The following is a 72,089-nucleotide window of genomic DNA, read 5'->3' as shown; positions in this document are numbered from 1 at the left end:
CAGCAAAAAGAGGGCATTGACTTCACAAAAATATTTTCTCCAGTTGTGAAGATGTCGACAATTAGACTGGTACTGGGAATGGTGGCTACAGAAAATCAACATCTTGAGCAGTTAGATGTGAAAACGGCATTCCTTCATGGTGACTTAGAGGAAGACATCTACATGATTTAGCCAGAAGGGTTCATTGTCCAGGGACAAGAGAATTTAGTCTGCAAACTGAGAAAGAGCTTGTATGGTCTAAAACAAGCTCCAAGATAGTGGTATAAGAAGTTTGATAGTTTTATGCATAAAATTGGGTTCAAGAGATGTGAAGCTGATCACTGTTGTTATGTTAAGTTCTTTGACAACTCTTATATCATTTTACTGTTATATGTAGATGATATGCTTATTGCAGGGTATAGCATTAAGGAGATTAATAATCTGAAAAAGCAATTGTCAGAACAGTTTGCAATGAAGGATTTGGGAGCTGCAAAGCAAATCCTTAGAATGAGAATTATTAGAGATAAGGCTAATGGTACATTGAAACTTTCACAATCAGAGTATGTGAAAAAAATTCTCAGCAGATTCAACATGAATGAAGCTAAACCAGTGAGCACGCCCTTGGGTAGTCATTTCAAACTAAGCAAGGAACAGTCACCGAAAACAGAAGAAGAAAGGGACCATATGAGCAAGGTGCCCTATGCTTCAGCTATTGGCAGCTTGATGTATGCTATGGTGTGCACAAGGCCAGACATTGCACATGCAGTGGGAGTTGTAAGCAGATTCATGAGTAGGCCGGGAAAGCAACATTGGGAGGCAGTAAAGTGGATTCTGAGATATCTGAGGGGTTCATCAAATACATGCCTTTGTTTCACAGGTGCAAGTTTGAAACTGTAGGGTTATGTAGACGCTGATTTTGCTGGTGATAATGATAGTAGAAAGAGTACTACTAGATTTGTATTTACTCTGGGTGGTACAGCTATATCTTGGGCTTCAAATTTGCAAAAGATTGTTACTTTGTCTACTACAGAAGCTGAGTATGTTGCAGCAACTGAAGCTGGAAAAGAGATGATTTGGCCACATGGTTTCTTAGATGAATTGGGTAAGAGGCAGAAGATGGGCATTCTACACAGTGACAATCAGAGTGCAATTTTTCTTGCCAAAAATTCGGCTTTTCATTCAAAGTCAAAACACATACAGACAAAATACCACTTTATCCGTTACCTTATTGAAGATAAGCTGGTAATACTTGAGAAGATATGTAGATCTAAGAACCCGGCAAACATGTTGACTAAGGGTGTTACTATTGAAAAACTAAAGCTATGTGCAGCTTCAGTTGGTCTTCTAGCTTGAGGATAGGAGGTAGAGTTGCAGGGATGAGGGATTGTTCTTTTAGGAGGATTGCAGTTGATATTGGTGATTGAACTAGTCTCCAAGTGGGAGATTTGTTTGGCTTTTGTGGAGCCTAGCTGTGTTAAATTTGGAGGATGACCCGACCTTTATTTAATGAGAGATTTCTATCCTAAGGCTTAGTCTATGGAGCGAAGGATTGCGCAACATATAAAAGGATTGCTTTTGGGTGATTAGGGTTTGTGGTTGTACTTGCGGGAGAGCGAGAGGGAGAGCATTGTATCGCCCGCACTTTCTGTATTTTTCTTCCTGATAATATTGAAATTCCTGCAACTCCATGGACGTAGGCAAAATTGTCGAACCACGTAAATATTGTCTTGTGCGTGTGATTGATTTTTCTTTGGCGTGTATTCTTTCTCTATTTTGTTTCTCATAGGTTTCGGGAATTTGTTTTTAATTCCCAACATCACTTAATGCTTTACAGGCTTCCATTGCAGAGCAGGCAGTGGAAGACGGTGAGGAAAAGGATGATGCCCCGAGGGTGGGTTCAGTGCGGCTAGTGAGCGAATTGAAAAAGCAGGAAAAAACACAAAAAGTTAAACGAGTAAAAGGGTTAATGTTTGTGGACTTGAGGATAAATGGGAAGAGTACTCGCGCTATGGTGGATACGAGGCCTACTCATAATTTTGTTTCGTAGTTGGAAGCATGGAGACTCAACTTATCCTTAGAGAAGGATACAAGACACATGAAAGCAGTTAACTCTGTAACGCAGCCTACTCTGGAAATAGCCAAGCAAGTGGCTGTAAAGCTTGGGCAGTGGGAAGGTCATGCGAATTTCATAGCGGTGCCATTGGATGACTTTCTAGTCATTTGTAGGAATGGAGTTCCGGGATGAGGGCAGTGCTGATGCCTTCGGCTGGTTCCCTGTGTTTGATGGAAGATCACTCGTGCATGCTGCAAGTCGTTGCAACGAAAGAAACCGACGGGAAGTCCTTTCAGCCATACAACTCAATGAGGGATTGGGTCAGGGTGAGCAGACACGTCTAGCCACGGTGGTGGTAGACAAAGAAGTAGGCTAAGAGCTGGAGCCTACGACCATCCAAGCGGTGTTGGATGAGTATAAGGAGGTGTTGCCGGATAAGTTGTCTCACAATTTGCCTTCACGACGGACTGTGGAGGATGAGATCGAGTTGTTATCAGAAGTGAAACCACCTGCTAAAGGGCCATGTCAGATTGCACCTCAAGAGATAGTAGAGTTGGGGAAGCAACTTGATGAATTGAAAGCGGGATATGTTCGCCCTTCCAAAACACCGTTGGGAGCATCGGTGTTGTTTCAGAGGAAACATGAAGAGCATCTACGGAAGGTGTTCGACAGGCTGAGAGGAAACAATCTGGATGTGAAGAAAGAGAATTTCTCTTTCGCTCGGCGAAGCAACAAATTCCTTGGTTGATTGAACAATGTTGTATCCGAAGGGGTATGGAGAAGGTAAGGATGATTCAAGAAGGAAGATCCCCACGACAGTGAAGGAGCTGCGTTCTTTTCTTGGCCTTACTAAATACTGCAGGAAGTTCGTTGAGGGGTATTCGCGGAAAATGACTCCAATGACAAGACTACTGGGAAGGTATTATTGGCCGCACATGTGGGATAGTGTGGTTGATTATACCAAAACTTGTCTCACTTGCCAACAAGACAAGGGGGAGCGGAAGAAGTATGGTACTTTCATGACCGCACCAAAGTGTTGTTCGGCAGAGGAGACGATACAATTGTTCCTTGTAACTATTGTGAAACATTAGGGTGTTCCCTAAGTTATTATTTGTGACCGAGACTTAATGTTCACTGACAACTTCTTGATAGAATTTTTCAGGATATTCAGGTCACATATTGACATCTCTTCGAGTTCTCACCGACAAACAGACAAAGAGATGAAGAGATTCAGAGAATTGCTAAATGAGTACTTGGGTCATTTTGTCAAGGACAACCAGAAGAATGGCGTGCAACTACTTGATGTGGCTCCATTCTGTGGCAACGCCCAAAAGCGTTCAACAACCAACAAGAACTCTTTTGAACTTGTTACAAGCCAGCTGCCACTGTTACCTCACACAGTGGGCGAGCCGTACAGACAAAAGAGTCCTAGGGCGTACATCTTCACCAGTGAAAAGAGACAGAATGTCGAATTTGCCCAAGCCTATCTTGAGAAAGCTTCTAAGCAGATAAAAAAGTGGGCAGATAAAGGGAGAAGACCGCAGTTTCATGTCAATTGCCTCAAGCCATTCAACGCCAACACCAATGACCTGGGTAGAAATCAGTTCAACAGAGTAGAGTTGAATATAGTGCAACCTGACAGACATGATGTTGAAGAGATCCTTGCAGACAAAAAGTTCATATCCTCAAGGAAGAAGAGGCAGAAGTTCCTAGTGAAGTGGAAATGCCTTGATGACAAAGAAATTAGCTAGATTTCTACGAAAGATATTCAACCGATCTTGGGCAAATTTGAAGTGTACCTACCGTCAAAAGTCTACGAGGACGTTGACCGCTTAAGTGGGGGAGAATGTCACGAGCTAAACTTGTTCAGGGCATTATGCTTGCCTGTGACCGCTTATCTCGTGTACTTGGGATGGGTTTCCATCATGTAAATACTAGTGTAGGGTTATTTTCTACTAGTAGAGTCTTTATAAGTCAAATAAGGCAGTACGACTCCTCGGTCACTTTGATGTTTCCTAGTGTCAGGATGATAATTACATAAAAATCTCTTTAGGGGAGGGTAAGTGTTCATCAGTCATTGTAAAACTCACTAGCAATTGTCAACGTGTTTAGCCTACTTGCCTCACTCGCAAAGTACAACATGTCAACGGAAGATTTGTTAATGAATTACGTTTGCTTCAATGTTTACTGCTTGCTTGTCACGACTTTCATAAATTGATTACTGTTTCCGCTGCTATCCGAATAAATGTTAATAAAAGTGCTTTGTGGATAAATATTGGTAAACGATAGGGTGGCTAGTTAAACAAGAGTGTTTTAACTAGCGCTGCACAGCCCTTCACAAGAGTGTGAAAATAGTCCGATTGTGACACATGGCCCTTCACAACGGTGTGAAAATAGTCGGACCGTGACAACCATGCACACAATAATTGCAAGCGAATAACAGTTTTATTCAGAAAACTTTCAAAAAGAAGAACAAAAATCAAGAAATAAAATCCACTTCTATCACTTTGGAGATTAGAGTGTTACCTCGTTTTGTTTGATTTTCTTCGAGATCGAACTCTGGGGCGTTGTTTGAAAGGTGAATTCGTCGACATCAAGATCCATGCCTGATGAATCTGAGTTAGAGAGTGCACATTAGCCGTGAAGATTTGTTATCGGAACTGACCAAAATTAGTGATGGAAACCGAACGGACGAGTAACGCAAGATCAAGCAAATGCAGTGTTTTGGGTTTACAGAACCAGAGGAAAACTGAGCTTGCCTCTGCGGACGATCGTGCAGCCGTGCGCTATTTAAGAAGCGCAGACAGAGAGCGAGCGAGAGAGAGAGTCCGTCAATAGTATAGAGTATTTTATTGGAGAGAAAAATGGTGCCTCGGAGGAAACTTTTCTATCGTGCGCTGTGGGGGGAGGATAACAGTTCCAAGACGCGGTCGAGCTCATTCAGGTTTGCTACGTTGCAAGTCACAATTTGTCTGACAAATACATGGACCAATGAAAATGGAGAATACTTTCGGTTACGGTGCGCGCGAGCACTTCTGATTGTAATGCTAAAAACCTCTCATTCCATGGGTTGCGAACTTGTGAAACACTTAAACCGTAACACGGGACACGGGACTGTCTCGCAGGATGCGCTATGGTGTATCACTGTGGCCGTCAGATATGTCCCGCCCAAATCACAGACGTAGGATTTCATGACTTTCAATCCAATCCACTGTAGGATTTTTAATGGGGACTTTATCCGAATGATTAGGGTATCAGTTAATTAATATTGAGAGTTGGAAAGTTGCAAAAGAGATCCGTATAAAAATGGAAAGTAGTATTACCCCTCTTGCAAGTGAATCTTTCTTTTTTTTTTCTTTTTTTTTTTTTTTTGAGTAACATTCGGAGTTCACTTCCATTTTACGGTCCGCGACTATTCTCACCCCTTATGTAGCGACCCCACACTCATAGGGAGGGTAAATTCAAGAGCCAAGGACAAGAATCGAGCCCAGGAGGCGTATAATCGCTGACCTCATGAAAGACACTCTTGCAGTCCATCCTACCACCTGTGCTACACCTTGGGGGTCCCTCTACAGGTGAATCTTAGCAGACTTCTCGGGTGGCCTTTCAAATTCAATTGAAACTTGAAAACCAAAATGAAAGGAAAAATGGCTGGAATGTAATTTTTTATGTTTAGTTATTGAAAAAAAAAAGTAAAAATTTAATTTTACATATCATTAAAATTTAATTTTTCTTAATTTTTAATTATATTAGAATAATTTCTTATTTTTCATAGTATTTGATATAAATAGAAAATATAACGAAAAATAAATTTCCTTCTTATTTTCATTTGCTTTCCTTTCCCATACAAAAGAATCACTCATAACTACTTATATAGGATTACCTTTTTCTTTTTCTTTTTTTCATAAAAGGTGTTGAATTAGAAAAGTGTTGAGAATTATAAGTAGTGGTGTACAAAAATTATAGAAAAATTGGAAACCAGATCAGAGCTCATCGAAACAATGCTTAGTATGATCTTTCAGTTTGTGTGTTCGGTTTCGATTTTAAAAGATAAAAAAATTTTAGTTCAGTTTCGATTTTGGTCCATAACCGAACCGAAAAAATCGAAAACCATATTAATAAATTATAATTCTATAATTTTATATAATACTAATATTAAGAGTTTGTTGCACACTCATTACTTATATTTATAATTATATAATATTTTAATGACAAATAAAAATGCCTAATACCCTTATTAATAAAATATGCTAGCACAAACAGTTTGTAATGACTTAATATTTGAACCTTGGGGGTGGCAACGTGGGATTATAATTTATATATGAGGCTACCCTAGCCCCTACTATAAGATTGTCAATGTGGGACAATGTGAAACTCTCAAGCAAAAAGGAAATTGGAAAGGCTCATTTGGTTTCACTGCCCTGCTAGGCCTTCATACCCATGTATGGTGATAGACTGCAGCAGAGATTTAATCAAAAACCTCCTCAAATCTCAACTTTCCAAATGCTCATTTCAATCCTCACCCTAATTCCCTAATCCCATCTCCATGGGACAAGGGAAACTCTCAGGCAAAATGGAAATTGGAAAAGTTGATTTGGTTGCAGTGCGGTACTGCCGCTTACTGTCCACTTGCCTTGCTAGGCCTTCAAACCCATATATGGCGATAGACCGTAGCAAAGATTTAATCAAAAACCTCCTCAAAATCTCAACTTTTCAAATACGTACCCATTTCAGTCCTCACCCTAACTCCCTAATCCCATCTCCATGGCTACCGATGCCACCCCCTAATTCCAAAACTTGGACTTCAAACCTATCTCATTGCCACCAAAGTTCCACCAACCAAAGGTCGCTATTTTGTCATCTCACGATGGCCTCTATTTCTAGAAATTCATGATCATTGGCTCAATTGCAAGCTCCATGGAGCACATGGCTATGTTCCCGATCGACATTGTGAAGACTAGCATGCAGGCCCCTCGGGTCGTGCCCGTTTAAGTCAATAGGCATCTAGCACGCCCTCCGATCCATCTTGAAATCCGACGGCCCTGCCAAGTTCTACTGTAAAATTACCGCCATGGGTCTTGGCACCAACTCGGCCCTCACCATATGGTTCTCATGCTAGTTGCTTTCCAAAGTTTAGACACACCATCTCGTCTCATATCGATTGCACATGAGAATGGAATTAGTTTCCCTATCTATAAATACCAACTCCACCCTCCATCCTCTTCAGCCTTCAGCTTTACAAGCTAGGCCCATGTTTAGGGGGTGCCCTGTAGGCCCATGGAGGCCAATGGTCCTCAAGTTTGTCACAATTAAAAATTTAAAAACTGAAGTTTAACCGAACTAAATCAAAAAATTAGTAGTTTGGTTTTTTTATAAACCAATGGTTTACAGTTCGGTATCGATTTTTGAAATTTTAAAACCAAATATTTCAATTCAATGTGTGGTTTTATTAATAACTGAATCGAATAAAACTAATTACAACCCTAATTATAAGTGGTGTTTTATTGTATTTAAAATAAGCGATATATAGATACTTTTACTATAGGGTACCAAGCATGAGGAAATGCTAGGCGTTTGATAATCTCTCCTCCAACCAGGATAAAAAATCCATTGAAGTAGTTAACCCCATGCATATTGTATGTACATCTGGTTGCAAAACTTGTATAGTATCTATCATAAATAGCTATTTTGAGTATTACCCATCTGCCAAGTTTATAAATAAATAAAAATCTTTAGTACCATATGACTATTTTTAAAATACTTTAAATTATAAATATTAATATTTTTTAACTAACAACATCATTAATAATTATTTTAATTATTTATAATTAAAATTTAAATATTTTCTATTAAAATAATATAATATTATTTTTAATTATTAATAATCTCATTATTAATGTATATTTATAATATCTCACTATCATATTAAATTATGATAAAAATAATATTATTAATTAATTTAAAATTTTAATTTATTTAATATTAATTTAAATTAATAAATAGTTCTTGTTCTATCTAGAATTGAATTATAATTGTTAGCCTAGTTAGGCATACGACTCTTGATTTTGATGGTAACAAAGTTAGGCTATCTAATTTGCTTCAAAGTTGTGATATTTCAGTTAATGGAGGCAAAGTGGATTTCAGATGATTAAATGATAATTTTGAAAGCTCATGTCAAAAATCAAGGATCAAATGGAGCTCAAACCTTAAAATGACATATCTTGAAAGCTCACAAGGATCAAGGTACATGGAAGGCTCATATCAAATTAATGATCCATAATGAAAGCTCGAAGAAGATTGAAAGATCAAGGATCAGCAACAAAGAGATAAAAAGTCAAGAGAGTCAATAGGAGATACATTGTAAGTACTTCAAATATAATTCGAGTATGGATTTTCATTTTGAAGCTCATTAGGCAAAGAAACCTACAAATCTTGTTTTTAAATCTTGGAACATATTTTTAAAATAAAAACAAATTGATATTCCAAGAATAAATAAGCAAAGAAGAGAGAGAATAAAAATATTTTAAAATAAGAAAAAATTATTTGATAGGCTACTGACTGCACATGGTTAGTCTATTGTCATGTTAAGAGTTTTAAAAATGTACAAACAAAAACATGACAGTCAACTGTCTAGGAATTGATAGGAGACTAACAGTGTATTTTGAGACGACTGACTGAGTTTTGTCAGTCAACTGTCACCCTTCTACTTGTCTTTAAAAAAACTCAGTTATTCAGTGACAGACGTCTGACCCCATGTTGACAGGCGACTGCCACCCTACTACTTGTATATTTTATATAAGTAATAAATTGACACGCAACTGACAAAAACCTCACAATCAACTACCACGTAGCAAAATTTAAAATGCATAATGGACATATTTTGAAAAAATTCAATTACTTGGGGCTCAAACTTATTTAAAACTTGGACCCTACTCTAAGTAAACTTGGGGAACAAGCTAGATATTTTTCCACTTCTATAAATATACCCAAGTTCAATTGATTTAATAACCAAGAATTAAAATTTAGCATTCAAATCTCTCTCAATTGCTCTCAAATTCTCAAAGCTCTCTCTTACTCTCAATTTGCACGAAGCTTACTAAATTTTTACTGATTCTCACTCACTGATATTGTGCTACAAATACTAATTCTTTCATCCATTGAAAGAATCATATGGTGAAATACTTTTAGAGCTTCAATTTAAATTTCATTTTTTGAATTGTATTGAAGTGTATAGTTTTGAACTGTACTAATCAGCTCTTGTAGGAGTAATCTTTGTACATCTTGTTTCAAATCTCTTTTGTAGATTCATTAACGATTCGAGTGTTGAATCGTTGGACCGAACGAGAGTATATCGTTTGGAGAGGCAGGCTCTAGCCTACTTGAAGGAGTGATTGTAAAAGGTGTTGTTCCACCCGGTAAAGGAACTAAGCTAGTGGAATCCTTTAGTGGTTTGCCAAAGGCGAGGACGTAGACTGGGGATAAGCCAAATCTCATAAAATCTTGGTCTCTTCTCTCTATCCTACACTTTTATTTTCTGCACTATATATTGTGAAAATTGTTGATTGCAGGGCTTAAGTAAAAATTTAGAGAAGACTATTAATTCTAGAAAGTACGTGTTAATTAATCTTTTACGGAAACCCACAAGGGAGTACGTTGATTAATTTGTGAAAATCTTGGTTAAGAGAGTGCATTACAAACATTAAAAAAAGAGCTTGCATATAACCACAAGGCTATTACCAAAAGCATCAAGTGTTTGATAAATTGATTTCAATTTTGTTGATTAATTGGATTGTTTATCTTTTAAGTACTTTGTTGATTATTTGGGTTGTGATTGTGATTTGGTTAATTGCTGTTGTGATTAAAAAAAAAAGTAAAAAAAAAAAAAAGAGAAAGTAAATTTTTAATTAACCCAATTCACTCCCCTCTTCGGAATACTATTCTATTTTTAATTGGTATTAGAGCCTGGTTATAACACACCTTTAAAAGTAATTATATAAAGATCTTAAATGGCTCACATAGGAGTAGCTCCCTTCGAAGAGGGCCAATCCACAACCCAACCACCAATCTTCTGTGGACATAACTATACCTTTTGCAAAAAAATATATGCAAATCTACCTACAAACTATGGATTGGAAAGCTTGGGAGGTTGTCACGGATGGTGATCTTATTCCTCTCAAAATAGTAGATGGAAAACAAATCCCGAAAGAGAAAAAGGACATAACTGATATAGATTACAAAATGCTACAAATAAACTCAAGTGCTATCAATACTTTGTATTGTGCTCTAAACACTAATGAATTCAATAGAATCATGGCCTGTAAAACAACCAAAGAGATATGGGATAAGTTAAAAGTAATCTATGAAGGAACGGTCGATGTTAGAGACAATAAGATTGATATGCTAACTAGTGAATATGAAGCTTTCAAAATGAACTCAGATGAATCTATTACTAGTATGTATACAAGGTGTTAGTTTTGGTACAATCCCAAGAGGGGGGTGAATTGGTATTTAAAAATTTTATCCCCTAGGTCAATCTACTAACAACAGTATTACACAAGCCTAAGGTCAATCTAGTGTATGTAAAATAAATCAATGTAAATATACAATGAAATTTAAACTGCAATAAAAATTTAATCAAGCATGCACAATAAAGCAGTAAAGGAGACGACACTCAGAAATGTTATTGAGGTTCGACAAAATTGCTAACGTCCCCATCTTAGCTAACAAGTACAAGGATTACCATTATAAGCTCACTTAACAGGTGAAGCGGCACCTAAACAATCAGGTCAATTAGCACAAGGCTGACCTCAACCTTTACAACCAAGTCAATTAAGACAAGACTGACCTCAACCTACACAATCCTTACGGGCTAGATTACCGCCCCCTCAGACCATGCCTAGAAATACAACAGTAATTTCTCAATCAAATGATACATGATTATGCTTTCATGTAAATGAGATATGTACCTAATATGCACAGTATAATCAATACACTGCCAAAAGATAGGATTTAATAAGTTCAGTGTAGTCTAAGTTTCTACTCTCAAATATTTATGCAAATATTGTAATCAGTGCGTGAGAGTGTAAATAATATGATATTTGTGTCAAATAATGATTTCAATCATAATGCACAAACAAAGATCACAAGCACACTTCAAATATCTCAACAAATAATTTTTCCCAGTATAACCCATAAGAGATATTCAAATTATTTTATAAAATGATTTGATCTTTGTATTCAACAAGATAAAGTCAATCAAAGGATATTTCAACAAAGATCTTTTTACATATGCACAAATATCTCAGCAAAATATTTCTCAAAATAAATCACACGAGATATTTGAAATTGGTTTGTAAAAAATTATTTGATCTCTGTGTTAAAATGATATTATCAATCAAGAGGTACACTAACAAAGATCTTCATAAGTAAAATATCCCAAAAGTATTTTTCTAAAAAATAAGCACATGGGATATTTGAAAGAGATTCGTAAAAATTTATTTCATAAACAAAAAGCAATACAAACTCTTGAGTATTACAATGATGATGCAAAACTCACAAGCTCTACGAAGTTTTCCTATGGAAGACTTATTAATGAAGTCTCCTAAAAAAACTCAAGCTTACTCTTGAATAAAAAATATATATATCAATCAATTAGAACTAACGAGAGTGTAAGCTTAACTAGAAACTCATAATAGCACTCTTACTTAGCAAGGTTTGCAATGAAGATGAGTAAGAATGAAGAAATGAAGCTTGTATGTAAGAAATAGAGCTTTTGGGAATCAGAGGATATTTGCTAATTATTTTGCTAATCTCCTTACTAATTTTTGCAAATGAAGGGGTATATATAGATTTCTCCCAAAATGTAACCGTTTAGGACATGTAGGGAATTATTAAGATTGTTTAAAAACATTTTAGCATAATTTACCCCGTTTAAAAACTTTAACACGGTAAAAATATTGGGACAACTCGAGAGCACCGGTCGACCGAGCTGTGTTAAGTTCGGTCGACTAGGCACAAAATGAACTACAAGTTCAGTCGATCAGACATGGAGGTTCCAGGGCGATTTTCCTATTTAGTGCGGTTCGGTCGACCTAGAACTTTTTGAACTAACTAGTTTGGTCGATCAGACCATTGAGTTCTCACGCGTGAGAACTCAGTTGGCCAGGGCGTTGGCATGCAATCTGGGTATGGTCGACCGTAAAGTCAAATAGTTGACTCCTAGGGAGTTCAGTCAACCGGGTGAGAATGAACTAGGTAAGTTCTGTTGACCAAGTTGTGGTCAAACTGTTGACCCAGTCCTGGTTCGGTCAACCGGGAGGAATTGTACTTGAGAGTACAGTCGACCGAACTATGCAACTTAAGTGCATTTTGGTTCTGTTCAATTATGCAATCACTCTATCCATTTAGTCATACATATATATATATATATATATATATATATATATATATATGCATGTGTGAGTGTCCTAGGATCATTTCTAGGTCATTTTTGTTTGAGCTTACCTATCATACCAAACAAGATGATGCATATGGTTATTACAATCAAAGCCCTATTTACTATTACAAACCCTTAAAGAATAATGAAATTAAATGCAACATAAATTGGGTCTTCAACTTCAATTCCTTGTGCCATCATATTAATCTACCAATTAGTATACCTGCACATAATCTCAAACACCAATCAAATACAATAGGTATTTGTCATTATCAAAATTGGGCGTGACCTATAAGGTCAACACAAGGTTCACTCACATAATCAATTCTCTCAATGCCTTAGGAAAAACTTACACTACCTATGAGATTATTCGAAAAATACTTAGAGGTCTTCCTCCTATATAGGAACCAAAGGCCACAACAATTATGGAAGGCAGGAACCTTAAAACCACATCACTAGATGAACTTATAGGTTCACTACTTACTTATGAAATGACTCTGAAGGAAAGAAATCCTGAACCTAAACACAAGAAATCTATTGCTTTAAAAACAACTAACGAAAGCTCATGCGATGACAATAGTGAATCAAGTGATCTAGACCAAGATGAATTGTTTATTTTCATATCGATGAAATTTGTACCACATAATTTTATTTTTTATGTTTTATGTTAAAAATATTATTTATTTTTATGTCTCCCAAGTCCATCTATATATAAGCGCATATGCTGCCAGAGAGTTTTGATGTGTCTTTTTTCCCGGCATTGATGGTTCCAAAAATGCCCATTTATCTATAAATAAAAAAATTAAAATGCCCATTGATTGCAGCTAGAGATTTTTGAAGTTAAGGAAAGGGCAATTTGGAGAAAAAAAGAAAAATCATAGCAGCTAGCAAGAGAAAGCTAGAAGTCAAGGAGTAGAGCGGGGATCAGAATTGTCTAGGTTATGTCACTAATAAATACCAATAGTGGGGGCCTGCATAGGCTGCTATGGCAGCTTTGGGTGGGTAGCTATGATGAGAAATTTAAAAAGATTCAAAATAGTTAAATTAATTTATAACTTTTATAAATTATTAAAAATTTACTCATTATTATCTTAAATTTTTATAAAAATATTAAAATTTTTATCAAATTTTTTTCACTTTTTATAACCTTTTGAATTATAGAAATGATTGATTTTTATCTTAAGTCAAATTTTATATTTTAAAAAATTGCAGTGAATAGTGGAACTTTCGTCCACTCTATTTTTGTTTTTTTGGCAATTTATCTTTTTGATGAAACTTGTTTTTCAATCTCATTAGTCTACAATGGAATTTTTTTTCTTCCTGATTTAGCATTCGCATTTTATTTCTTAAATATATAATTATTAGTTTTGTAATGTGTGTCTTTCTTTTTTGGTAACTTTTATTTTATTTTTTGAAAAAATAGATTAAATTTCGTTGGATGGTCTAGTGAGATTTGAGGAAATCTCGCTAAATCATTCAGCGAGATTACGTCAGCATTAAAATGGGAAATGTTTTCCCAATTAAACTGTTATTTAATAATTTATTAAAATATAAAATTAAAATTAGAAAAAAAAAAAACTCGTACAACTTTGGGTGTAAATCCTAGGTAGACTTAAAATTCATGCTATAGTACTTTTTGAAAAAATTGTTATATTCCAAGACTTGCAAATGAAAACACAAAAACAAAGAAATGTAAATATTAAGCCTACAAACTCTAAACACAAAATCACCATAGCTAACCAACTATTAATCATAGTAATTAAAAAAAGAAATAACAAGAAAGGAGATGTCACCAGTAAAGACAACTAGTTAAAAAATATCCATTGATGCAGGAAAAATTGATGCTCTTAGGAGAATCGATTGAAGAATATTTAAGCAAGAAGGGATTGTAAAATAAAATAACTAGGGCTTAGCAGTGGCTAAGGAGTAATAAGGTGTGGTGCAAGTTCTCCAATTTCTCCAATTGATGTTGTACGGGTTTCACTACAAATGCTCCTTAGTTGTATGATTCTAATATTTCTTGGTTAAAAAAATGAATGACTTTAGATTTCATTTCCATTAATGTTAAGGCCCCCATTTAGAACTTATAAAATATTAAAAAATATATATATATATATATACATATATATATATATATAAGAAATTCATATTTTTATGTTTAATTATAAAAAAATTAACAAATAAAAAATATATATAATGAACAAAATTTTGATTTTAAAAATTATTAATATTTAATTTTTTCTAATTTTTATTAGTATAAAATAATTTTTATTTTTATATAAAAAGAAAATACAATCAAAAACAAGTTTCATCTCAAGCAAAATCCTTGATCTAGGTCTTGAGAATGCAGATTGATTCAAATTGCAGGCTATGATTGTTCTTTTTCATATGACTGAAGGATAAATGTAAATCATAGCCCTAAGTTGATCTAGCACCGTGCCATTGGATTAATTAAAATCATCTGCCCAGACATTTGTGTTTGCAACAGCCCCACTGCAGATCTTGAGAACTTGCGGAATCAATACAGTACAGGGTTTGTGGCTTTCAATTAAAGTTGTATTGTTGTTGCAGATACACAAAGAATGCCATTAACATATTATTTTAGGCTCCTGAGAGAAGACACTCAATGGTATTTAAACTTTAAATCATCACAGAGAAAGAAATGAAGAGATACAAGGGGAAGAAGTCAAGCCTCGAAATTCTTGGCCCTTCGACTTCCGTCCCTGTAACAGTTATAAACCCAAGCTTGCAAGAACAGATCAAATAGGAAGATAAAGAGAGGAAAAAGTTTAAATAAACACCACAATGCAAGCTCTCAATGTGGAAGGGTATACAATGTGAGAACCATTCAAGAAAACCGAAAAATTTTGAGACTATTAAACTGCTCCTGATGGAGGGGTACCTTAATGCAATGGCATGGTATGCATTAGGTTGGGCGTAGGGTAGCTTACTGCAAATGCATGAAAACGACTGCAACTTGATGAACTCAACAGTATATTCTGTATTATTATGGTAGTTATATTACAACCAAATTGAAAGAATAAAAACTGCTTCATGCCAATGACAATGGAATCACTTTTCAAGTTCTTGGCTTTGACATGTATTTTTAAAATCTTGAGATATGGGGCTTTGCTGTTTCCCATTCGGCAAGCTTCAAAAACACCATATTCCAGTAACAATCACTGTAAATGTTGCAATCAGCTAACTAATATAACTCGTCGATATATACTCATTTCCTAATTTAGATGACTGAGAAGAGAAACCTGGTTAAAACCAATGACAGCATTGCTGTTCCTTCAAACCACTTCCAACATATGGCAACTCATATTTCCCCATCTAAACAATGGACCGAGAAGAGAATTAAACTTTCACCGTCTCCCTAAACAGAGTTCTTTCAAAGTGCCTTTTTGTTGAATGGCTCCTCCTACTCCAGCCAGCCTGCATGAATGCTCTGTTATTATCCGATACGTCGTTGGCCTTTCCCAAGGGACAATCCCAAAGTCATCATTATACTCTTCCATTCCTCCAACCAAGAACTGCCAGATGAAGGAGCCTGCTCCAGATCCCTTTTTCCTTGCAGATTTGTAGATAATTTTATGGACAGTCTGGTAAAACCTGTCTCTTTGGGGTGGTTGAAAGTCTTTGTTCTGGTTTGATAACCCAAACTCAGTGAACATGACGGGCTTCTTCAGTTCTTTATCACCATCTTCAATGTGAGATTTCATCCATTTGGACACATACTTTAGTTTGTCTTCAAATTCCTGCTCATGGAACCTGTTAAAAGTACAATGGAGTGGGTTTGAGTAAGTTGAACTGAAGGACCTGTCTGTGGAAAGCATAGAATACCTTACCCTAGGGGAACTTGCACACGGCATCTACAAATAACAATCGTATGCCAAAAAAAAGAGGTGAAATCTGTCAGCCAAGTCAGCATGCTTATATTTAGCTGTTTCATAAATACTATCAAAGCATTAATTTTCTATTATTATTATTTTTTTTTTTTGGGGGGGGGGGGGGGGCATTAATTTTCTATTATTATTATTTTGGGGTGTCGAAGAATTCATTATTTTGGCAATCTCATGGAGTATTGAATGTCATCAAATGCTTACCAATGGTCTGGGTAGATATGAACAGAGGCAAAATCAACAGTTGACATCTTGGAGTTTCGAATAAAATCTGATCCAAGGTCCGCTGCCCACTCCCCTGGATTGACTGTTAACCTTTTGGGATTTTTAGGACCATAGAATCCTTCAAGGCCAATAGTCAGCAGATGGTTCTTGTCAATTGATTTTACAAAAGCTGACATTTCTTCTAGCCAATCCTGTGATACCACGCTATACAATTATTTATGCTCAAAAACCAACTTATACACCTCTCACTCTCTCTCTCTCTACATATATATATATATATATATATATATATACACACACACACATATCTATATACATATACACAAACACACGAACACGCACACACGCACACACACACACATATATATATACACATATCTATATACATACACACACACACACACACACACACATATATATATATATACACATATCTATATACATACACACACACACACACACACACATATATATATATATATGTATGCATGTGAATATGTATGTATGTTAGGATGTATGTATCCATTTTTGTATATGTAAGAGAAAAAATTCCATTGAAGAAAGTAAGCAAAGCCAATGAGATAGAGCTGATTACCTGTTGGAATTTACTATAAGAAATGAAAAAATCCTAACCAAATTCAGTTATACTACAAAAGCTACTATCTGATTTGGGGAATTCAGTTTGAGTTCTAAATTGTGACAAACTTCAATTAGAAGTATAAAACCATGTTAGAAGGTTACTCTTTTCCATGAATACTACTCAGGGATTGCAGCATTTGGAGTTCGCCACTTACTTGGAGAGTGTCTCCTGAAGGGTCAGACATACAACGAGGTTCATTTATCAACTCCCATGCAAAGATGGTGGGATCATCCCTATATTCAATTCCAGTAATAGTATTCTTCCTTGTTAGCACAGTCTGCACAGAAAAAGAATTATAGTTGGTGAAAAATCTCAGGGTGGCATCATAATTTCATATTTCAACAATAATCCCATAACATATCACGAAATCACAAACAGCAACATCTAGTTAAAGAAAGAAAAATAGTTGATGCCATAGTTAGCCCCCGACTCTGATGATGAGGCTCTGTTGATTAACTAATTAATTGACAGATATTAATATGGCACAAAAATATTGTTATTTGAAATCTCCTAAGCTACACTTTATCTAAGGGGAAAAAATTCAGGGAGATTGTGATATTGTTTCTATTTAGGAATGGAGGAAAGGTAGGGTAAGATAGGATGGCAACAGTCCTCTTTCATCTTCTATTTTGCCCCTTAAGCTAATGGCAAGGTCAGTGCATTTTCATCCATATCCCATTTTGGAAATACGTCCTAACCACCAAACATAAAAGCTGACGCACAAATCTGATAGCAGTGTAATAAGTCAACAAATGTCCACTTGGAGCATTTCTCACAAATGTTCTGGTTGATTTGTAAAGCATGCATGGCTCCCTGAACTTAACAGGATATTTTGCACTTGCCCAAATTTCACCAAATTTCATATTATTCCATGCATCTAAAATTCCGGGATCCTAAATTTCTTATAAACCCCAGGAATTTATATAGGATTTGGTAAAATTCAAAAATCTATGTCGCTCTCTTTTATTATAATCCAGATTTTTGAGGACCTGAATCATGCATAAATGCAGAAGTACAATCACTCAACATACTGTTGCTGCCAATTGAAATAGAATCTTAAGTTATTGAAATGATGGCTTATGAATTCTGATTCCTTTTTAATTCATCACAATCCCCCTAACCAGGGCTTTTTTGCAATCAAGTTGTTTCCAATAAGTACTAGATTAACATGCTGAGAGACTGGACGCCTAGTGAATGAGACTTTCATCAAAGTCCACATCTTTAGAGGTCCCATTTCTGCGACTCAAATCCATGACACTCAAGTTTCAAAGAAGCAACCGTTTACTGATTTGCCGAAGTTCAGTGGGAAAAAAAGGCCCTTGTACATCCATGTACACAAAATAAGTCCATTTGCTCTATTCAGCATTTGACAATAGTCCATTGTACTCGTAATAGAATTTAAAAATCTATACCCTTTTTCTTAAAACCAGTGATTTGAAAAGAAAAGGCATCAGATGAGGTATTTTAACCCTTATGCAGCAGATGTAAGCCTTGAGATGTTGAGGTGTAAGCATTTTGGTAATTTTACTTTTTAAATGAAACTATGAAAATAAATTATGTTTACTTTTTTAAAATTAACAAAAAAATTTAAAAAATTACACATAAGATTTAAAAAGTCAAATATACTATGTAATCTACTTCTTGGCCATTCTTAGAATACTTGAATTTAGTCAATCAAGCTAAAGGGATAGTTATAACAATACAAAGAACAAATTATTTTCATGATCTAAGATGCAACACTCAATTATTTTGGAAGAATTGAGGTTCAAGAGTTTTTAGAGTCAACTCATATTAGGACATTCATTCATAGGTTTTGGTTAACTTGAGATCACACACCCAAAATTTGTAAGCCTGAACTAAAAAAGCGCAAAAGGTGTGCCCTTTGAAGAAAGTGTCAATCTTAGTGTATAATGCATTGGCCTTTTTGGTATTTAGTATTTAAGACTCTGCCTCGGGGTGAGCCTTAAGTGAATTTAATAAGTGCTCTTTACTAGTTTAAAACTAAGAGCATTTAGTATTTTGGAAAAAAAAAAAAAACGTCTACATTTATAACATTATGTATGAGACAGAGCGTGTACATGCATGTCCATGTGCTTCCGAACACCATTTACCATGTGCCTCCACGCACAACTTCTAGAACCTATATTTAAATATTTATATAAAAAAAATAAAGCACTAATATCGGTGGAAGGTAAATTGTATCTACAAAAAGCCAAGTTTTCCTGTTATAACTGCAAAGACTAACCCACCAGTCACCCTGTCAAACACCCTTTATACATGAGAAACATTTAAATCAGCTTTCTCAACCCATCATCAGGACAGACCAACCAATAATGACAGTGCTAAGAAGTAGCATTCAAAATTTAGCTAGAACTTAAGAAGAGTTCAGCTACAATAAAGTCAGAAATAATAATTTTTGGAGAAACTATATTTGAGATCAACATTCAGAAACCATATTTGAGAAAAAAAAAAATCAAAGTCAAAAAGCACAACCTCAATGATCTATAATATCCCCACAAGCAGTGATTCACCTTGGTTACTCATCAAGCGGCCGTCATTGAGTTTGGTATGCTCCAACTCAATGTTCAAAACAATGTATTCACACAAGAACGACTGTATTATAAAACTACATATTATGCACTGAGGTTCCCAACTGTTGTATTGTTTTCAGTGAGATGTCCTGTGTTTACATGGGCTCAAGAATAATTGTGGATGTTAATGTGTGCCAGGGGATAAATACCTTTCACCACCAACTCAAAGTATCAAAAGCTGAGCTTGTTCAGGGCATTATGCTTGCCAGTGACTAGGGGTGTACTCGGGTTTTTTTGGTTTGGTGATTGCCAAAACCGAGAATCAAACTGAACTCCTTGGCCATATAAACTACCAAACCATAAACCTTGGTTTATAAGAAAACCAAACCGCCGATTTTCGGTTCAGTACGGTTATTTTCAGTTTTAGAAAACTTTGAACCATTAAAAAATTAAAAAAAAAAAAAAGTCCTTCAAAGCCCAAAACTTTGGGCTAGGCTGCAACCACAGCCCATCTTATAATTTTTAATAGGTTTCTAATTGGGCCAAGACTTTGAATACAAAGCCCAGCACGTGAGATGGAATTGAAGGGAGGATACAACTTGAATATTTATAAGGTGTGGAAATCTGTTCCCTTCCCATTTCCAAACTGATGTGGGACTGAGAAACTAGAATTATGGGCAGCAGCCTCAGCACACTTCTTGTCAGGTTGGCATGGGCAGCACACTTCTAGCCCCACATTGGAACTTCAAAAGATGGAGTCTCACAACTTCTATAAATTTCCAAGTCCCAATTGATGTTTTTCTTTTAATTTTGAGTAAATTTATCTTTAAAAAGAATGAAATATTTTATTATTTTTTGGGTGGAATTGAAAATGATAATTAAATAACTACACATCTATAAAAATATCTATTATTATCATTAATATTGTATAAAATTATAAAATACAGTTTATTTAATCGGTTTTTGGTTTTTCAGTTCAGTTTTTTGCTGAAAACCAAAACCGAAACTGAAATTTTTTAATTTTAAAAACTGAAAAACCGAACCGAAGCATATTTCGGTCTAGTTTTCGGTTTTTCGGTAAAATTTGTACACCCCTGCCAGTGACCACTCGTCTTATGTATATGGGATGTGTAACCATCATGTAAATAGTAGTATAGTTGTATAGGTTTTATTCATTGAGTATGATAATGCCTGACTGTAAAATGTTAGTATAAACCCTCAGTCAGTTCAATGTTTCTTAGTGCCAAAGTTAGAATAATGTAGAAAGTCTCTATAAGAGGATCAGTGTTTATCAATTATTGTAAAACTCAATAGAATTTGTAAACATGTTTAAGCTACTTGCCTCCCTCGTTTATAGAAGAGGGTTTTATCAATCATTGTAAAACTCAATAGAATTTGTAAACATGTTTAGGCTACTTGCCTCCCTCACTAAACGTGCGTTGCCAACAGGGGTGTTAATAATGAATTGTGTTGCTTATAGTTTAGCACGAGACTCTCATTTGCTCTCGTGAATATTTATTGCTTCTACTTACATTTGATAATAACAAATTTGGTTATATGGTGAAACCGCGGTATACCTAACTAGTAAAGACAAAGTGCCAGAATTAGTGCCACACAGCTCTTCACAAGGTGTGAAGTGTTCAGCCTACGACACATAGGCATGTCCTCAAGTTAAGTAGGGGAAGAATGAATGTGGGACAAATAGTTGACGTTGGTTCATGTATGCAAATACACACATATCATGTATGCAAGAACACGCATGTTTCTTCCAAGATTAAGTGGGAAGACATAGACATCTCTTCTTTTTGTGGTTCCATCTTATGTCTAACATCTAAAATTTTTTTTCAATTGTACAATAAATGTCTTATTCCGACAGGCACCACTACTTAATTTGGCATTCACCCATCTTGGAAATCAAAGGGTCTAGGAAAGGTGGGAAACATGACAAACTCATAATATGCCTCATATATTAACCTCATGATGCATGAAAAACAATAGAAAAAACTAAAGAAAAGTTTTAAAGCCTCCAATGCATGCAATACGTCATTCTTAGGAGGTTCAACAGGAAAACAATAGTGAAGTCGAAGTCATATTGCATAGAGTTAACAATTATCTGGAAATAGGTCCATATGTAACACTAGAGAAATTTCTCTTTATCGAGAAAGTGAGATTGATGAATAAATAGGTTACCTTGATGTAATTCTTGAAATACTGACGGATGGTTGGATCAAAGAAAAATGAATCATTGGACGAGCTTAAACCAATACCTTCTTGCCATGCCCACTTTACATACTGAGTCTTTCCACCATATGCCTGCAAGTTATTGACTAAGCTAAGCAGCAGCCTGATTCCATGCTTTCTTGCTTCTGCAATGACATGATCCAGAGCCTGCCATATCATCAAGACACTAAAATTAACAAAAAAAATAAATACTAAGAAAAAAGCAACAGATTGTTACAATTAATGATCATTTTCTTTTCAGGCCCCCAAAGGGGTGGGGTGTGGGGTGGGTTGGAGGGAACTAGATCCTTAGTGGCATTGAGGAAAAATGAACAACCTACTGGCCTTTGCAATCTTCTACATGAAAAAATAAATAAATAAAAAACAATAAATAAATAAAAAGACCATAAAATTGAATGGTCTTCAAGTCAAATGTATTATAATTCTAAAGGGTAAAGACATTATCTGTGTTTGGGAGCATCGATTCTGGGCATTGGATTTGGATTTGAGTGAAAATGGACAAAATCCAATACAAATTTGCCTTACATCTTTTTCAAACCACACATCCAAATCCAAGGCCTCTCCCAAACATAGGGAAAAGAAACTTGAAAGATGTTGTATTCTTCTATTTTACTTTGTGCCTTCCATACAGTTCAGATGACCATCGCTTCAATCTTATTATGTAGAACATGGCCAACTATATTTGATATGGCAGCAACATGCATGGCATGTTTCATGTTGTTTTGTGATTGCTTGTGAAGCACTATATTTTAGAGCAAAACATTACATAACTGATGTCTCACAACTTACGCCTCCATTCCTAAGTCCATTGGTGATTAATACCTTCTAAACAATTAGAATCACTTATCTCCTAGACAAACATCAAAATTCAAGGTTCAGGTAATAGGAAGGGACAGCTATGTGATCAGTGGCACTCAAAAAGAGGTGTTAGCATCAAAATCAGGTCACTATTCAAAACCTAAAACCATTGTCTTTGGTCGAGCTATAATTCAAATAACATAAACACATTTCGCTGGAAAGCACGTTACAGGTCATTTTACTGAACAAAATATAATATTATGGTGAAAAGAATTACGACACTTCCATTTGCAATACCTCGAAGACTCGCTCATCGAATTGACCAGGGGAAATCTGGAGGGCATTGTAAGCCCCATCATTGAAGGCCCAGCTTCGGCATACAGTAAGACCCATCTTTGCACCAGCTCGCAGCATAGCCCTGACCCTGGGTCTACTGTACTCATTCACCGCATGGTCCATCAACCAGTAAGAGTTCCACCCATTAATGTAGAATGCTTTACCATCCAACATGAACTGAGTACCGTTCCTCTCCACAAAAGCCAAGTTTGGTTCTCGGGAAAAACTGATCCTCAAATCCCCAAAAGACATGTAAATGAAAGCAAAACATGATGCAAATCCAAGAATTGGGTAAAACATACCATTTCCTCCTACCATTCTCTTATGACTCATAGTCTTAAAATAATAATTGAAGCACGCCCAAATTAGAATTGATTCACGAAAACAGTTCCTGAGTTCAAAATGCAGAAAACTCAACACCCAGATGAGAATTTGATCCCTTAGATTTCTTTCGAACCCTAATCCCCTCGGAACCCCGTAATAGCTAATTTTTAGGACACCCAAATCCTTTCCTGTTCCCAGCAAACTTGGAACACACCCAGAATCCAAAATCTTAAACGAGGCAAATTGTCAGACACCCACATCAAATTGCATCACTTGTGTGGAGAGAGAGAGAGAGAGAGAGAGAGAGAGAGAGAGATTTGTTTGTTGCTGTCCTGATCTCTGGGGATTTATAAAGAATTTTGAACAGGAGAATGCCTAGAGTGGAAGTGAGTCTGGGAGGGGCAGAATGGGAGAGCAGGCGCACCTACCGTGTCTCCCATCACAATGATGCCGGAGAAATCTGATTACAGAAAGACGAATTATGAATGCGGGAGAAATGGTGGGTGTGCGGTGCGGCGTTGGTATCAGGCATCGTCTACTTGGTTTTCTAGATCTGAGCACAGACGCCTGATTTCCCTCAATTTTTTGTATTGTAATGAACAAGATTCTTGATCTTGTTCAACAGTGCTGGGCCACTTTACAACGTCTGATGTGACTTTGTAGCCTTTTGGAATATCATTTGCTTGGCAACTGCTCAATCACAGGCTACAGATTGATAAGTATTCTCTTAATTACCATATTTTTGGCTTGGTCAGATGCTTTACTCTTAAAAACCTTGTTCTATTTTTTAAGAACATGGAATTTCAACTTTGAAGTTAGATTTGTGTTGATTTTGATCAAATTTATCATGTAATATCTTGAATTTCATACAAATTAACACAAATTCATAATATTTATTTTTTTACCTTCATAAATTATGTTTATTTAAAAAATTATAAAATAATAAAATAATTTTAAAATATATTTATTACTTTCTCATTATTGCCTACACAACCTATATGCCACATTTATACTCGCATACTTGGGCATTATAAGTACAAAAAGATAATATTTTAATAACTGTTTAATTAATGAAAAAGATACTCCAATTGTGGATTGGGGAAATTTGCTCCACCAGTGCGCAATCATTCATGGAATCTCTCTATGAAAGATCTTTTCCTTATATTCATGACTTCACATGCAATACAATTGCTTTCTTTCCACTTTTTGTATTATTATTATTACTAGTTATGGCATGTGACTACTCTAGTTTCTCTATTTAAAAAAAAAAAATTCTAAAAATTATAAAGCAAATAAATAGTAAATAGTATAAGGGTATTTTGGGATAGTTTTAAATAGTTAATAGATATATTTTGGGATTGTTAAGAGCAGTTATGAGGATAAATTCGACATAATTATAAAAATATTTTGAAATAGTTGTGAATAGTTAAATGAATATTTTAAAATAATCATTAATAGTTATAAGAATAAATTTTACATTTTCAAAATATGACACCAAAAGGAAAACCTCCTTTGTAATATTCGAGATTATAGCAGCAATATACAAAAGGGGAGTGCAATTTGTTGAGTCATCCTCTGAGCAGAACACATTGTGGCCAACCTCTCCCTAATTATTTTCAAATTTTAATTAGGAATAGCGAATTTACATTTCTTCAAACTCATACTTAATCAAAAAAATAGAAATACATTTACATAAGGATTCATATACCACAATGAAAAAAAAACAAAATAAAAAATCATATGATAAATATGTAAAATTATAGAAATCAATTCTATCCCCTTTATACAAACCAAGCTGATATACTTGAAATTAATACTAACAAAGAGAAAAAGAGTTACAAATCCACCATAAAAACACTTCTATATAATTGACGTTGAAACTTTAATACATATACATTCGTGAGAGGGAACTGTTACAAGACTACAGTAAAAATCCCCATATAAATGCCCATAAAACTTTATAACCCCCATAAGCGCATTAATGCGCTCATCAATGTCGGATTAATAGAGGATCAACCTTCACCACTATAAAAAGGAACTTAGAGAAGAGGTAAACATCTTATTCATATGCACTTCTTTCTACTATTACAATTCAAGCCTCTCATTAGTCCCTTACTTAGGCATCGAAGTGATCTCTCGGATTACATATTAAGTTCTCCAAGCAATTCTTGCTTGATCTTTTTCAGGTGGTCATGATCGAGGAATGATTCGTGAAGGTCGATCGATTTTCAAGTAGCAACAGTTGGCGTTGTCTGTGGTAATTCTTTTGAGAGGTTTTTCTAATCCTTGATCATGGCTACATCATACAATTCGAAGTTAGAACTGGCAATGGGTGACCAATCTCCCCAATTCGTACATTCTGCACCAAATGAAAATTCCTAAGTGACAAGAAGTGAATTCCTAGCATTTCAAAAAAGGATGGAGGATACGTTCACTATGATCCTATAGCAGAAAAGGGATCATAAGGAATCTACTCCTCATCCTAACTGAGTAGAACCTGAGTCAAATAAGAAAGTTACAGTTCCACCAGAAGTCGCTGATAGGGCTTCTGATCCAATAAAGAAGTTGGAGGACACGAATAGCGTGGGCATTTATGAACAACATTCACAAACATTAGAAGAAAAATTCAAAAAAAAAAAAAAATTGATCAATTCGAGAAAATGTCGAAGGAAGCTTGTAGAAACCCTTCCACTAGGGAGACCTCAATCCAATCCTTAGATCTACCTTTCACTAAAGAGGTAATGGATGTTCCCTTATGTAGCAAGTTTAAAATGTCAAATATAAAAGGGTACGATGGCTTATCAGATCCTATTGATCACTTGGACACCTTTAGAGTGCTGATACAATTGTAAGGTGCACCAGATGCAATCATGTGTCAAGCTTTTGTAGTCACTCTAAAAGGGAATGCTAAGGCGCGGTATCGAGTAGCAACCCTAACAACGACTCTCCAGCTAGAAGGTTTCCTAAATTCACTAAGAAAGAAACCCCCTGTCAATATGGGAGAGCTTATGGCACGTGCCCAGAAAATACATCAACCTAGAAGAGGTGATGATCACAAGAAGGAGCTAAACCAACTTGAAAAGGAAGGACCCAATAGATGAGCATTGCTCATGAGGCAAAATAAAGACTGAGCACTACTCAGTAGAGTGGCCCAACTAATGAGCACAACTCATGAGGCCTAAAGACTTGCCCAACATATGAGCGCCACTTATGAGGCCCGAAGACCAGCCCACTTGATGAGCATAACTCATGAGGCAAAACAAAAAATGAGTACTGCTAAACAAAGTGGCCAAAATGATGAACACAACTCATGAGGTAAAACAAAGACTAAGCACTGCTCAGTAGAGTTGCACAACTAATGAGTACAACTCATGAGGCCTGAACACTAGCCCAACAGATGAACATCGCTCATGAGGCCTGAAGACTAGCCCACTTGATGAGCACAACTCATAAGGCAAAACAAAGAGTAAGCACTGGAGTGGCCTAATTAATGAGCAAAGCTCATAAGGCCCGAATATTAGCCCACTTGAGCTATCAGAGCGGCTTGGATGAAGTTGAGCGGTCACAAGCTATCAGAGTGGCTCGGATGAAGCCGAGTGATCATGAGATGCCAGAATGGCTCAGATGAAACTGGGCGGTCATGAGCTGCCAAAGTAGCTCAGATGAAGCCGAGCGGTCACGAGTTGTCAAAGTGGCTCAGATGAAGTCAAGTAGTCACAAGATATCAGAGTGGCTCGGATGAAGATGAGTGACCATGAGCCGTCAGAGTGGCTCAGATGAAGCCGACTGGTCACGAGCGAAAGAAGGTGGCGCGGACATAGCCGACAAAAGGGGGCATCAACTCAGACAGTCAAGTGCCAACCCTTCGGCTCGGATGGAGCCGAAACATGAAGAATTGGTCTAAAAAATAAAGCCGAATGTCTAAAATAACTAACCTCAAGGATTCAAACTTTTGAAACTTGCTTCAAAAATTTGAAACTACCGAGGGGCAACTGATATACCCGAAATTAATACTCACAAAGAGAAAAAGGAGTTACAAATTCACCATAAAAACACCTCTATATAACCGATGTGGAAACTTTAATATATATATATATATATATATATACATTCATTAGAGGGAACCGTTACAAAACTACAATAAAAACCCCCATATAAATGCTCATAAGACTTTATAACCCCCATAAGCGCAATGATGCGCTCATCAATGTCGGGTCAATAAAGGGTTAGTGTAATGCCCTAAACCTGAAACTAGGGTCCGGAGTGTTATTTGAAATATAACTCTGATACCACCTTGTGACGCCTCGAAACCGTCAAGCGGGGCCCAGATGCCACGTGTTCTATTACCTGTACCTAACTTTTTATCACTTACGCAATGAAAATAATAACTACTCCTCAATAATATACCAAAGTTTCTACATCTATATAATCTCAAAAGCATACATCAACATCCAATATTCACAACTCTTAAAACATAAGTATATTACAAGCCCAAAAATTATAACCAAAGTTTATACCCTCTCTCTCTATCAAAAATGCTATACCAGCCTTGAACTCACTAAGTTCGATCACGCAAAAGTCCCGAAAAAGATAAAATTTATATCGGGTGAGACACATCTTAGTAAGGATGGAATACATTAAATCAGTGTGTGATAATCACGAGGTTTAAGTACAACATATATATATACATATATATATATATATATATATATATGTTTATATTATTTTCAAATGAAACCTCAATTATGAAATCATTCTCTGTTCCTACCCAAAAATATGCAAGGAATTTTACCAATGAGAGTTCCCAAGGATAGTGGTGATTACCGCCCATACAAGTAGCACCCCTCTGCTCTGATACCTTAAGCAACCTATGGTCACAACTGAAACATATCAGGGCACTTACCTTACTCAGTAAACCCTCAGGTGGTTAGTTTATCTCATACTCACACATTCACACAAATGTTTACTAGTAGAAGTTCTCGATAATAGGGAAGATTACCCACCCATACAAGTAGTTTCCCTCTGCCCTTATACGTTATGCAACCTAATATAGCTACATTTGATACCTATCAGGGCACTTGCCTTTCTCAGCAAGCCCTTAAGCGGAGTGTGTAACGACCTACTTAATTTACCACATATCAACCATATTAATTATCATTAATTTAAAACATAATAAAGTCTACCTAAACCCGTGGGTAACGGGGACACACCAATCATACACAGTGGAAACCTAAGCAGCAGTAAACATAAATTTCATTCACCAAACCATAAGATATATTATACTAGAGTTACCTACCTTTCACCATATACTATTTAAATATACAATTCTCAAAGTCACCAAAAGATGAAACTAGGATCTAACACAAAAACCTATTGACTCTAGTTCAAAAACTTACCCTCCTAACGGGGTAGTAAACACTACCTCAACGGTGGCCTCGGTCTGCCTGTCTTTCTAGCTTCCCTGAAATGATTTAAGTTGGGGTGAGACACCTCTCAATAAAGGAAATAAACTAAATACACTTGTGTGGTAACATGAATATTTATGTGCTATAATAAATATATTGTACATGTCACATGCTTGAAAACACTAATAATAACATAACTGAGTAAACATACAGTTTCATGGTTTACTAAATCATATTGTACTTCACTATTCATAAAATCATCTGATATAACTAGTAATTTTGAAATTTACCCAGAATGAATAGCTAGTTGATGTCATGTATTACCCCCATGACGGGTTGTGCAGCCTGAAGGCGGGACCCAACAATGGCTGGCCGACCACTATTGAGTAAAAAATGTCTATAAGTACGATGGGCCTGCCACACCCTGGTCCGGACTGCCAGGTGGATGTCTACAACTCTACATTGAGAGCCACATCAACTATCTATCTCCCACCCCCTTTACTAGCAGGGGCGGTTAGCACAAGTATGAACTGAATTGAACTGTATAGCTACGGTACCATGCTCCGAAAAACTTATCTGAACTATCATTCAGGTTCTGATAACATATAGTACATGATCATATACTGTTTTAACATAAATAGATTGATAGCATTATCTAAATCCTATCATAACGTAAATAATCACGGCCTTACACCGGATAACATATATAATTGCGGCCTTACAGATAACATATATAATTGCAGCCTTGCGCCGGCTATCAATCACTGCCTTGTGTCGAACATATCATAAATATTGAACTAAGCATATGTACTATTTGTCATATATTCTGAAACGATAATTTCCTGTATTATCCATGTTATTTCCGAAAATAACTGTAAACATGCCTTTTCTGTAAATCTGACTTAGCATAATACAGTATACGTGAAATAATATTCATGCCACACAAACTGAATAAAAACATGAAACATGTTCTGAAATCACATTTTCTGACATTTCACATTAAAACATATTCCTGTATATCAGCAATATTTTCCCAAATACATATATTTTCCCAAATATACTCATACATAGTACATGCTTCGTGAAAATTAATATGCTATTAAATAATAATAATTTTCATGGAAAAATTACTGCTTTAGTTTACTCCCTTACTTGACTACTGAAAAGCCCCTGCAGCGTCTAGTCCTATACTCGCAGTGTTCCTCGTTCAACACCCTGAAAACAATATCTCCCTGAACAAAACTTCAGTATTTCTACGAGTACTACATTTCCTATAACTGTGGAAAAGCCAAATATTAAATAAAAAGTCTTACCTTGATTTTGGAATGAAATCCAAGTTAACCCCACTAGTGTCCGCTCCAGCTGACTTGAAGAGAACTTTCCCAGGAGTGTCGTGGTGGCCTCGGATGGTCGAACCGGCAAGAATTCGGCCCAAAATCTTTGAGAGAAAGGGGAAGGGATGAACTGGAGAGAGAGAGAGAGAGAGAGAGAGAGAGAGAGAGAGAGAGATTCTTCGTGAAATTTTCTCCAGAAAAATTGAGTTTAAGCTATTTATACACTTGCACTCGTTGACGAGGCCAAGAAGGGTGTTCGTTGACGAACGCTTATTCCTCGTTGACGAAATTCAGAGCTGAAAAATAACCTCTCGATATCTTCTCATCGATGAGACACGTGTCCCCGTCGACAATCCCAATAAGCCACTTCGCATTTGTAGACGAGGACCTATTGTGACCCCCTTTACAATTTCCTTTTTCTCCCTCTCTATTATTTAATCATTATAATTTCTTTGGGTCTCTACAGAGTGTATACTTCGCCTTAAATACATACTATAATACAATATATAATATATTTCTTTCTTTACTTTATATCTGTTATCTTTGTATTATTCACTTCACATTTCACTTTTCACATTCACATTCATATTCTACATTTATCATTCGCACTTTCAGCTGTTACACATTTACCCAGCCACTTTTAGCTATTTTACCCAGCATATTTCAGCTGTTTACCCAACATATTTCAATTGTTTACATGGTTGCATTTAACATGCATAGGCAACATTATTCATATCATATTTTATTTTCATTGCTTTACTTATTTAGCCTGCATCTCATACATTTAACATATAATTTGCACAGATTCTCATGCCACACAATTTAATAGTAAAATTCATACATATTTCTCATAAAATAAGCCAACCCACATTTAACATTTATATGCTCAAAATACATTTCATTTCTTATTTAATTCATCAGAAAATTCTTTTCACTTTCATTTGTTCACTTTCACATATACATAACTATATCGACAATTTTAGGTTCAGAAAACATAAATTTCATGGCTAACATTTTAATAATTCATAGCAAAACATACATATAATATAATATAAATTATTGCCTTTAATTTCATAAAATCTGATTTAATATATAATTTTCCCTTACCTGGTTTCTTGAACTACGCCAACAGGGACTTCGAAAAATACTTGCGGCGCTCACCCAGACCCTGAATAAAAAATTCCTAACTCTAATAAATTATTCCTGAATAAAATATTATTTAAATATTTCCTAGGGCCATAATTCCTGAATGAATAAATATACCCTTAAATTTAGCCAAATTACCAAATTTCTCAAATCCCACTCTCGCTTTGGAGTAGGGTTTAGAAAACCCCAATTGAAAAATTACCTACGTCAAAATGACGACAACGAAGATTAGGACCCGGTGGTGGTGTCTGATCGTCGATTTAACAACAAATTTAACTAAAAATTGAGAAATTGGGGAAAAATTACCTTCTCCCTAGAGCAGTGCTTAAGCCGTTCTCACAACAAATATGGTCCAGTAGAAATGTCGGTAGCGTTGTTAGAAATCTAACGACACCTTCTGTTTTCCAATCCAACGCAAACTCATCGAAATGTTGAGAGAAAGAGAGAGACGGAGACGGAGAGGCGAGACAGCAGCACGTAGAGGTTGAGAGAACTGAGTGTTGGGCGAAAGTTCAGAAAGATCAGATTTCAATTTTGAAATCTAATCTTCTGCAATGCAATCTTATTATTATATTAATTATATATATATATATATATATATATATATATGTGTGTGTACATATATAATTTAGTATACATATCTTTATTTTAATTTTTTTTTCCACACTATTCATTTTATTTATTTATTTAATTAATTATTTCAATAATAGTTAATTAATAAATAATTAGTCTTAATTTTTTTTTCATTTTTTTTTCATATTATTTCTTTTTACTTGTTTTTAATATATTAATTTAAAATATTTAACTAATTAATTGATTAATAATTTTATTTTTTGGGTTATTACACATTATATAATTCCTATTAAAAAATTGCCACAATTAATATGAGTGAAAATGTCATCTTAATTTGAAAAACATTTTATGAATTGTTTGGAACTAGTAATGAAAAATACTTTTTTCTAAAAATAAAAAACTGCTGAATTTAACTAATGCAAATAATAAGTATTGAAATAAAAGAAAATTTATTGAAATTTATAAGTGGTTTTTAATTTAATTAAAAATAAATGTTGTTTATAGATACTAATGAAATAAGTTATATTTGAATACTGATTTTTGTTACAAGTGGAGTTTAAAAATAATATTATTAGTTTTCAACATAAATTAATATACCACATAACAAGCCAAAAGATCTTTTTAATAAATATTTCCTGATTAATGTCTTTAATTAACACTATTAGTATTTTAAAATTTTATGTTAATTGAAAATGTCAATATTTTCAATAAATGAATTACTATTATGTTTACTTAATAATTTCTAGTTAAAATTTAACTAGTTTTACGTTAATTGACATTTTTTTTTCTCAAAATTCTTAATGTTTTTATTAAATAGATTATCATCATCATATTACTTAATACTTTTAATAATATTTTTCAATTAAAAAATTTGATTAATTTAATGTTAGTAAATTTTTTAATCAGTATTATTAACACTTTTTTATTTAATAAATATTGCCTCTAACCCTAGACAGATCATCCTCCAGTTATTATAATTATCCAGAGTGGGGAAAAATAATGTCATGGGAACGGTCGACAATGAAGGCCACCGAATCAGTATAGTAGTCAAAAAGCAACACAATTTGAGTCAACAAGCTATCAGATGGGTGGTCACAATAATTAATAATCGTATGCTGGGCTCTTCCACCACACTGGCCCTCCCAACACTTATGCTTTCTATGTAGTTTCTTTAAAGGAATTATGTTTTTTTTTTTTCTCTCTCCTTTTCTGGTTGGTGGGGGGTTAGGAAAATTGCATACACTTCATTTTTTAAAATACGGGTGCTCTTACATTTTGAGGTTTTAAAATTAATTAATGATAACAATAAAAAAATTATAATACCCATTAAATATTACTGTGCAAATTAATGCACAACAAAAAACTGAATCACACAATGCAAAAACTACAAGTGAAATTTACAAAAAAATACAATCACGATGAAAGTAATAAAATAATGACACGAAAAATTACGTGGTTCGGTAATGCCCGCATCCACGGGAGCACATGACTCTGAATTTTTACTATCTTGTGTCTAAAGACATATAGTCGTAACATGCAATATGTATATATAACCCTCTCAGAGGGATTCCCCCCGAAACCCAACCTATTCAACTACCTAATTCAAAATTTGAAAATCAGCGCTGGATAACTGAGCTAAATCGTCGATGGTTTCATGTCGAGATCAAATGGTTGATAAAGTCGTCAACTGTTTTCTTCTGAACCCAAAACCATCGACCAAAACTGTCGACAATTTCAGAAAAATCATCGACGGTTTAATCTTGAAAGTAAACCATCGATGCAACTCTCTAAAATCATCGACTATTTCTTGTATACCAACTTCTCTGTTTTCCACCATGTTTTCTTTGTACATGCATTTCACTTAACATATGAGCCATATATTACAATAATCTCTATCTTGGTGAATATACACCCCTTAGGAGAAAATAAAAAACATAACTCGTTGCTCCACCTAGGTTGGAATTGCCTCATGTCTAGCAATTGGAGACATTAAGCAAATCCAAGTAATGCTTGAACTTATCTGTGGTAACATGTTTTTTCAAAATGTTTGCTGCTTTTTTAGAAGTGTGAACTTTCTTAAGTACAAGTTCACCAGAAGGGACCAGCTTTTGGATCCTGTCTACTACTTTTTCAGAAGTGTGAACTTTCTTAAGTACAAGTTCACCAAAAGGGACTAGCTCTTGGATCTTGTCACATCTATGTGCTTGGTTCTCGTATGATACACTTGGTTTTTTGCCAAATAAATGGCACTCTGACTATCACAACGCAGTTGAACTCCATCTTACTGAATACTCAGCTCCTTGACTAAACCTGTAAGCCACAATGCTTCCTTGGAAGCTTCGGCGACTGCCATATACTCTGAAGTTGTTGATAATGCAACCAGATATTGTATCATGGACCTCCAACAAATAGGCCCTCCCACAAGGGTGAACACATACCCTATTATAGATCTCTTGTCATCCAAGTCCCCCGCATAATCCGCATCCACATAACCCACAATTGACGGATTACTCGATTGCCTGCCGAACATGATGCCATAGTGAGAAGTAACCCTCAAGTATCTAAAAATCTACTTGACTACATCCCAATGTTGTATACCCAGATTTGAAAGAATCTTACTCACCACACTGATAGCTTGTGCTAGATTTGGTATTGTACATACCATAGCACACATTAAACACATCACTACACTAGTATAGGGGACCTTTGACATGTCACGAATGTCATTATTCGTCCTTGGGCACTGAGCGGTAAACAATTTAAAATGACTCGCCAACGGTATACTTACCGGTTTTGCATTAACCATGCTAAATCTTTCCTACACATTCTTTACATAGCTATCCTGAGATAACCACAATCTCCCTGCAACTCTGTCCCTAGGAATCTCCATCCCAAGAATCTTCTTGGCCGCACCCAAATCCTTCATGTCAAACTCTTTACTCAACATATCTATTAATTTAGGTGTAATCCCAAGAGGGGAGGGGGGTGAATTGGGTATTTTAAAATCTAGGTTACCCAAGTCCTAATTTTGAAAACTTACAATCATACACGTACAACCTAGATGACAAGTAATTCAGTATTTCTCAACTTATCAATTTAATGTGTGACTTAATTAAACAAAATGAATTACCCAATTATTTAAGATACACCACAAATAGATAAGTAAATGCAGGCAGAAATTAAAAGAGTTAAGGGAAAGAGAGACGCAAACTCAGATTTTTATGAGGTTTGGCCTACCCCGGCCTACGTCATCACTTTGAGCAACCTACTCAAGGATTCCACTAATCTCGCTCCTTTAACTAGGACGGAGCTTCACGTTACAGTTCGCTGCTTACAAGAGGCATAGCTTCCTCCTCAACTTGGTTCACAACCTGAACCGTCAATACAATAATAAGATTACAATTTTTTGCAAACTCGAATGCTTCACAACAAGCTAATGAGTACAATTGAAATCCTAATACATAATCAGATGATATAACTAGAAGCTCAGTTGAATGTATGTATTATGTTTGATGAAATCTTTAGTAATAATAATTGAACGATCTTTGTATAAGAAAAGATGTATAACAAATATGTTCCAAAGATCTAATCCAACTATATGATCTTTATAGAAATATATGTTAAATAGTTTTGCTCCAAAGATCTAAATCAAATCAATTTTACAATAATGAAACTGAGATAAAATCTTTGAATAAAATATAGACTTGAATGTTTTCAAAGATTTAAGCTTTAATAAAAACCCTTTAAAAATATCTTCAAGTAATATATATATGTATATATATGAACAACTCGCGTTGTTGCTCTCAAAATATATAACAATATGATTGTGAGAGTATGCGCACTTTGAAAATAAAGATCTATATATCAAAAATAATATTCAGTTTACCAAACCTCAAAGACACGATCTTGCTTACGAAAAAATAAGTGAAAGAACCTTTGATCGTGAGAGTAATGAATGTCCGAAGACCTAAATACAATAGTGCGTAGGCTAGAGGTTCAAGAACAACAAAAATCTTTTGTTCTTGTTGTGATTAACCCGACCCAAAATAATAATAATAATAATAAATAATAATAATAATAATAATAATAATAAATAAATAAATAAATAAATAAATAAATAAATAAATAAATAAAGAGATATTTTGGAGGAGATATTTTGGAGAAGATATATTGAAAGGAGATATTTTGACTTATTTATATATAAATATCTAGGAGGACATATTTATTTTCATTACTTAAAGACTAAGTTAGGTTTTATTTTATAAACTTTCATTCTCTTTCTCTCTCTCTCTCTCTCTAGAACTCAAACCAACACTCTCTCTCTCTAGGATTTCGTGCCGCCCGTTGCCAGAATCCACGATTCGTTGTTACCACATGGATCAGGAGGAGAATCTCTACGCTTATGGTGGAACGGATCTTCGTTTGTGGAATTTTGGGATTTTTCCTAAAATCGAGGTAAGGGTTTGAATTCGGTTTTGGTTCAGTAGATCGGTAGTATAGGAAATTATATTGAAGTATTGTTATTCGATTTTTAGATTTTGGGGACCCCGAGTCATTGTTTTGGATCGATTCGTTAGTGTTTCGGTTTCAGGTTTAAGGTAAGGGGATTTGTTTACATCAGTTTATTTTGAAAAGTAAACCGGTAAAACTATAGTCTATACTATTATGTACGTTATGACTGTTCGTTTGCAAAATTCTACCAGGTAAAAGGGTCGGTTTAATTATTTTTACGGTTTTGGTAAATTTAGGGATTTTTGCATATGATCTCCAAACGTTTTAAAAACTTACCTAGTTGCTTTAAACTATTAGTAGGGGATGCTTGAACCCTCATTTTTCATTTAAATGACTTTTTGAACCGACTACTCCTTAAAGCGGTTTTTGATGAAACGAACGTGATATATGCTATTAAATGGACTTATAATGCATTGGAATATACAATTATGAACTATAGGAACTAAGGTTCCACTATGCTATTTGAAACTATGGAAAACAGGTGCCGATTAAATACCGAGCTTTATATGTGAAAAGAGGTAAACCTAGAGTACGCGTGCCGGTTGATACCTTAGTTTGAAAGAAAGAAAGAATGCTTGTTTAGTTCATTAATGAGATTGTGAAAATACTAGAAATGCACAAATTATTATATTTTCATTTTAAATTGTATATATGATAAACGGGTCCACAACTTGTTACTAAAGGAGTCGAAAGATACTTTAGATTAAAGGAGCTGAAAGATACTCCAGTTTCTAAAGGTGCGGTTTCGTTGCTAGTAAAGTATAGTGCAACCACACATGTGAATCAGTGTGGGTACAGAGATAGTCGGCTTGCAGGAGTATTGGGATCACTGGTCAAATAATGGACCAGGTGGGGCAGTCGGACTATCTACTAGATGTTTGACAGTGCCTGCACGAACAGGGCATGTTAGAGTTATTAGTGTACAACCCGTGCCACGGGATAAATAGGCATATTATGACATTTCAAAGTTGGTCGTTGTTCTAAATATTCATATACATGATTTAAAAACTAAAATGGGAAAGGTCACAGGATTGAGTACCATGTGGAGGGATCGTACAGTGTATGGGCCTGTACCCTATCCTAACTTCGGGAAATCTCCCTTGTAATGATGCTGAATTATATTTGTATATCTCCTATAGTGTAGTAATATGAATATGGAATTTTGCAACTGTTTTAACTGGAATAAACTCATGTAATCATGTGCTGTTGTAACATCTTCCACCTTATGGAGAAGTGTGTAGAGACCCCGAAGGAATTATAATAATTAAATAATAAGGGAAAGGAGAAAGAAAGGAGATTGTAATTTGAAATAGGGATCTCGTCAGCGAACACAGCACGTTCGTCGACGAACACGTTTGAGGGGATCGTCGACGAGGACACGTGTCTCGTCGATGAGAAGAAACCGAGAGGCTATTTTCAGCTCTGAATTTCGTGGACGAGGAATAAGCATTCGTCGATGAACTCCCTTCGTGGCCTTGTTGACGAAAGTGATGTGGCTCGTCGACAAGTGCAGGTGTATAAATAGCCTAAACTCAATTTTTTTTGTAGAATCACGTGAAGAACCCCCTCTCTCTCTCTCTCTCTCTCTCTCTCTCTCTCTCTCTCTCTCTCTCTCTCTCATGTTCGTCCCCTCACCCTTCTCTCCAAGATTCTAGGCCGGATTCTTGCCGGTTCGACGATCCGAGGCCACCACGACACTCTTGAGAAAGTTCTCTTCAAGTTTGCTGGAGTGGATCGTTGGTGGGGCTGACTTGAACTCCATCCCAAATTTAAGGTAAGACTTTTTATTTAGTATTTGACTTTCCTATAATTGTAGAAAATGTAGTACTCGAAGAAATACTAAAGTTTTGTTTATTGAGATATTGTTTTCAGGGTGTTGAACGAGGAACCTTACAGGTGTAGGACTAGACATTGTAGGACCTTTTCAGTAGTCAGGTATGGGAGTAAACTAAAATAGTAATTTTTCATGAAAATTATTATTTATTAGCAAATTAATTTTCAGAATGCATGTATTACGTATGAGCATATTTGTAAAAATGTATATTTGGGAAAATACTGCTGTGACACATGAATATGTATTTTTAGTATGAAATGTCAGGAAATATGATTTCAGAACAGAATTCATGATTTTCTTCAGTATTGTGTGATATGAATATTCATATTTGCAGTTATTTCAGGAATGACATGATAATATAGTAAACAATGATTTTAGAATATATGATAAACAAGATATTTATTCAGATCAGTATGTATGTTATCTTTGGCGCAAGGTCATGATTGATAGCTGGCGTAAGGCCGTGGATTATGCATGTTTTCGGCGCAAGGCCACAGTTATGAATGTAATCAGCACAAGGTTGTAATTATTTATGTTATTACAAAAATCAGAAAATGCTATCAATCTATTTATGTTTAAATAGTATATTATCATGTATTATATGTTATCAGAACCCGAATGATAGTTCAGATAAGTTATTAGGAGCACGGTACTGTAGCTATACAGTTCAGTTCAGTTCAGACTTGTGCTAACTACCCCTGCTAGTAGAGGGGGTGGGAGATGGATAGTCGATGTGGCTTTCAATGTAGAGTGTAGACATCCACCTGGTAGTCCGGACCAAGGTGTGGCAGGCCCATCGTACTTATAGACATTTTTGACTCGGCAGTAGTCGACCAGCCATTGTCGAGTCCTGCCTTCGAGTTGCACAACCCGTAATGGGGGGTAATACATAACATTAGCTAGCTATTCATCCTAGGTAAATTTCAGAATTACTAGTTATATCAGATGATTTTATGAATAGTGAAATACGATATGATTTAGTAGAACTATGAAATTGTATGTTTATTCAGTTATGATATTATCAATGTTTTCAAGCATGTGACATGTATTGTATATTTATAATAGCACGTAAATATTCATGTTGCCACACAACTGTATTTAGTTTATTTCCCTTATTGAGAGGTGTCTCATCCTAGCTTAAACCATTTTAGGGAACCCAGAAAGACTGGAGGACCGAGGCCGCTGTTGAGATAATTTTTACTACCCCGCTAGGAGGGTAAGTTTTGAGCTAGGATCAGCTAGTGTTTGGTATTAGATCCTAGTTTTATCTTTTGGTATTTTGAGGATTGTAGATATACATTTATAGTATATGGTAGAATGTGGGTAACTCTGGTATATTGTATTCTATGGTTGGATGAATGAAATTTATGTCTACCGCTACTTAGGTTTCTGCTGTATATGACAGGTGTGTCTCTGTTACCCACGAGTTCGGGTTGACTTTATTATAGTTTAAATTAATGATAATTTATATGGTTGATTATGTTAAAAATTAAGCAGGTCGTTATAGTTTGGTATCAGAGCCTAGGATGTTAGGTTCTGTAGACTTTAGAATGCAACAGTAATAATACGAGAGTGTAGGATAAGGGAATTTGAGGTTTGGTTTGTACTTTAGATGTAGGACTTCCATGATGGTTTGTGTGTCTTTCTTGGGGTGATGATTTTTGGAAAGTCATGGTAAACTATTGTCGAGTTGGGTATTTAGGTTGCAGGATTGAACTTTGAATTAAGATCAGGGATGATGAATTAGTTAAGGATATAATATACTAGTTAGATGATACGTTATGGTAATAGGGTCCTTAGTTAGGTTTATTGTCTTTTCAGAATGGACCCTGGATGCAGTAGCACTTATGCCAGTGGTAATGAGGGTGCTGGGCCCTCAGGCGCTACGGGTGGTGATTCAGATGTAGTACTACGCAGCGTGGCACAGTAAGTCATAGTTGAAATTGCAAAGAGCTCTAGAGAGCAGGGTGGTCCATCTGTAGGCCACGATAGCTCGATTGAGAAGTTCATTAAGATGAATCCTCCGGCTTTTTCAAGAGGAACTGATCCTACAGTTGCAAAAAACTGGGTGCAAGAGATTGTAAAAGTATTTGCAGTACTACAATGTATTAAGGAACAGAGGGTGCTATTCACTATGTATAAACTAACTGGAGAGGTCGAAAAATGGTGGATGACAGTGAAACTCTTGGAGCAGCAGAGGACAGTGCCTATAGAGATGACATGAGAGCGATTTAAGGAGATATTTTTCGATAGATATTTTCCAGCCTCGTCCAGGTAAGCCAAGATTGAGGAGTTCCTGAATCTGAAGCAGGGACAGCAGACAGTGCAGCAGTATGCGGCGAGGTTCATTGAGTTATCTCACTTCACCCCGTACATTATTCTAGATGAGACAAAGAAGGTATGATAGTTTGAAAGAGATATGAGGAGAAAATTATATAAGCAAGTGTCAATACTGAATTTGCAAGATTTTGCTGAGTTGGTAGACAGGGCAACTATTGCAGAAGTCGGAGAGTAGTTGGAGGCTGCGGAGCAGAGATAGAGGAAGAGATCATGCCTTATGGTTCCCAGCAGGGGTTTAGTCGTGGTTCGTGGAAGAGGGGTGGCTACTATAGAGACCGGAGGTGGGAGTCGGGGAGTCGTGAGTTTCAAGATATGCAATCATTCCCAGCTTGTCAGAATTGTGGGAAGAGACACCCGGGGGAGTGTCGTGTCAAGCGTGGTATCTACTACTGATGTGGGGAATCGGGACATATGATGAGAGATTTCCAGGCTCATATTGGAGCTACTCCCGCTCCTAGACCTATTCGGGGAGGCTATCAGGCGCCACGTGGAGGCCAGCAGAGGAATATAACTCTAGCTAGAGTTTTTGCTTTGACGCCGGGTGATGCTGAGACAGCTGGAGATGTGGTGACAGGTATGGTTAGCATGTTTTCCTTTAAAGTTATTGTATTATTTGATTCAGGGTCCACACACTCGTTCGTGTCTATGGGATGTATTAAATTGTGTGGGGGCAGAAACACAGTTATTAGACACCGAATTGTTAGTAACTACACCGATCGAGTCAGTAGTGAGGTGTAGTAGGGTGCTCTGAGGCTGTCCAGTTGATATCCAAGGGAGAATTTTATCTGCTGATTTGATAGTGCTGGACATGCATGAGTTTAATGTCATATTCGGTATGGATTGGCTAGCAGCTAACTTTGCAAGTATAGATTGCCATTCGAGAGAAGTGATATTTAGACCTCTAGGAAGACCAAAATTCAGGTTTATAGGATCGCGAGTGCAATCCCCGCCTCAGTTAGTTTCAGCCATTCAGGCGAAGAGACTGCTTTTGAGTGGTTGTTAGGGATTCATGGCCTTTGTGAAGGAAATGTCAGGGATTGAATTGAAGCTCACTAGTATGCCAGTAGTAAAAAGGTTTAGAGATGTGTTTCTAGATAAGCTACCCGGCTTACCACCTGATCGTGAGGTGGATTTTCCTATTGATCTGCTTTCAGGTATAGTACCGATCTCTAAATCACCTTACCGAATAGCGCCAGCAGAATTGGCAGAATTAAAGAATCAGTTGCAAGATTTGCTTGATAAGGGTTTTATACGACCCAGTGTATCTCTGTGGGGAGCTCCAGTGTTATTTGTGAAGAAGAAAAACGGGACCATGAGGATGTGTATAGATTATAGGGAAATTAATAAGGTGACAATCAAGAACAAGTATCCTCTACTCCGTATAGATGATTTATTTGACCAGCTCCAGGGTACACAGGTGTATTTTATGATTGATCTTAGATCAGGTTATCATCAAGTAAAGGTAAGAGCAGAAGACGTCTTGAAGACAACTTTCAGGACCAGATATGGGCATTATGAATTCCTCGTTTTACCGTTTGGTCTGATGAATGCTCTTGCTGTATTTATGGACTTGATGAATAGAATCTTCCACAAATATTTAGATCAGTTTGTTGTTATTTTTATTGATGATGTACTGGTCTATTTGAGGAGCTATGAGGAGCATGAGATGCATTTGAGGTAGGTCTTATAGATGCTCAGAGAAAAGAAGTTATATGCCAAGTTCTGCAAATGTGAATTCTGGCTCGAGAAGGTTGTGTTTATGGGGCATGTCACCTCAGGGGATGGAATTTCCATGGATCCTAGTAAAATTGATGTGGTAGTGAATTGGGCCAGACCGAGGAATGTCCAGGAGATTAGGAGTTTCTTGGGGCTGGCTGGTTATTACCGTCATTTTGTTGAGGGATTCTCAGGGTTATTAGGCCCTCTGACACGACTGACTAGGAAGAACGTCAGATTTGAATGGGACGACAACTGTGAGCAGAGCTTCCAGGAATTGAAGCAAAGGCTTGTCACGACACTAGTGTTGATCATCTCGTTAGGGGGTGAGGGTTATGTTATCTATAGTGATGCGTCCTTGAAGGGACTTGGCTGTGTATTGATGCAACATGGTAGGGTGGTAGCGTATGCTTCCAGGAAATTGAAAGGGTATGAAAAGAACTACCCTACCTATGATTTTGAATTGGCTGCAATAGTACATGCATTGAAGACTTGGAGGCATTACCTATATGGCGAGCGACGTGAAATCTTCTCTGACTATAATAGTTTAAAGTACTTTTTCACTCAGAAGAACCTGAACATGAGGCAGAGAAGGTGGTTGGAGCTTATTAAATATTTTGATTGTACAATCAGTTACCACCCAGGGAAAGCAAATGTGGTAGCTGATGTGTTGAGCGAGAAGTCTGTGAGACTAGCGCTGGCAGCTATGGAGATTCAGTATACGAATATGATGGATTTGGAGAAACTCGATATTGAGTTAGTCGAGAGTAACTCTCAGACATGTATTGCTAGTTTAGTGGTGCAGCCTACTCTGTAGGAAAGGATTAAAGCTGCTCAGAAGGAGGATTCAGAATTAGCAAAGGTAATGGTTAGAGTACAGAATGGTCAAGGAGAGGAATTCTGTATTACAGATGACGGAGCTTTGCGGTTCCATTCTAGATTATGTGTTCCTGTTGATGCTGATATCAGAAAGACCATCTTAGAAGAGGCTCACAGATCTTTGTACACAGTTCATCTCGACAACATGAAAATGTATAAGGATTTGCGAGAGTCTTATTGGTGGAGTGGTATGAAGAAGGAGATTACTGAGTATGTAGCGCTTTGTTTGACATGCCAGTACATAAAAACTGAGCACTAGAGGCCGGCAGGTGAGTTGCAGCCACTTAAATGGGGTCATATATCCATGGATTTTGTTTCAGGGCTACCGTCAACATTGCATGGCCAGAATGCGATCTTGGTGATTGTAGATTGTTTGACTAAGACTGCCCATTTCCTTCCTATTAAGATCAGCTACTCCCTTAACCACTTGGTGGAAATTTATATTCAGGAGATAGTCCGTTCTTATAGAGTGCCAGTATCTATAGTGTTAGATTGAGACCTGTGTTTTACGTCACGATTTTAGAGGAGCTTGTAGGAAGCTCTAGGGTCTCGGTTATCTTTTAGCACAACGTTCCATCCACAGTCAGATGGGAAGACTAAGAGGAAAATTCATATATTAGAAGATATGCTTCGAGCATTTGTGTTGGACTTTGGGGGTAGTTGGACCCAATTTATGCCGCTGGTGGAGTTTGCATACAATAACAGTTATCAGGTGAACATTGACATGACATCGTTTGAGGCGCTTTATGGTAGGAGATGTCGTTCTCCTTTATATTGGGATGAAATGGGTGAGCGGTGAGTTGTGGGGCCAGAGTTAGTACAACAAGCATATGATAAGGTTTGGCTCATTAGAGACAAAATCAGTGTAGCTCAAAGCCGAAAAAAGAGTTACGCCAATAACCACTGCAGGAAGTTAGAGTTTGATATCGGTGACCATGTGTTTTTGAAAATAGTTCTGTTAAAAGGGATTATGATATTTGGGAAGAAAGGTAAGCTTAGCCCTAGGTTCATTGGCCCGTTCGAGATTCTAGAGAAAGTGGGCCCGGTTGCCTATAGGCTAGCTTTACCACCTGTATTGTCTAGGATACACGACGTATTCTACATTTCCATATTGAGGAAATATGTCCCACACCCTTCTCATGTGATCAGTTATGGTGAATTAGAGCTTAGTGATTCACTAGTTTATGAGGAAGTACCAGTACAGATTCTGGATAGGAAAGAACAAGAATTACGTAATAAGAAGTTTCCTTTAGTGAAAGTCCTTTGGAGGAATGACGCAATAGAAGAAGCTTCTTGGGAACTCGAGGAACTGATAAGGTAGAAATACCCACAATTGTTCCAAGAGGGTCAGTTATAACCAGGTAAAGTGTAAATAGTTATGCAATGTTTCTTTTGCAGGTTAGTTAGTGTATGTATTAGTTTAGTTAGTAAGTAATATTTTAGTTTTGAGGAAATTTTATTTTATATATATAATCTCCCATAACTTTGAATGTAACCACGGTATTCCTCTACCATAAGTGAGGGTAAGTAATAAGATAAGTAGACTGTTTATCTTTAGGGGATGGTGAAGCATATGGATAGTAAATTTCGAGGACAAAATTTTTATAAGGAGGGAAAAATGTAGAGACCCAAAGGAATTATAATAATTAAATAATAAGGGAAAGGAGAAAGAAAGGAGATTGTAATTGGAAACATGGGTCTCATCGACGAACACAACATGTTTGTCGATGAACACGCTTGAGTGGATCGTTGACGGGGACACGTCTCTTGTTGATGAGAAGAAACCGAGAGGCTATTTTCAGCTTTGAATTTTGTTGACAAGGAATAAGCGTTTGTCAATGAACTCCTTTCGTGGCCTCGTCATGATTTCAGAATAGAATTCATAATTTTATTCAGTATTGTGTGGCATGAATATTATTTTATGCAAATTGTATTATGTTAAATTAATTTTACAGGAAAGATATATTTGCAGTTATTCAGAAATGACATGATAATATAGTAAACTATGATTTCAGAATATATGATAAACAATATATTTATTCAGATCAGTCTGTATGTTATGTTCGGCGCAAGGCCACAATTATGAATGTAATTGGCGTAAGGCCATAATTATTTATGTTATTATAAAAATTAGAAAATGCTATCAATCTATTTATGTTCAAACAGTATATTATCATGTATTATATGTTATCAGAATCCGGATGATAGTTCAGATTAGTTATCAGGAGCACGGTACCGTAACTATATAGTTTAGTTCAGTTTAGACTTGTGCTTACTGCCCCTGCTAGTAGAGGGGGTGGGAGATGGATTGTCGATTTGGCTTTTAGTATAGAGTTGTAAACGTCCATCTGGCAGTTCGGACCAGCGTGGTGGGCCCATTGTACTTACAAAAATTTTTGACTCGGCAGTGGTCGACCAGCCATTGTTGGGTCCGCCTTCGAGCTGCACAACCTATCATGGGAGGTAATACATGACATCAGCTAGCTATTCATCCTAGGTAAATTTTAGAATTACTAGTTATATCAGATGATTTTATGAACAGTGAAATACAGTATGATTTAGTAGGACTATGAAATTATATGTTTATCCAGTTATAATATTATTAGTCTTTTCAAGCATGTGATATGTAATGTATATTTATTATAGTACATAAATATTCATGTTACCACACAATTGTATTTAGTTTATTTCCCTTACTAAGAGGTGTCTCACCCCAGCTTAAACCATTTCAGGGAACCCAAAAAGACTGGAGGACCGAGGCCGCTGTTGAGATAATTTTTACTACCCCACTAGGAGGGTAAGTTTTGAGCTAGGATCAGCTGGTTTTTGGTATTATATCCTAGTTTTATCTTTTGGTGTTTTGAGGATTGTAGATATACATTTATAGTATACGGTAGAATGTAGGTAACTCTGGTATATTGTATTCTATGGTTGGATGAATGAAATTTATGTCTACTGCTGCTTAGGTTTCCGCTGTGTATGATAGGCGTGTCCTCGTTACCCATGGGTTCGGGTTGACTTTATTATGGTTTAAATTAATGATAATTTATATGGTTGATTATGTTGAAAATTAAGCAGGTCATTACAAAGTATCTCACCCCAATATTACAACCTTTGTTTCAGGTCCTTCAGGGCATTGATCCTAGTCTTCTAGTGAGATTTTGGAGCTTAGAATCTGATTAATAGGAGTAAGTTTTTGCACTAGTATTGGGTTGTTAGCCTGGTTAGTTTCATTTGGGGATGTAATGTAGTTTATGTTTTAAGTATGGATCCTATGTATTAAAGATACAGTTAGAACTCTTGTATATGTCTAATAGAATCCCTATGGATGTTAATGTTTTTCCGAAATATTTGAATTACTGTTATGTATGAGATACACCCGTATGTCCTTGTTTAGGGCTGGTTATTTATGTATGTTTATCAGGTACAGGTATTCTGTATGTGTGGTAGCAATCTGGGTTCGTATAAAGGGTCGGATCATTATAGTTTGTATCAGAGCTTTAACCAGTCGGAAGTGTGATTTGATTCATACTACCTGGTTAGGGATATGTGCAGAACTTAGGATTTGCTAGTTTCTTAGTCTAGAATATACCAGAGTATAGGACATGGATAAGACCTTGAGTTTTTCTTATTATACTTGGAGACATTAATACATTGACAAACTTCTATGATTTTCTGGATCTTTTGAAGGATTCGGAAAACCACAACAATCTATTGACAGTTTTGGTTCCAAGTAGGGGCAAAATTTGAGTTAGAGTGGGAAGGTAGAATTGGAAACACGAGTCTATTAGTATTGTGATAGTAACTGATATGTAGAGTATTAGAGTACTAAGATGAGTTTCTCAATTGCTTTTAGGATGGAATTTTGGAGGCAGTACTAGTGAGGGAGTTGGCCTTGAGGCTGGTAGTGACTCCACGAATGTTTTGCGGGACTTCGCTTAGCAGCTGATGGCTGAGGTGGTTCAGACGAATAGGGGGCATGATCGTCCTACAGCTGAGCTATGTTGTTCTATTGATCAGTTCACCAGGCTAAAGCCTCCTATTTTCATGGGAAGTGCAGACCCGGTTCAAGCTGAAAATTGGATTGGGGAGATTGAGAAGATACTTAACATACTGAACTGCACTAAAAAACAGAAGGTGGCCTTTGCAACTTTTAAGTTATTAGGCAAAGCAGAAAGATGGTGGAAGTCTATGAGAATGCTTGAGGAGCATCGACCCATTCCAGTGGAGATATTGTGGGGTCGTTTCAGAGAGTTGTTCTTTGGATGGTACTTCTCAGCCATGGTTAGGAATGCAAAGATGGAGGAGTTCATGAGTTTGGCACAGGGGCAGCTGATAGTTCAACAGTACGTTGCCAGATTTCAGGAGCTCTCCCGATTCACTCCATTCATGATACCTTATGAGGCGATGAAGGCATGGACATTTTAGAGCGGTCTAAGGAAGGAGATACAGAAGCAAACAACCATCTGGCAGATGCAAGACTTTGCTGCTTCGGTGGACAAAGCCACCGTTACAGAGGAGAGTTTACAGGAGGACCTTGTGGTTGAGGCTTCGAATAAGAGGCCAGCACCTCCCAGTTCTTCCTATGGTCCGAGGCAGGGAAACTGGAAGAAGAAGAGCCGTAGTGGTGCCTCTCAAAATACCACGTTCACTACTGGTTATTCTACGTGTGGGGAGCCTCACACAGGGCAGTGTTGGAAGGCTATGGGAGCTTGCTTACGATGTGGAAAGATGGATCATCAAGAGAGGGATTGCAACTCACCGAAGTACGGTGGAGCTCCACACCAGCCTTTCAGAGGTGGTGCGCAGGCTCCACGAGCTGGACAACAAGGGGGTAATGCCCAGGCTAGGGTGTATTCCTTGACTCTAGGGGATGCTGAAAATGTTGGAGATGTGGTAATAGGTAATATTCACGTGCTTTCCAATAAAGCTATTATAATATTTGACTCAGGGGCAACGCATTCCTTTATCTCTCGAGGATTTGTTAAACTGTGTATAATATAAGTGCAACGGTTAGATTATGAATTGGTAGTTGCTACGCCATCTGGGTCGGCAATTGTATGTAATAAAGTAGTCCGTGACTTTCCAGTAGTGATCTAGGGAAGAGTACTACCAGTTAGCCTCATAGAATTTGACATGTATGGCTTCGATATCATCCTAGGGATGGACTGGTTGTCTTCCAATTATGCCAATATTGTCTGCCATAGGAGAGAAGTGATGTTTAGACCTCTAGAGAATAGGGTCGTGTGTGCGTTCTACACCACGGATCCTTTCAGCTTTGTAGGCTGGTAGATTGCTTTGGGAGGGATGCCTTAGGTATCTGGCATTTGTGAAAGACATGTCGAAAATAGAACACAAATTGGAGGATATTTTTGTTGGGCATGAGTTCCCTAACGTGTTTCCAGAGGACTTGCCAGATTTACCTCTTGATCGTGAGGTGGAGTTTGGTATAGAGTTGGTTCCTGGTACGACGCCAATATCGAAAGCTCCGTATCATATGGCTCTAGTAGAATTGAGGGAGTTGAAGGAACAACTTCAAAATCTTCTAGACAAGGGGTATATTCGATCGAGTGTTTCTCTTTGGGGAGCACCTGTGCTATTTGTGAAGAAGAAGGACAGATCGATGAGGATGTGCATCGACTACAGGGAACTTAACAAGGTAATGATAAAGAACAAATACCCGTTACCCAGGATAGATGATATGTTTGACCAGCTACAAGGCACGCAGATCTTTTCCAAAATCGATCTATGATCTGGGTATCACCAGCTGAAGGTGAAGGCGGAGGATGTTCCAAAGACAGCCTTCTAAACTCGGTACAACCATTATGAATTTATGGTTATGCCTTTCGATTTGACTAATGCACCTGCAGCATTTATGCATATGATGAATAGGGTATTTCAAGAATACTTAGACCAGTTCGTCGTGGTATTTATTGATGACATCCTAGTGTATTCTAGGAGTGTTGTAGAGCATGAAGTTCATTTGAGGCTGGTACTGCAAATGCTTAGGGAGAAGAAGTTATTTGCTAAATTGAAGAAATGCGAGTTCTGGCTGGAACATATTGCATTTCTAGGGAATTGAGTATCCAAAGAAGGACTCTTAGTGGATCCGAATAAGATATAGGCAGTAGTGAACTGGGCAAGACCGAAGAATGTTCAAGACGTCAGAAGCTTTCTAGGTATTACAGGTTACTACCATCGATTCGTAAAGGGGTTCTCTAGTTTATCGGGTTCTTTGATGTGACTCACGAGGAAGAATGTGAGGTATGATTGGACTGACGAGTGCAAGCTTAGTTTCTAGGAGTTGAAACGACAATTAGTTACTGCTCCAATTCTTTCCATTTCGTTTGGGGATGGTGGATTTGTTAACTACACTGATGCCTCTAAAAAAGGTCTCGGCTGTGTTCTAATGTAGCAGGGAAGGGTGGTTGCTTATGCTTCTTTCCAACTTAAAGAGTACGAGAAGAACTACCCGACACATGATATGGAACTAGCTATAGTAGTGTTTGCATTCAAAATCTGGAGGCATTACTTGTATGGTGAAAGGTGCGAGATTTTTACAGATCATAAAAGTCTGAAATACATTTTCACCCAAAAGGAGCTGAACATGAGGCATCGTAGATGGTTAGAATTGATAAATGACTACGATTGTATCATTAGCTATCACCCGAGTAAAGCAAATGTGGTAGCTGATGCTCTGATTCGAAAGTCTGTGGATGCGTCAGTCTCTGTAGTGGAAGTTCAACACTAGATTTGTATGGATCTAGAAAGGTTGGGCTTTTAAGTGGTGGAAGGAAATCATCAGGCTGTTCTTGCTAGCTTGGTGGTACATTCGACCTTACAGGAGAGGATCTGTGTAGCACAGAAGCAGGATCCTGAGCTTGTTAAGGTTATGGAAAGGGTCCAGAATGGTTTAAAGCCGGATTTCAGTATCTCAGGTGATGAGATGTTGAGATTCCATAACATGGTATGTGTACTAGATGACGTTGAGATTAAACGAGTCATTCTGGAGGAGGCACACCATTCTCTTTACACCGTACATCCTGGAGGTACGAAGATGTACCGAAACCTGAGGGAATCTTTCTGGTGGTCCAACATGAAAAGAGAGATCGCCTATTTTGTAGAGCAGTGCCTAACATGTCAGCAGGTCAAAGCAGGGCACCAAAAACCCATAGGACCACTTTAGCCACTTGACACCCCCAAGTGGAAATGGGAACATATTTCAATGGATTTCATAACGGGGTTACCTGCGGCGATGCATAGTCAAAATGCTATATGGGTTGTAATGGACCAGCTGACGAAGACTGCATACTTCATTCCAATCAGAGTCAGATATTCTCTGAATATGTTGGCTGAGCTTTATGTGCAGGAGGTAGTATGACTCCATGGTGTCCCTATTTCTATTGTTTCAGATTGAGATCCACGTTTAATGTCTTGTTTTTAGAAGAGTCTACAGGATGCCTTGAGATCACAGCTCACATTTAGTACATCTTTTCACCCATAGATGGATGGACAGTTTAAGAGGACTATTCAGACGCTAGAGGACATGTTGTGGGCTAGTATATTAGATTTCAGTGATTGTTGGATTCGATATCTACTGCTTGTCGAGTTCGCGTATAACAAAAATTACTAAGCTAGCATAGAGATGACACCTTATGAGGCATTGTATGGTCGTTGATGTCAATCTCCATTGTACTTGGATCAGGTAGGCGAGCGACAGATACTGGGTCCGGAACTGATTCAGCAGGCCTCTGCAAAGGTCAAATTGATCAGGGAAAGAATCAGGACAGCTCAAAGTTGGCAAAAGAGTTATGCTGATACTCATTGATGAGAGTTGGAGTTCGAGGTAGGTGATATGGTGTTTCTGAAGATCGTTCAAAGAAAAAGGTGATGAGGTTTGGGAAGAAGGGGAAGCTAAGTCCTTAGTATATCGGGCCTTTTGAAATTCTGGAAAGGATAGGTTCAGTTGCTTATCGAGTGGCTTTACCTCCAACACTCTCTAGAGTCCATGACGTGTTTCACATCTCGTTGCTAAGGAAGTATGTGTTAGATCCTTCACACGTGCTGAGTTACAAACCTCTAGAGATCAGTGATGCTTTATCATATGAGGATATACCGGTACTGATATTAGATCGGAAAGTTCAGCAGTTATGGAGTAGGGAAATATTGCTAGTGAATGTTTTATGGCGTAACCATGCAGTGGAGGAAGTTTCATGGGAGTTAGAGTCAGAGATACGCCAGAAGTACCCACAGTTATTTTCTGATGGCACGTAGCTGTGTATAGTAGTATAGGTAGTATGGTCTTCGGGAGAGTTTTGTGTGCGTGTGTGTAATCTTCCATAGCGTCGCATTGTAATCACGGTATTCCTCCTCCATAAGTGAGGGTAGATAATAAATTCGGGTCGGAGTTGCTTTGTAGGTGATTGCTGACTCTTCTGTAGGTCTCTGACATAAGGTAGAGTATGCCTGGTATCAGTTGGAGATTTTCGAGGATGAAATTCTTATAAAGAGGGGAGATTGTAGTAACCCAACCCAAAAAATAAAAATAAAAAAGTAAATAATAATAAATAAATAATAAATAATAAATAAATAAATAAATAAATAAATAAAGAGATATTTTGGAGGAGATATTTTAGAGAAGATATATTGAAAGGAGATATTTTGAGATATTTATATATAAATATCTTGGAGGAGATATTTATTTTGATTACTTAAAGGCTAAGATAGGTTTTATTTTATAAACTCTTATTCTCTCTCTCTCTCTCTCTCTCTCTCTCTCTCTCTCTCTCTCTCTCTCTTTTTTTTTTCATTTTCTCTCTCTCTCTAGAACTCAAACCAACCCTCTCTCTCTCTCTCTCTCTCTAGGATTTTGCTTTGTCCATTTCCAGAATCCACAATTCGTTGTTAACATGTGGATCAGGAGGAGAATCTCCACATTTGTTGTGGAAAGGATCTTCGTTTTTGGAATTTCGGGATTTTCCTTAAAATTGAGGTAAGGGTCTGAATTCGGTTTTGATTCAGTAGATCGGTAGTAGAGGAAATTATATTGAAATATTGTTCTTCGGTTTTTAGGTTTTGGGGACCCCAAGTCGTGGTTTTGGATCGATTAGTTCGTGTTTTGGTTTCAAGTTTAAGATAATGGGATTTGTTTACATCAGTTTATTTTGAAAAGTAAGCCGATAAAACTGTAGTCTATACTATTATGTACGTTATGACTGTTCGTTTGCAAAATTCTTCCGGGTAAAAGTGTGGGTTTAATTATTTTTATGGTTTTGGTAAATTTAGGGATTTTTGCATATGATCTCCAAACATTTTAAAAACTTACGTAGTTGCTTTAAACTACTAGTAGGAGATGCTTGAACCCTCATTTTTCATTTAAATGACTTTTTGAACCGATTACTCCTTAAAGCGGTTTTTGACGAAACGAACGTGATATATGCTATTAAATGGACTTATAATGCATTGGTATATACAGTTATGGACTATAGGAACTAAGGTTCCATTATACTATCTGAAACTGTGGAAAACATGTGCCGGTTAAATACCTAGCTTTATATGTGAAAATGGGTAAACCGAGAGTACGTGTGTCGGTTGATACCTCAATTTGAAAGAAAGAATGAATGCTTGTTTAGTTCATTAATGAAATTGTGAAAATATTGGAAATGCACTGATTATTATGTTTTTATTTTAAATTGTATATATGATAAATGGGACCACAGCTTGTTACTAAAGGAGTTGAAAGATACTTCAGATTAAAGGAGTTGAAAGATACTCCAGTTTCTAAAGGTGCGGTTCCATTGCTAATAAAGTATAGTGCAACCACACATGTGAATCAGTGTGGGTATAGAGATAGTCGGCTTGTAGGAGTATTGGGACCACTGGTCAAATAATGGACCAGGTGGGGCAGTTAGACTATATAATAGATGCTTGACAATGCCTGCACAAACAAGGCATGTCAGAGTTATCAGTGCACAACCCATGCCACAAGGTTACATAGGCATATTATGACATTTCAAAGCTGATCGTTGTTCGAAATATTCATATATATGATTTAAAAACTAAAATGGGTAAGGTCACAGGGTTGAGTACCGTGTGGAGGGATCGTACATTGTATGGGCCTGTACCTTACCCTAACCTCGGGAACTCTCCCTTGTAATGATGCTGAATTTTACTTGTATATCTCCTATGGTGCGGTAATATGAATGTGGGACTGTGCAATTGTTTTAATTGGAATAAACTCATGTAATCACGTGCTGTTGTAATATCTTCCACCTTACTGAGAAGTGTCTCACCCTAATCTTACAACCTTTGTTTTAGGTCATTTAGGGCATCGATCCTAGTCTTCTAGTGAAACTTTGGAACTTAGAATCTGATTGATTGGAGTAAGTTTTTATACTAGTACTTAGTTGTTAGCCTAGTTAGTTTCTTTTGGGGATGTAATACAGTTTATGTTTTAAGTATGAATCCTATGTATTAAAGATACGGTTAAAACTATGGTATATCTCTAATAGAATCCCTTTGGATGTTTATGTTTTTCCGCAACATTTGAATTACAGTTATGTATGAGATACACCTGTATGTCCCTGTTTAGGATAGGTTTTTTATGTATGTTTATCAGGTACAAGTATTCTGTATGTGTGGTAGCAATCTGGGTCTGTATAACGGGCCGGGCCGTTACACTTGTTCTCTTCTAGCTCTTGTTGTTCTTCTCTTTTATCTTATTTCAAAAACTAGGGTTTTAGGTTGAAATATATATGCATGGTCGGTAGATGGGTGCATCTTGATTGTTGGATCAATCTAGGTAAATTTTTTTTTAAGAAAAATTTTGCCCGTTGCGCACTGGAGCATCGTTCTACTCGACAGACTCGTCGACAAGTGCACACGTTCATCGACAAGTGTTCTACACTTGTTTGTTGACGAGGGCATGGGTTCGTCTCCGAGTGGCCTATCTGAAATTTTAGAGGGCTCAATTTTTTCTCGTCGATGAGAACAAAATTTTTGCAGCCAAGTGGCCTTCATGCATTCGTCGACAAGGCCAAGGATTCATCGACGAGCTGCCTTATTTTCAGTCTGATTCAACCTATGATAAGTGAATGTAAATTTCCATAAAATGCTTGTGTCCTAAGGTCCATCTATTTGTTATTTTGAGCTCCCAACTATATCATATGGGATATGTAAATACAAGCAATACTAAAACCCATTACACTTGAAAAACTTGAAGCTTCTTCATCCTTTTGCTCTTCTAATTCCATGAAGTGTGCCAGGTTGTATATGCTTTAAGTTTCTCATGGCTTTCATGACATCCTTACCTTCCGTGCATACTAGGTAATGATCTTGTTCACAATCTCAATGCATAGGTAAGATACTGTGTGATTTGTCATTATCAAAATGGGATTAGATTCAAAGAGTCAACAATCTCCCCCTTTTTGATGATAAAAAATACATGAGTAAAAATAAATATTATCTCGCCATTTTCTAATAATATGGCAATGTAATCCAGAAAATATTTTGAAGAAAATTTTGCTCTAATAAATATTCTTTCCCCATTTTGACATTAATCAAAAAGGTATACAAAAATATATAAGGTTAAATATTTTGTGCCTTTGTAAAAAAATTATTTCTCCCCCTATAATAAGCAATTTATCTCTCCCCCTTTCTAAAAAAAAATATAGCTATTTTGTGAAATCAAATTTCATGTTTAACATACAGCTGCATTCCAATCGACATTAATATAGGCTATAATAACTTGAACTCAAAAAAATAAAAGAAAATAATTAAAAGGTAAAAGTGGGAAAGTAAAAGAAATGGGGAAAAGAAAATTTAAAAGGGTATCAAGCAGGGACTCGTCGACGAATTTGTTCTCCTCATCAACGAATATCCTTCTGAGGTTTATTGATGAGTACATGTGTCTCGTCAATGAGAAATTACTGAGAGCAAGGAAAATTCAGGTTTCTAAATGCTTCGTCGATGAACATTTTGACCTCGTCGACAAATGTTCTTCTTGGCTTCTTCGATGAATCCACGTGTCTCGTCGACGAAGGCCTAGTTATAAATAGGCCATGGATCCTCTTTTCCACGATTTTCTCTCTCCTCACTCATTTTCTCTCTTTGGGTTTCGGTCTTCCTACTGATTTTCTTCAAACCCGGCCCAGATTTAGCTCGATTCGACGATCAGAAGCTGCCACGAGATTCCTGGGAAGATTCTTTACAACATAGGCAGAGCAGATTTTCAGTTTGGAGTATTTGGGCAACACTCCAAAACCAAGGTAACCAGGGTATTTTAAGTTTTGTTATTATTATGGAGTATATGGGGTCTAAGGAATGATAAAATAGCATTCTAATGAAGTTTGGGTTAATAAACTTGGGTTTTTGAATTAGGGTTCAGGTGAGTGCCGCAAGCAACATTACGGGGTTTTCGTGGGCGTAATTTAGGAAACTAGGTAAGGGGAAAACATTATAGCTGCTTTATATATATATATATATATATATATATATATATATAGATTTGATTTATCTAATCAGTTAGGTAGTTGAAACATAATGATTTTGATTATATTTTATAATTGGGAAAATTCGTGTGGTAAGAAAATAATTTTCACAATTAAATGGCTGCGAGTATTTCTTAATTATGACTGTTGTTCGATGTGGCTACTGATTGGGTTATAAATACTATTTTATTGTGAATACTGTGCAACTGTGAGTATTTTTTGATTGTGAAGAATGTGGTAAATGTATTGATGTGCCTGGGTGATTGGTTATGCAATGGATGTGTGATGTTCTATGGTTCATGTAAATTGTGATATAGCGTTGATAGTGGTATGAGGAGGTTGTTATATCGTACCTGATATAAATCTCCATATAATGTTGGCAGTGGTGTAAGGAGGTTGTTATATAGGCATTTATATTAAGGGGGTAAAACATTGGCAGTGGAATGAGGAGTTTGTTTTTCCAATTTACTATGAACGAGGTTGTGTGTGTGGATTTGTGACCTGTGTGGTTGTGGTGCCTGTGTGGGCCACGATATATTACTATGTAGTGTTAGTCCTGTGTGGACTAGTCCTATGTGGACCGTGTTTTTTATATGGATGAGAGTCCTGTGTGGATGTTGATTACTGAGTGAATATGGTCCCTGTGTGGATGTGAATGAAGATTGTGTGTATTTTCTGTGTGGATTGGTTGTAATATGCGTATACATGTGAAATTCTGTAAAATGATTAGCATTGGATGTGTGTAACTTTAATTACATAAATATTTATGGTAAAGTAAAATTCTCCACCGAGTGCTTGCTAAGAAAGGCGAGTGCTCTGGTAATTATCTGTTGGTACCGGAGCAGAGGGAACTACTTGTATGGGTAGGTAAGCTTCCCTATTCTCGAAGACTTTGCCTAAATACATAACCTGAGGGCTTACTAAATAAGGTGAGTATCCTAGCATTAGTGTTAGAGCAGAGGGATGCTACTTGTATGGGTGGGTAATCTTCCCTATTCTCGGGAATTATTAGTAAAATAATTATGAATGTGTGTATGATATCAGATATCTATGTTGCTATTAATGATGTGACTTCTCAACTTCTATGTTATTGATTATCAGATAATTATTTTCGGTATGTATTAAACTTTCTACCACACACTATTTATAACTTTTTCTTCCTTACTGAGGTGTGTCTTACCCCGACGAATTATTAATCTTTTTAGGTTCTTCAGAAAATCGAGCGTAGAAAGCTCCGGGTAGGGTTTAGTTTTGTGAGTGCCTAAAGAAATAGATGTATGTTATGTGTTATGTTTAATTTCTTTTCTGGACATGTAATATGGAGAATTTGGTTACGTTACTTTATGGGTTTGTATATATGTTTATAGTACTTTGGTATTTTATTTGAGGTTGTCTATTTAGTTCAGCTGCATAAATGGTATTAGATACGTATGATTGGTCTCATAACACCCTGGGCCCCACTTGGCGGGTTCGGGGTGTTACATAGGCAATCAATTTAGTTCATTAAAGTTTAAAATTCATGTGCATATCAACATGTATCATATATCCATAAAATATTTAAGTTGCTCCCCCTAAGTTATGTATTCTAATATATTTCTAGGCAACTTATCTACTGTGCATCAGACCTAATTCACGTCTAATTTGGATAAACCTATCCTCCAAAAGTGGTTTCGTGAATATATCTGCCCATTGTTCATCTGTGCACACAAACTCAAGTTTCACATCCTGGTTATATAGAAAATGATGTCTAATTTCTATGTACTTAGTTCGTGAATGTGATATGGGGTTCTTTGAGATATTTATTGCACTCGTACTGTCACACTTTGTAGGAATTGATTCATAGTGCAATCTATAGTCCATTAGTTGTTGCTTCATATATAGCGTTTGAGCACAACTACTTCCAACCGTTATGTATTCAGCCTCGGCTGTGGACAATGCAATTGAATTCTGTTTCTTGGAAAACCAAGAAATTAAGGATTGTCCTAAAAAATGACAAGTGCCGGTAGTGCTTGTTCTATCTACTTTACTACTAGCAAAGTCAGCATCAGAATAACTGACAATCTTAAGAGAAGTGTACTTAGGATACCATAACCCAAGTTCCATAGTTCTAATAAGGTATCTAAGTATCCTTTTAACGGCTAATAGATGTGACTCTTTAGGTGCAACCTGAAATCTTGCGCACAAGCATATGCTAAACATAATATCAGGCCTGCTAGTAGTTAGGTATAACAGGCTATCTATCATTCCATAGTAGAGTTTAATATCCACTAGTATACCTTGCTCATCCTTATCTAATTTTGTGGAAGAACTCATAGGTGTTCCTAAAATTTTACCATATTCCATGTTAAACTTTTTGGGTAGGTCTCTAATATATTTTGATTGGTTTGTGAAATTTCATGTTTTGCTTGTTTGATTTGGAGTCCTAGAAAGAAGTTAAGTTCACCCATCATGCTCATTTCAAATTCACTTTACATGCAGATTGCAAACTCGTTACACAACTCTTCGTTTATTGCTCCAAAAATGATATCATCTACGTATATTTGTACTAGGAGCAAATTATCATTTGTAGTCTTTATGAGAAGTGTTGTGTCAATCTTCCCTCTAGTAAACCCATTATCTAGGAGAAAACTACTAAGCCTTTCATATCAAGCTCTAGGAGCTTGCTTCAATCCATACAAGGTTTTAGTCAATTTATAGACATGATTTGAAAATTTGTGGTTTTCAAATCTAGGGGGTTGTTCAACATAAACTTCCTAATTAATATAGCCATTTAAAAATGCACTTTTGACATCCATTTGATAAAATTTAAAATTCTTAAAAGCAGCATATGCTAGCAACATTCTTATGGCTTCCTTGTTAGCTACAGGAGGAAATGTTTCCTCAAAATCCATGCCTTCCTCTTGGTTGTATCCTTGAGCTACTAGTCTAACTTTGTTTCTAAATACTATTCCATTTTCATCTTTCTTGTTCTTATATATCCATTTCGTTCCAATAACTATACGATCATTAGGTCTAGGAACTAATGTCCATACTTTATTTCTCTCAAATTGATTTAATTCTTTTTGCATAGATATCACCCAAGATTCATCCTCAATTGCCTCACTCACATTCTTAGGTTCTTCTTGTGATAAGAATGCGAAGTGACAAATCATATTTCTAAGTGTTGATTGTGTAGTTACTCCACATGACGGTTCACCTATAATTTGATCAATGAGATGATTCCTTACATATTTCCATTCCCTAGGTAGCTCATTAACCTCGTTTTCTACTTGATTATCTTTAGCTGATGTCTTGTTAACTTCAATGTTCTTATCTAAATTATTTTTGATAGATAGCTTTTCTAATCCCTTACTTATCTCAATATCATCCTCATTAGTCTTTTTGGAAAAGGGATTGGACTCATCAAACACTATATGGATGGATTCAATTACAGTCAACGTTCTTTTATTATACTTCTTGTAGGCTTTACTATCTAAGGCATAACCTAAAAAGATACCCTCATCTGATTTGGATTTAAATTTTCCTAGGTGCTCATTATCTCTAAGAATAAAACATTTGCAGCCAAAGACATGAAAATATGAAATATTTGGTCTATGACCATTCCACAATTCATAGGGAGTTTTATTTAGAGTGGGTCTAATCTTAACTCTATTCGATAGATAGCAGGCAATGTTCATTGCCTCAGCCCAAAAGTACTTAGGTAGCTTATGTTTGTTAAGCATGGTTCTAGCCATTTCCTGTTAATATCTATTCTTTCGCTTAACTACCCCATTTTGTTGTGGAGTCCTAGGTGCATAAAGGGTATGAGATATACCATTTATGTTACAGTAGTTCTTTATACCATCATTTTTAAATTCTGTTCCCCTATCACTTCTAATGTATGTTATTTTGTACCCCTTTTCATTTTGGATTTTTCTGCAAAGTCTAGTAAATTGTTCACAAGTTTCATCTTTATGTGCATGAAATAGTACCCATGTGAATCTATAATAATCGTCGACAATGACGAAAGCATATAATTTACCACCTAGACTTTGAGTTGGATTAGGACCAAATAGGTCTAGGTGCAACATTTGAAGTGGTCTAGTGGTGGAGATAGTTTTCTTTTTCTTAAAGGTGGATTTTATTTGTTTTCCTAGTTGACATGCATCATATATTTTATCTTTAGAAAATTTTGTCTTAGGTAATCCCTTAACTAATTCTCTTTTAACTAGTTTGGATAATAGGTCCATGTTTGCATGTCCTAGTCTCATATGCCATAGAGAACTAGCTTCATCTATAGCAGAAAAGCAAGTTACATGTTGAGAAGCAAGATTATCAAAGCTAGTGGTGTAGACATTTTCATGACGATCAGCAGTAAACAATCTTTTGTTTTCAAATTTATCCTCTACAATGTATTTGTCATGTTCAAAAGAAACTCTATAACCTTTATCACAAAATTGACTTATACTTAATAGGTTATGTTTTAGATCATCTACTAATAACACATTATCGATAACAACGGAAGGTTCCTTACCAACCTTACAAACTCCAATAATTCTACCTTTTGCATTGTCGCCGAAGGTGACGAATCCTCCATCTTTAGGTGTGATGGACGCAAACTGGGCTTTATCCCAAGTCATATGTCGAGAACATCCACTATCCATATACCATCTATCCTTTGAAGAGGATAATCTCAAGCACACTTGCAATAGAAATTCAATTGACTTATTTTGGTACCCATATTTTCTTGGGTCCATGGGGGTTAGTGCTAGACTCTCTTTTGACTTTCCATACCTTCTTAATTTAACATCTTTGTCTTTAAATGGACAATCAAATTTTATGTGATCTAATCTCTTACATTTGAAACATGTAATATATCTGTAAGACTCTTTAATTGGAACATAAAATTTTGACTCTTTTACAAAGTGACCCATGTAAAGGTGTTTCTGTTTAAGGTTTTCTTTTCCGTTAAAACCAAAACCTTCCTTATCTAAGGAATTTCATTGAGTTCCAAGAAGTCTTTCAAAATTATTTTGACCCTCTGTGAATTTATAAATAATTTTAGATTTATCTTCCAAATTTCTTTCTAACTTCTCAATTTTCAAATCCTTGTCACTTATTAAAGAAGCATGAAATTCATTTTGTCTTTCCAACGACTTTGAAAATTCCTTTAATTTAAATTTCAAATCAAAATTTTTCTTAGTCATTTTCTCAAGCATTTTAAGAGTATACAGATATTCCTGTTGCAATTCGTCATACGAAATCATGTTATCATCATTATTAGAATCACTTGAATAATATGATGAAACTGAGCAAAATGATTGTACCTCGTGGTCTTTGTGAGCCATGAGACACAGATTTGCAATCTGATCGTCGTTAGATTCAAAGTCTGAACTATTGGTATCGTAAGTGTCCCAATCGACATTTAGTACCTTTTTCTTTTTTTTTGGATGCTTTCTTCAGCTGGGGACAATTTGGCTTGATGTGCCCGACTTCTCTGCAGTTATAGCATGTAGGAGGATCATCCTTTTGCTTCCTTCTGCTTGACTCTCCCTTTTCCATTTTTGAGTCCCATAATTTTCTAGTATATCTTTTGTTCTTTTTTAGGAACTTTCCAAACTTCTTGGTTAGAAGAGTCGTATTTTCTTCTGATTTTGAATAGCTTTCTTCACTGGAATTGCTGGATGATGCTTTGTGGATTGGTACATTCTTAGTTTTATTTTTCCCACTCAGTCATTCATTTATTGTCAGCTTATATGTGATAAGCGACTCGATTAACTCATCTAGTGTCATTACTTTCAGGTTTCGTCCTTTTGCTATTGCTATAGCCTTTGCCTCCCAAACTGGTGGTAATCCCCTAAGAATATTTCTGATCATTTGTTGAAATTTGTGTATTCCTAAGAGGGGGGGGGGGGGATGAATTGGAAATTTAAAAATCCTACCTAGGTACAACTAATCCAACAACAGTATACCACAACCCAGGGTCTGCCTAAAACACATACCAATTCAACAGATAACCTACTGGGTAGATATATAAGCAATTTAAAGAAATCTTAGTATATCAAACATTCAGAGGAATAAATATTAACATACATGTACATAAAGTAAATTTCGGAAACTAAAACTGATACCAGATATGTTATCGGGGTTCGGCCAATACTACCTACGTCCCCGCCTCAAGCTCATAAGGAAGGGGATTCCACTAAGGCTTGCTTAACGGGTGGAGTGACACTGATTACAACACCTTACCAAGATGGTGCACCTAGTTCTCTTAATTGGGTCTCAACTAGTCCGGTGCTCACCTAGCCGAGTTTGAGCAATTCGGGACTATTCATAGGGCTAGTCTCCCTCTTCTGACCACCCGTTGGGAATATATCAGATAATCACATATTTGTGTACAATATGGATGCTTCTTACACTAAGCAGATATGTACAAATACAACCAATCTAATCAATGCACTTACAGATGATGAGATCTTAAGCTCAAGTAAGATTTCGTTAACCAATGCGTTAACTCTCAACAATATGTGTATTAATATGTATATGTGAGAGTGAGACCTTTGATCTCAAGATAATATATTTGCAATATGAATATTCAAAGAATCTTTACAATCCCAAGCAAATATCTCAACAATATTTATCAAATATTAAGCACAATAGATATTCGGGTTTTAAGCTTGCAAGTAATGTAAATATTAAAAGTAATATGCATGCTTATGAAATTTGCAATAAGGATGCAAGTTCTTAAGCAAATGTAGAGTTTTCCCAAGATATATTTATGAATGAAATACAATGGGAAAACTTTAGCTAACTCTCAAAAACAATATCAAACAATGCAAGTATGAGAGAGTTGTTAGCTTGCAAAATGAATGTGAAGAAAAAAATGACCTTTTTTTCTAAAAATATGTAATTAAATGAGTATAAGAAAGAGATTTTAACAATATGCTTGTAAAAGGTGGGAGTATGAAAGATTTAGCACAATAAAACTTTTAAAGAAAAATTTTCTAATTAATATGCTAATCTAGACAAATAAAGGGGTATATATATAGATATAGCCAAAATTATAACCGCTGGGGATATAGGAGGTATTTTGGGAAAAGTTTAATCATTTTTAGTTGAAAATAACCTCGTTTACCAGTGGTGAAAAATTGACCAACCCAAGAGGTTCGGTCGACCAAGGACAAGGTTCGGTTGACCAAAGCAAATTTGAACTACAGGTTTGGTCGACCATTTTAGGGTGATTCTGAAACCTTCATGGGTTCGGTTGACCAACGCAAAGTTTGGTCGGCTACTCATCTAGGCTCGGTAGACCAAGGCTAATTTGAACTACAAGGTTTGATCGACCAAGTTGTTGAGGTGTAAGACACTTTATGGTTCAGTCGACCAAGTTGTCGGGGTGTAAGACACTTTATGGTTCGGTCGACCGAGACCACTAAATTTGTGCTTTTAAGTCCTATTTTGGTCTCTATGCTTTAACAACCCTATAAACTCAAGCATATGTCTTTTAAACTTAAGGGTATTGGTCCCTATGGTTATACTACGGCCTTTTTGAGCTTATACACCCCATCATACATGATATGGTAATATTATAGACCATTATTATAGACCAAAAAATTATAAACTAAATGCAATACAAAAAAATATCTTCTTCTTGATCTTTTGCTCTTCACTTCATGGAGTACGCCAGGTGTATGTATATTAAGATCTATTTTAGCCTCCATTTTTCCCGTCCCTTATGTGTGATCTCAAATATGGATCTGTTCACATACTAAATACACACATAAGTTCATTGTGTTTCATGAACATCAAAACAGAGATCAGACTGAAAAAGTTAACATCATTTCATGTGTGGGGTAAGTTTTACCAAAAGCATGCAATGAATTCGTGATGTGAGTGAACCTAGTGTACATGGATTGGATTGATTCACTAGAAGACATTTTAAAACCTTCGTATTCACTTGTTAGCATATCTATTCTATTGTCTTTTACATCTTTAGTGACTTCATATGTGACTTCTAATTTATCCCATATTTCCTTAGTAGTTGTACATGCCACGACCCTATTAAATTCATTTACGTCTACAGCACAATATAACATATTCATTGTAGTAGCATTTATTTGAAGAGCTTTCATGTCCTTATTTGTGTATTCATCTTTAGTCTTAGGTATATTTTCTTTCTCTACAATTTTCATAGGAATATAATTTCCTCTAGAAATAACCCATACTTTCCAATCGGCATTTTGAAGAAATATTCTCATTCTTTGTTTCCAGTATGTGTAGTTAACACCACAAAAGATGGGTTGTCGTGTGGATGAGTGTCCCTCACCGAATGGGGTTACACCGATGTGTGCCATTGTGATCTTTTGCCAACAAAACACGTTTAAGTTTAGTGTAACTTCGCTCTGATACCAAATATTAATTTAGGTGTAATCCCAAGAGGGAGGTGAATTGGGTATTTTAAAATCTAGGTCACTCAAGTCCTAATTTTGAAAACTTACAATCATACACGTATAAAGTAAATGACAAGAAATTCAGTATTTCCCAACCTATCAATTTAATGTGTGACTTAAAATAAAGAAACAGAATTACCCAATTACTTAAGATACACCACAAACGGATAAGTTAGTGCAGACAGAAATTAAAAGAGTTGAGGGAAACAAAGATGCAAACTAAAATTTTATGAGGTTCGGCCTACCCTGGCCTATGTCCTTTCTTTGAACAACCCACCCAAGGATTCCACTAACCCCGCTTCTTTAACTGGGACGGAGCTTCCCGTTATAGTCCGCTACTTATAAGAGGCGTAGCTTCCTCCTCAACTTGGTTCACAACCCGAACCATCAATACAATAATGAGATTACAATATTCTGCAAATTCGAATGCTTCACAACAAGCTAATGAGTACAATTGAAATCATTGTTAGCTTTGGTGTATTCCTAAGAGGGGGGGGGGGTGAATTAGGTACTTAAAAATTATCACATAGGTAAATCGGTTTAATAGTAGTATTACTCAACCTAGGGTCTGTCTGTGCAATTATAAACCCAATCATTCACAATAGTAAAATACAAACATTCATGTGTTGGAATTTAAAATGCAGAAATTAAAAGCACACACAAGAAATATTATTAGGGTTTGGCCAACTGTGCCTACCTCCCCGCCTCTAACTCGCAAGCCCGAGGATTCCACTAAAGCTTACTTAATGGGTGGAGCGGCATTGATTACAACTAGGTCAATTAGCACATGGTTGACCTCAACCTTTACAAATTCTCCTTGTGGGGCGGAGAAGGCCCTAGGTCCAATTCACAGGACTGACCCCAACCCGATCCTTCCGGACTAGATCAAACCCCCTCAGGCCATGCTTGGAAATACAAACAAATAAAGCTTTTTCATACAATGAAAAGTGCTTCTAATACAAGCAGATTTGTACCAATGACAATCAATCAAATGCACATCAACAATATAGGAAATGTAAGCTCAGTGATGCGATTTTGTGCAAGCAACTCTCAACAAGGTATTATCATTAATATGCTCAAGAGTGTTCTAATCAAGCTATTTGTTTGAAACGGTAAATATCAAATCTCAATAATAAATCAGGGTTTCAATGATGCTAATAAGGTAATCAAACTATCTCAAAAAATTTCCTTCAATGAAATGAGCACAAAAGTAGTTTGAAAATATTGTAACTTGTAAAAAATATTTTGCACAACAAAATCAAGTTATAGGAATCTTGCAATGACAATGCAAAGAACCTCAAGCTACTAGGTTTTTTCCCAACATAAGATTTATTAAGTAAAATCTGTGGGAAAAACCTTGCTTAACTCCCCAAAATCAATACCAATCAACTAAGCAAAGTAATGGGAGTATGAGCAATAATACTAAGCAATAACCCAAGCAAGAACTCTCACAAAGCTAAGATTAATCAATGGAATGCAGGTATGAGAGTGTTTGGAAGTATTATAGGTAAAATGAGATTTTGAGTTTGAGAGAATTTTGGCTAATGATTTTTCCTAATCTTTGCTTAATCCACACAAATGACTCATATTTATAGACCAAGGTGAAATTATAACCGTTTAGGACCCATAGAGATTTCTTAGAAAAGTTTTAAAAGCACTTAGGAAATATTAACTCTATTTAATCAATTTAACATTGGTAAAAATTTAATTAACCTGAGAAGGCTTGGGTGGCTGAACTAAAGTTCGGTCGCCCAAATAGACTGAGCTTTGAAAAGCATTTTAAATGGTTTGGTAGCCCGAGTCTGGGTTTGGTAGCCAGAACAAAAGTCAAAAACATTTGCTCCGAGGTTCAAGTACCCGGGTCTGGGGTTGGTAGCCCGAACATAAGAGTTCGGTCGCCCAGGGCACAATTTGAACTAAAATGCTCGGCAGCCCAAGTTTTTGAACTGTCTTTTTCAAAGGGTTTGGGCGCCCGAGGGAGATAGGGTCAAAATGAGTTCAGTCGCCCAAAGCATGGTCAAACTGTTGATTTCTTAATAGTTCGGGGGCCTGGGGTGATTTGTTCACCTAGGGTTTGGTCGCCCAAGGTCTCTCATTTTACCCTAATATTGTTCAATTCAATTCAATTTACTCCCTAGATTATGAATGATGATGGTAACTTATTTGTGCACATGTGTAGGGACCTAAGGTCTTTTTCAAGGGCAGTTTTGAGTTAGTCCTAAAAAATCCGGCGTCGATCGACGAAAGGTCGACCGAAGGGTGCCCTAAGGTCATTCGGTCCCAATGGTCAAACTACGACATTTCTGAACTTACAAATCCTATATGCATGACATGCAGAGATTATTACAGACCAATAGAAAAATGAATGCAAATACAATTGAAAATAGGTCTTCATTCCTTTTGCTTCTCCAAACGCCATCATATGGTATGAGCATTGAGTTCTTTATGGCATCAACTATATCTTTACCATCTATGCGTGCAAAGAATTAACCCTATTCATAAGCTCAGTGCACAGGTAAGATACATATGCTTTGTCAACATCAAAAACAGGGATCAGACTAAAAAAGTCAGCAATCTTAATACATATTCAGATGATATAACTCGAAGCTCAGTTGAATGTATGCATTATGTTCGATGAAATCTTTAGTAATAATAATTGAATGATCTTTTTATAAGAAAATATGTATAACAAATATGTTCCAAAGATCTAATCCAACTATATGATCTTTATAGAAATATATGTAAAACAGTTTTGCTCCAAAGATCTAAATCAAATCAATTTTACAATAATGAAACCGATAAAATCTTTGAATAAAATATAAATTGAAATGTTTTCAAATATTTAAGCTTTAATAAGCCCTTTAAAAAGATCTTCAAGTAATATATATATATATATATATATATATATATATATATATGAATAACTTACGTTCTTACTCTCAAAATATATAACAATATGATTGTGAGAGTATAAGCACTTTGAAAATAAAGATCTATATATCAAAAATTATATTTAGTTTTACCAAACCTCAAAGACACGATCTTGATTACAAAAATATGAGTTAAAGAACCTTTGATCATGAGAGTGATGAATGCCCAAAAATCTGAATACAATAGTGCATAGGCAAGAGGTTCAAGCACAGCAAAAAAATTTCTTTCTTGTTCTCTTCTAGTTCTTGTTGTTTCTTTCTTTTATCTTATTGCAAAAACTAGGGTTTTAGGTTGAAATATATATGCATGGTCGGCAAATGGGCGCATCTTGATCGTTGGATCAATTTAGGTATATTTTTGTTAAGAAAAATTTTACCCATTGCGCACTGGAGCATCGTTCTACCTGACGGACTCGTCGACGAGTGCACACGTTCATCGACGAATGTTCTACACTCATTCGTCGACGGGAGCATGAATTCATTGCTGAGTGGCTTGTTTGAAAATTTAGAGGTCTTGGTTTTTTGTCATCGATGAGAACAAAACGTTCATCACTGAGTGGCCTTCATGCGTTTGTCGATGAGGCCAAAGATTCATCGACGAGCTACCTTATTTTTAGCCCGATTCAACCTATGATAAGTGAATGTAAATTTTCATAAAATGAATGTATCCTAAGGTCCATCTATTTGTTATTTTGAGCTCCCAACTATATCATATGAGATATGTAAATACAAGCAATACTAAATACCCATTACACTTGAAAAACTTGAAACTTCTTCATCCTTTTGCTCTTCTAATTCCATGAAGTGTGCTAGGTTGTATATGATTTAAGTTTCTCAGGGCTTCCATGACATCCTTATCTTCCGTGCATACTAGGTAATGATCTTGTTCACAATCTCAATGCACAAATAAGATACTATGCGATTTGTCATTATCAAAACGGGATTAGACTCATATAGTCAATAAAGTCTTCAATTTATTTACCTCAGTTATATCCTTTGCAGCAATCAGCATATCATCAACATAAACCAATATAAAAATAAGAGAACCATTATCAAGACTCTTCACATACATGCAACAATCATACTCACACCTCCTATAGCCAATCCGGATCATGTAGGAGTTAAAACATTTGTACCACTACTTTAGAGACTGCTTTAGCCTATAAAGTGACTTCTTCAGTTTTTAAACCAAGTGCTCCTATCCAAGTTGACCAAACTTTCTAGTTGTACCATGTAAATCAGCTCCTCCAAATCATCATGGAGAAACGCTATTTTTACGTCTATTTGCTCCAAATGTATATCAAAATGTGCCACCAATCCGAACACTACCATGATGGAAGTGTGTTTGATCACAAGGGAGAAGATTTGATCATAATTAACTCCTTTATTTTGTGAGTAACCCTTCGCTACTAACCGAGCCTTGAACTTCTCTTATTCCTTTTCTGATATTGCTTCTTTCTTCTTATACACCCATTTGCATCCTATTGCCCACTTCCTTTCTGGAAGCTTCACCAACTCCCACGTCAGATTCCTATGCAATGACTTCATCTCCTCCACCATAGCACCCATCCATATACTTTTATCTTGGTTGTGCACCTCCTCTTGAAAAGTAGTAGGATCCTTGCTATAGAGACCCAGAAAATTAAATTAATAAAAGTACTAAAAGAAAGAAAGAGGAAAATAAAAGAAATGAAAGAGCAGGAAAAATGGAAAGAGAGAATCAGCAGGGGTTCATCGATGAATGTCCCTATAGTTCCTGTCGACGAAGTTCACGTGTTTGATCGACGAGGAGATACCGAGAGTTTAAGGAATTTCAAGAAATTTCAGGTTTGTTGATGAACTAGCCTTCTTGTTGATGAAGTGCCTTCATGGGTTCATCGATGAATTACTTGAACTCGTCGACGAATGTCGACCTATAAAGGACGAAACCCTCATTTTTGACGCGTGAATCTCTCTCCTATCACTCTCTCTCTCTCTCTCTAAACCCATGGCTCTCTCTTTTTCTGTGATGACCTGAATAATAATAATGTAATTTGAATAAAGAGGAAGGAAAATTATCAGGGCCTCGTTGACGAACACAGGGGATTCGTCGACGAGGGTATAAGAGGACCTCGTTGATGAAGACAAGATTCATCGACGAGAAGATACCGAGAGAGGGTTTTGGGGAAGACTAAAATTCATTGATGAAGGTGCAGGCTCGTTGTCAAACTTTCTACAGGACTCGTTGACGAGGTGACGTGTCTTGTCGATGAATCCAGTCCTATAAATATCAAAAACCCGGATTTATACTTCAAGTGTAAGAAATCTCTCACTCTTCTCTATCCCTTTGGCTCCCTCCTCTTCTCCCTTCGATTTCGAGCTAGATTTTTGTCTGATCGATGATCTGAAGCCACCACGACGCTCCTGGAGAAGTTCTTTGCATATCTGTCGCAGCGGATCGTCAGTGGAACTCCGTTGAAATTCATCCCTGATTTGAGGTAAGGCTTTTAATGCCGAATTTGGTCTTACGGTAGTTATAGGAAATGATATACACGTGAAAAAACTGAAGTTTAGAACTAAAAGTTTTCATTTTTAGGGCATTGATCAAGAAACCCTACGGGTGTTAGACCGAGATTTTTAAGGGCTTTCTCAGTAGTTAGGTAAGGGAATAGACTAAAGCAGTTATTTTTCACGTAAATTACTATTATTTATGAGCAAAGTGATTTTCTAAAAAATATGTACGATATTTGAACATTATGGAATAAATGCATATTTGGGAAAATATTGCTGTTGTACAGGAATTATGATTTTAGAATGAAATCTATGATTTACCCAGCTTAGTGTGGCATGAATGTTATTTTTCATGAAAAGTATTATGATATGGAAGATTTATGAGTAAAGCATGTTTTCAGGTATTATGAAAAGATACAGTATGATATGATGATTTTGACAAATACCTGATAATTGATTTATTTTCAGAATGATATATATATATATATATATATATATATGTATATATATATATGAAATGATTTTGGCACGAGGCCTTATTTATGAAATGTTCGATGTGATGTCGTATTTATGAAATGTTGAAAGATGCTTTATTCATGTATTATATGTTATCAGAACCCGGATGTTAGTTTAGTTCAATTCAGGAGCTCGGTACCGTAACTTATAGATCATATATCTATGATCAAATTGGTGCTAACCACCCCACGAAGGGGTAGGAGATGGATAGTCGATATGGCTTTCAGTAGAGTGTGGATGTCCACGTGGCAGTTCGGACCAGGGTGTAGCGGGTCCATCGTACTTACAGACATTTTTCACTCGACAGTGGTCGGCCAGCCATTGTCGGGTCCCACCTTTGGGCTGCAGAAACGATATGATTTATTAGCAAATATGAAAGTATATGATTATTCAGTACGATATGATGAATGTTTACAGAAATATGAAATGTACTGTATATGTATAATTGCCTTAAATGTTCATGTTGCCACACAGCTGTATTTAGTTTATTTTCCCTTACTGAGAAGTGTCTCACCCCCAAACCTAATTAATTTTTCAGGAGACCCTGAGAGGCCGGTGGGTCGTGGCCGCCGTTGAGCTTATTGAGCTTCCCTACTAGAAGGGTAAGCCTTGATCTAGGATCAGGAGATTTTTATTGTAAGATTCTAAATCTATTTTAATGTTTTGGAGATTGTATTCAAATACTATATTTTGGGAATGTAGTTGACTCTAGTATTATGTAATTAATTTTTTGATGGATGTAAATTATTTTTACTGCTGCTTAGGTTTCCGTTGTTTATGTCAGGCTATCCCCGCTGCCCACGGGTTCGGGTTGATGTTATTATTATTTATGTTTATTATGTGACAAAAGAAGTAGGACGTTACAGTTTGGTGTCAGAGCCTAGGATATTAGGTTCTGTAGACTCTAGAGTGCAGCAGTAATAATACCAGAGTATAGGATAAGGGAATTTGAGGTTTGGTTTTGTAGTCTAGATGTAGGACTTCCGTGGTGGTTTGTGTGATTTTCCTAGGGTGACGATTTCAGGAAAGTCATGGTAAACTATCGTCGGGTTGGGTATCTAGGTTGCAGGATTGAACCTTGAATTAAGATCAGGAGTGACGAATTAATTAGGAGAATATATTATATGAGTTGGATGATATGTATAGTGAAGGGGGTTCTAAGTTAAGTTACTTGTTTTTCAGGATGGACCCTGGTGGCAATAGTGCCCACGCTAGTAGGAGTGAGGGTACTGGACCCTCAGGCACTGCGGGTAGTGATTCAAATTCCGTCTTACATAGCATGGCCTAGCAAGTCATGGCCGAGATTGCCAGAAGTTCAAGGGAGTAGGGAAATCCGTCTGTAGGCCACAGTAGCTCGATCGAGAAGTTCATTAAGATGAATCCTCCAGCTTTCTCAGGGGGAACAGATCCTACAGTCGCTGAAAACTAGGTGCAGGAGATAGAGAAAATATTTGCAGTGCTGCAGTGTTCAGAGGAGCAGAGGGTGCTGTTTGCCACCTACAAGCTGATTGGAGAGGCCGAGAGATGGTGGTTAGTGGTGAGATTATTAGAGCAGTAGAGGACTGTACCTGTGGAGATGACGTGGGAGCGGTTTAAAGAAATATTCTTCGACAGGTTTTTTCTAGTCTCGTTGAGGGAGGCTAAGATTGAGGAGTTCTTGAATCTGAAGCAGGGACAACTGTCAGTGCAGCAGTATGCGGCGAGGTTCATCGAGCTATCTCGCTTTGCCCCATACATCATTCCAGATGAGGTGAAGAAGGTACGACAGTTTGTAAGAGGCTTGAGGAGAGAAATATACAAGCAGGTATCGATACTGAAGTTGTCGAATTTTGCCGAGCTGGTTGATCGAGCCATTATAGCAGCTATTGGTGATCAGTTGGAGGCCGAGGAGCAGAGACAGAAGAAGAGGTCCACACCTTCTGGTTCCCAACAGGTGGTCGGCCGTGCTTCATGGAAGAGAGGTGGCTATTATAGATACCGGAGACAGGAGACTGAGAATCACGATTTCCAAGATGTGCAACCATCTCCAG

General features: G+C 36.5%; 2 protein-coding genes across 3 annotated transcripts in view; both read right to left on the bottom strand.

Annotated features, from left to right (window-relative positions):
* Window positions 1-4,954, bottom strand: part of LOC131147997 (putative ubiquitin-conjugating enzyme E2 38) — a 23,913-nt gene extending 18,959 nt beyond the window's left edge. The window contains exons 1-2 of one of the 2 annotated variants that reach the window (XM_058097720.1): window positions 4,792-4,954; window positions 4,559-4,647 (exon numbers count right to left, since the gene is read on the bottom strand). In XM_058097720.1, the coding sequence (XP_057953703.1) occupies window positions 4,559-4,636 (78 nt within the window). In that variant the 5' untranslated portion in view covers window positions 4,637-4,647; window positions 4,792-4,954. Of the gene's footprint in view, window positions 1-4,558 lie in introns of both variants that reach the window. The other variant, XM_058097719.1, reaches the window with a different exon arrangement.
* A 10,490-nt stretch (window positions 4,955-15,444) lies between these two features.
* LOC131148098 (mannan endo-1,4-beta-mannosidase 2) lies at window positions 15,445-24,200 on the bottom strand. Its single transcript, XM_058097831.1, has 5 exons — window positions 23,105-24,200; window positions 21,959-22,156; window positions 17,392-17,514; window positions 16,577-16,788; window positions 15,445-16,241 (listed from the first exon to the last, which is right to left on the bottom strand). The coding sequence occupies exons 1-5, from the start codon at window positions 23,474-23,476 to the stop codon at window positions 15,836-15,838; spliced, it is 1,311 nt and encodes a 436-aa protein (XP_057953814.1). The 5' UTR covers window positions 23,477-24,200; the 3' UTR covers window positions 15,445-15,835.
* Between the last annotated feature and the right edge of the window lie 47,889 nt (window positions 24,201-72,089).

Source organism: Malania oleifera, chromosome 2, assembly GCF_029873635.1.
Source record: "Malania oleifera isolate guangnan ecotype guangnan chromosome 2, ASM2987363v1, whole genome shotgun sequence".
Taxonomy (NCBI): domain Eukaryota; kingdom Viridiplantae; phylum Streptophyta; class Magnoliopsida; order Santalales; family Ximeniaceae; genus Malania; species Malania oleifera.
This window is presented reverse-complemented; position numbering and strand designations above follow the sequence as displayed.

What these genes read in the sequence shown, in the direction of transcription:
- LOC131148098 (XM_058097831.1), bottom strand. Translation starts at nt 23,476, where the DNA reads ATGAGTCATAAGAGAATGGTAGGAGGAAATGGTATGTTTTACCCAATT. An exon ending in TCGATGAGCGAGTCTTCGAG is followed by an intron (nt 22,157 to 23,104) that starts GTATTGCAAATG and finishes ATGATATGGCAG; the next exon opens with GCTCTGGATCATGTCATTGC. An exon ending in ATTTCAAGAATTACATCAAG is followed by an intron (nt 17,515 to 21,958) that starts GTAACCTATTTA and finishes TTTTCTGTGCAG; the next exon opens with ACTGTGCTAACAAGGAAGAA.